Here is a 71,551-nt window from a genome sequence, read left to right as displayed (position 1 = left end):
TATTTATTGGTTTAGGGTTTTCTTTGGTTAAGGGGTCTGTATATTTTGATCGGATTTGACTTCGCCTATGAACTGTTAGTGATTGCCTATTTTAGATGGTACATTTTGTCAATGATGGAATTTCATGGGTGCATAAGTTATTAATATGTTAATGTATTTGGGAATGTTGACAGGTTGTTACATTTGAGAATTAAAATGTATAGTTCATCACAATGTATTCGATGTACCTACATGGTCATATATTGACTTTTGGACTCAAATACACGACAGAATCTTCTATAACATTGTTATATGATTTCTTTTGGTTGTGTTGTGCTGCTTCCACTGTATAAAATATTATAACGTTATATATTCTTAACTGGACAAATGGTTATTGTTAATGAATTTCAATATATAACGTTAAACCTAAACAACCAAAATCAATTTAGATTTGCATCCTTAATTTTTCAAAAAAATCAAATTACCGACAAACATGGTTATATATAAAAAACTGTACAATGTTACAAACATATATGGTCATATATTTGACTATGTCATATGTAACTTAAAAAAGGATACCATATAATATTATATAAAGTTATATAAGTACAATAACGTTATATACAGTGTACCTGAATAGGAGAATATAGAAAGTTATATAACTATAATATGTCACACCGTACACAACTGATGTCTATAAAACATCAGTGAACCTGAAAAAGAGAATACAGTAAGTTATATAACGTTATATAACTGTAATAGGTCACACCGTACACAACTGATGTCTATAAAACATCAATGAACCTGAAAAGGAAAATATAGTAAGTTATATAACGTTATATAATTGTAATATGTCACACCGTACACAACTGATGTCTATAAAACAGCAGTGAACCTGGAAGAGAGAATATAGAACGTCATATAAGGTTATATAATGTTAATATGTCAAAGTGTACACACCTAATGTCCACAAAACAGTAAAACTCTTTATTTATCCATAATCCAAAAGAAACAATTTTAATATTTTAAGCATAAATCAGGAAAAACAAAACAACCCCCAACTATATTCTATTCTTCATCATAATCTCTCCTTTATTCTCATATTTGACCTCTTTGTCTCATATATCGCTTGGCTCTTTGCATGTTCTTCTATTGTGCTTTGTAGCCTTGTGGCACCTCCCACATTTATTTGGCCTGGTGTTCGACTCTTCACCCCTTGAACGAATACGTTTAACCTTGGGCCTACCTGCTGGCCGCCTATTACGTGGAGGGTTTATAAACCGGTCACCTTCTTTTGTAAAATCGAAAATGTCACTCTCTACAACTGGATATATAGGTTCTTCATATGCACGTTGATACGCATCAACAAGGTATAACGGATCAATGTGGTCCACCAAATTTCCTTCCCCTCTACAAGCTTTTATAATAACCGTTGCAGCATGCCTACACATGAAACCGGTAGACTGCCAATTACCACAAAAGCACGTCCTTTCCTCAACATATGCTACCTTCGGGGGAAGACAGCGCACCTCGTACAAACCAACCTTTGACATAATGATCCTCCACGACCTTCCTTTCTTGATAAAGCGAACTAACTTCTTATCCATCTTCGGACAAATCACTGAATTCCATTTCATCAACTTTACTCTCCTAGCTGCCATTTGCTTCATAATTTTGCGATGAAGCTCATCGACTAAATAAAACACAGGCATTTCCCAAGCTTTAAGAATCCAATTATTAAACGACTCCATAGCACTAGAACTCATCTCACCATACCATTGACCTTCGAAATACGCGTTACTCAAATGCTCTTTGGGGACACTCGCAATAAAGGTCCTAGCTTTATCTCCACCAAATTGGTAAAATTCTTCCTCAGCAGCTTTGTAAATCGACACCGATGAAGCATATGCACATTTGTTGAACAATTCAACGAGCCTGTTCCGAAAGCCTTTCCTAAACTGACCAGGAAAGTGATCTTTCAAGTTAAACTGTAGGTGATAAAGACAGTATGCATGATGATAATCGGGGAACATAACAGGGATGTTGTTGACAAAACCTGCTTTACGATCAGCAATAAAGGTAATAGGGTGAGTGGACAATATACTCCTCAAAAGGCCAAGAAACCAAGTCTAATTAGTATCATTTTCAGCGTCACAAATTGCATAAGCTATAGGGAATAAACCTGTACATGAATGATAACGTATTACATTATATGCGAACTTCTGCCATATGTAGCTTCACATAATAGAACATACAGTGTTATACATTCAAAACTGTACGAATGAATTTAAATATATAAGGTCAAAACATAAACAACCAAAACAAATGTACATTGATTTGCATCTTTCCTTGTTGAGGCAAGGAATGTTCCTTTGAATCTACCTTTCAGATGGGTGGCATCAAGACACAGAAACGATCGACAGTAGTTGAACCCCTTGATACAAACGTCAAACGACACAAACAGTCGCGAAAACTCCTTGGTTACATGATCAGATTCGAGCCTCAATATGCTCCTCGGATTCGTAGCCCTTGCAGCTTGAACGTACCATCGAAGCCTATCGAATGAACCTTCATAATCTCCATATAATCCCCCCTTGCCTTTTCAACACCTAACCAAGCACTATGATAGCACAAATCAAGACCATACTTGTCTGTGAACCAATCTAGCATGTCGATTGGAGAAGTCTTAGGTTTTTTCTTGACAATTTTAGCTATCTCATTCGCAACCAGACGGGATGACACGCGCTTATACTTATTGGTTTGATACGTTGAACCACAATTATGCTCATTATGACACTTTTTAATATGAAATACTCCATTGGTTCTATTTAAAATAGCATGCACGTGCCATTCACACCCCATAATAACATAAACAGCCGTCACCCTAAGTAAGTCATTTTTCACGAAACGGTACATAAAGCCATTCTCAATCGCATATTTAGCCAGCACAGCCCTGAACTCCTTCACACCTAAGGGAAATTCTTGTCCAACACCATCTATCAAATCAGCCCAAGCTTCCGTCAAATACCTAGTCTCCGCATGTTTAGAATTCTTTTCCGCAGGGTCCATTCTATCCACATATTCTAACTCATCATCAACTTTTTCATCAACATCACCCATTTCATCGAAATTACTACCAGCAATTAACCTGCTACTATGTTTATTCTCATAAACCTTTGCATTTATGCGATCACAATTACTAAACAAAAAAAGCATGTTCTCAAAATCAAATTCATTCTGAAGAGCACAATAACCATCCTCATAAACATATGAAATAGAAAACCCACCAACAGACAGATTCTGCCACCTATTATGAATGTTGCTTAAAACATCTTTCAACCTACCACCACCCGATAACCTCACCGGAAGAATTTGCAACTCATACTTACAAAGAAACATCATTGTTGAATCCATGACTACTTCACAAATAACAACACACAAGAAAAGTAAAAAATCAAATAACTGAAAAATATTGTTATATATCAAAAACTGGACAGCGTTACAAACATATATGGTCATATATTTGTTATTGCATGTGTAACTCTAAAAAGAGAATATATAATTTTATATCACGTTATATCAGTACAATAACGTTATACACAACGTAACTCTGAACATATAACATATAATGTTATACAATGTTATATAAGTATATTAACGTTATATACAATATATACTGTTATATCACGATATAAGAGTACAATAACGTTATATACAATGTAACTCTGAACAGAGGACAAATAATATTATATAAATATAACAACGTTATATATCATGACATAAGAGTACATTAACGTTATATACAATGTAACTCTGAACATAGAACATATAATGTTATATAAATATAACAAACTTATATACAATGTTAGAGATGAACCTTATCAAGTTTTAACATGCAACTCTCATATGTACAATAACAAATCCAAAAACAAAAAAAAAGAACAAACAAATTCATGATCAGTAGATCACTAGAGAGAGATGACAGAGACATATAGATGAGATAGAGATAGATATACCCGAGAGGAAGCGAGGCGAAACTAAGGCCTGGAATACTTGGAGAAGGAACAAACGATCACCAACAACAGGATAATATTCGGGATCAACCGATGAGGAATAGGAGATCTTTGAGAGAACAGTCGTTATCTTTCTTGCTCTTTCTCGTTGTCGCTCTATTCCACCGTAAATAGCGTTATTTCATACATATAAGGGATAATGGGGGGATAATGGGCTAAACGATAACGGGATTTTAGGAAGGGTAAATATGTAAGGGACTATTTCCCCTTTTAAAAGGAGTGGATTCAATTCCTTACCAAATACTTATTAATGGACTTAGTGGGTTAGAAAATTGATAAATTGACTTAGTGGGTTACAAACATGGTATAGTGGACCCAAGGCCAATTTTTAATTTTTAATTTTGGGTTGTAAGTGGAATGCAATGCTTTGATATTGCTTGTTTGGATTTGTTGTGGTTCGATCCTTGAATTCCTAAGAATTCGAACTGATCCGAACAGTACGCAGGCCTAGTTTTGGGATTGGGAAATCCTGTAGTGCAAGGCTCTACAAGGCACCCTATAGAGCGCACACGGGCCATCGATCTTGACAATGAATTGTTGAGATATGATTTTTAATTATGACCAGTAAGAATCATTTATTACTGGTCATAATTGATTTTTAATGTAGACCGTTGCTTGATGAGATCGATGGCTATGTGACGCCCTACATGTGCACTACACGGAGTGCACTATAGCACCCTGGATCCCAATTTTGATGTTTGTTCCTTGTCAGACAGATTTGTTATCCTTTTTTTCATTTCTTAGTTGTTTTAACTTTGAGGTTATACTTCTATCTTCTAGACATTACTGCACTTTCTTTTAGGTTTTCGAAAGCTTTTTCCCTTTGTTTTATGCCATTAAAACATGTAAGAATTTGATTTCATTATAGTTTAGTCATTTCTTGAACACCCAGCTCAAGTTATTTGAACATCTAGCTCAAAAAATCAGCCCACAATTATTCCAATTATATCAACACAATTATCTCCCATAACAAAACCGAAGAGGAAAAAAATCTAGAAAATCTGTCGAGCTATGTATAGTGCTCTGCCTTCTCCCTCCATATTCGTTGCCTATTAGGCATGTATCATGCCTCCCAGGATATGCTAAAATCAGAATGATTTGGTCAAACCATTGATCGAGGGATACACTTGAATCACTCCATGATTATAGAGATCTGTTGTAATTATTCTTTCCTTACTTAGCTTATTCTGCACATTATCGTGATGTGTGTGTGTGTGTGTGTGTGTGTGTGTGTGTGTGTATATATATATATATATATATATATATATATATATATGTATGTAGCCAGAGAATGATAACATATATAGATTTTTACCTCTCCATTATCTAAAATCTTCATGGTATCAGAGCAGAGTTCTGCCCTAACATTTTTCTTTTGAACTGAGATCAATTCATACAACTATTTCTTTCTTTTCTATCGATCATTCTTCCACCTTCTACTATGGAAGAGACATCTAATAAAGTTGCTAAGTCCAACAACAATGATGTGTCTATGAATGTTTATTTCCTACACCCATCAGATAATCCTGGTACTCTTCTAGTGTCATCACCATTAACTGGTGACAACTACACATCATGGAGCCGAGCCATGATCAGAGCTTTGAGTGCCAAAAACAAATCTGGTTTCATAGATGGAACCTTACCTATACCTCCAAAAACTGATCCAACTCATGACCCATGGTGACGGTGTGATGACATGGTTTCATCTTGGATAATGAATGCCCTCTCAAAAAAACTTGCAGGCAATGCGATCTATGCTGAAACTGCTTGAGAACTCTGGGTGGATTTGCAAGATCGTTTTTCACAAATTAACGGGCCACGCATTTACCAAATTCAGTGTGATATCAGCTCTATTTCTCAAGGTACAGATTCAATCTCCAATTACTTTACAAGGCTGAAGACATTATGGGATGAATTAAATCTCTATAATCCTCTTCCAAAATGTTCATGTGGAACTGTGAGGGTTTTAGAAGATTACCAACAACGAACACACACCATCCAATTTTTGATGGGCCTTGATAACACTTATACCCCTGTCCGTGGCCAAATTCTTCTCATGGATCCCATTCCCACCGTCAAGAAGGCCTTCTCACTTATCTTGCAAAAGGAAAGGCAACGCTCCATTATTGTTTCACCACCATTATCAGATGCTGCAGCACTTTTGGTTAGAAGAGGAAACTTCATTCCTGATTCTCGATCTCCGAAGTCTCTAAACTCTAAGAAACCTACCTGTACTTATTATCGTTGGCCTGGGCATGTAAAAGAAAATTGCTATAAGTTGCATGGTTATCCACCGGGCCATCGACTTCATAAGGGCGCATCAAATCCTTCAACACCTGCCATGGCGAATAAAGTTTCTTCTGCTGCTCTGCCGAGTGTTTTTACCTCAAATCCTTCAACATCTGCTATGGCGAATCAAGTTTCTTCCGCTGCTCCGCCGGGTGTTTTTCCTTTCACTCCAGAGCAATGTCAACAACTACTGACATTGCTTCATAACTCTCAACACATGGCAAATTCTGTAGGTAACATTCCGCCAAATTGCAAACTCTCAAGTATTGCACTCAATGCAAAATCATATTTCCATTCTACACATTGGGTTATAGATACAGGGGCTACTGATCATATGGTCAGCTCATCTTCATTTCTTACTCATATCACTAGTTTGGGCTCTTCTAGTGTTAAGCTTCCCAATGGTCACAGTGTCCCAATTTGTAACGCCTCAAATTTTGGGTACGTTAAAAAGACATTTTATTAATAAAATCAAATGGAGTCTGGCTCGTTATTACAATAAAACTCTCATGAGAGTACTTTTATTACATAAGGGAAGGGAACTAAGGTTCCTAACTACAGCTCCGCCTGCTCCTCCATCTGAGCCAGCTCTTCAATTCCAAAGGCCTCCAAGGTGTACTGCTCACCTTGATCATTTACAAAGTCTGACACATTATACCAGCGTCGCCATCGATATAATATGTCAGGGTCACCAAAAAGGCAACACCGTGAGCTACAAAAGCTCAGCAGAACAATCTCATATCCGCTAACCCATAACTTACAAACAACAGGTTATACAATCATCGATTTCCACATGATACATGTATACACAGCTAACAATGACACATCCATATTTGTTAATTAACTATCGTTGGTGTCCAAGATTTTCTGTGTTTCTGTGTTTCTCAGGTACGCAATACTTTGCATTCTTGCTTTCCTATTGATAATTAGGGTTTAAACTGCTAGTACGTGATACTAACTTTGGCATCGAAGGGCCTTTGCCACGAGAGGCAGAGGTGCGCTCACCCCCTGTCTATTTTGCAGATTAGGGTTCCGACGACGAATTAGGGTTCCGGTGAAGAGGCACGAGAAAACCGTTGCAATCCAGTTGATCAGCAGGCATCAATTGTTTTCATCCCCCTACACTGATAATGGGAGTAGTTACTCTGAATAGAATTTTGGGGACCCAGCTAGGAATTTGGGACATCCAGTGGTGGTACAGTATTGTACTAAACCCTGAATATAACACTTTTTACTTCAAAGTTAGAAAAGCAGACAAGCGTCTCGTGCTCAACTTGCCAGATTCTGCTCGGGATCATGAGATTGATTTTCTTTACGTTACTGGAGCCTTTGAGCCACTAGGAGAGGATGGTCAGGTGGTGGGCCTCCACTGCCCCCACATATGGGGATACCCACGTATGCTCCTCAATATTTTTTATCTTTGCAATATTGGTTTACTGCTTTCTCGTAGCTTTTCTTTGTGTCTAATTTTGCTGTTTCAATTTCGATCTTGCGGCTGAAAATGCTAACAGGCGTCCCAGACGTGTACCAAGCAACGTTTGAACAAAGGACATCAATAAGATCTTAAAGTACGCAGGTGAACCGGGCACCTCTACAGCTGGTCGGGGTCGTAACGCGGAAGTGCTGCTGGGGTACGACCCTTCATATAGAGGGGTTATAGACAGAAGGCTTGCTCACCCTAGCACCAGCACTGCTTCAACCTCCATTGCTCCCCAACCACGCAACTCAAGACTTCAAGCTGGTGTTACTTTTGCCGGACAGCCAGGCGAAGTTGTAATTCCTGAAGGCGTACCTCAGACACGCGTGGTGCTAAGAAGACCTGCTGGTCGAAGGCAAGTGATCCCAGAAGAACAATCCATTCCCCTCTGCAATACTAGCCAGTCATCTTCCTCCGGATACTCTCGATCGCCTCCAATCCTAGGTACGATGGTGCACCAACCCATTAACCTTAGCTTTCTACTCACTGTCTCCACACGGGGACGTGGTGCTACCAACAGGGTAGCATCAACTGGCGCCCCCCCCCCCCCCCCCCCCCCCCCACGATCACGTCGCAATAGGGGGGGATCAGCAAGATCGTCATCTTCTCCTCGGGAAGAGGATGGTTCCCTTGATGCTGTTAACGCTCATCGGGACAAACGGCCTAGGTTTGAGGACCCTGCTGGTTCTATTTCACAAGCTGATACAGAAACCCATCTCCCCGTGTCACCAACTATTCAAGTACTTCCCCAGACATGGACTCCTCCATTCACTAGGGGAGACCGTCCTGTTCATGTTGGGGACAGTGCTAGTTCATCAGAAACAGCACTTGCCCTAGCTCAAGGGTTGCTGCTCCCTGTTGACATGCAGAAGGAATCTGGATCTGCACCTGACCGGCTAGTGTCCACTGGTCTCGTCAGTGGTATTAAGGTAATAACTAAAACCTTTCCTCAAATAAGTTGCAAACCTAGTATTATACTTGATTACTAACTCTCTTTGGTAACCCATAGCTTATTCAAAAGATGGTTGTACTGAGTCAAAAATATCAAGAGGTTGAACAAGAGCGCAACGGGCTGTTAAGAGATAACACAAGGCAACTTCAATCAATGACAAGGCTGGAGAGAGAGAGAGAGAGAGACAAGGCAAAGGCGAAAGCAGCAGCGACCAAGGAGAAACTCGAAACTGCCGAAGAGAGTCTTAGCCAAGCATTATCCGAAATTGATAGTTCAAAGAAGGCATCCTATGAAGATGGATACCAGAAGGGTTTTGACGCTACAACTGCCAGTTATGTCGAACAGATGCCAGCTATACAGGACCAGATCTGGATTGCCAGCTGGGAGGCCTGTTTGACCAAACTAGGGGTTGCCGAGGATTCTCCCTCCTAGGTAGACAATGATCTGCCTAGCACCCGAGCCCAAAACATTCAAGAGCCAGCAGGACATCCAGAGGAAGACATTGAACAACAGATTGAAGAATTTGCCAATGCTGAGGAAGATACTCCCACCGATGTGCACACTGCTCAATCTCCTGCTCGGGTTTCGACCCTTGAGCCCATTAACTTGGAGGAGAATGCTACTGATGGTGATACCACAGCGGACGAACCAGACAGAGTACTTTCAGATGTCCAAAACCTGGATTAAAGCTTGGTAAGTTTTGCTCAACAAATTTCCTTTAAAACAATTTAACTGGTCCTATGTGACCGTAAACATTAGCCCTGCGTGGCACTAGTATTCCCAATACTTTTTGTTTGATACAGGTATTCGGCCCTTCGTGGCATTTGCTCGGCTTCCCTTTTTGTTGCATCTGTTCGGATGCAAATCAGTTTTAATCTAAGTATTTCGTACTTTGATCATTTTAATCATATATGTTGCTTGTTTGCATAAGTATTTCGTACTTTAGCAAATCCTACAAACATGATTATTTGTACTGAATATAAGTTTCACGTAAAAATGTCTAAATTTCTCATATTCTAAATGAACTTGTGCAATCTTCGTATTTGTACGTTCTGCAAGTGTTCAAACATGCCTTTGTATGTGATCACCTCTAAGTTTCTCGTACTTTAAATAGTTATGGCTAACATATACTCGTTATGCTTTTAAGCCAAGCAAATTGTTCTATGCAAGTGTTTCATAAGTTTCTCGTACTTTAAAAACGTTCTAAGTTTCTCGTACTTAAGAACAGATATACAAATGTTTTAAGTATCACGTACTTAAGGACAAACATAATACTTCTTAAGTTTCACGTACTTAAGAACAAACATACAAGTGTTTTCATACTTGTTTAAGTGTCACGTACTTAAGAAAAAACATACAAGTGTTTTCATACTTGTTAAAACAAGCCAATTGTTTTCCAAGTGTCTCGTACTTTAAATTCTATACAAGTGTTTTCATACTTGTATTTGTTAAGTTTCACGTACTTAAACAAGGCACACAGTCATACCCTGCTCCCCAATACGAATGAGGGAAACTAATCTCGTAGTTCGTATTTTTCAAACAAATACCAAGAACACAACAGTCATACTAAAAAGTGACTTTTATTCTTTAATCTGTAAAACTCAAGAGGGCGTTATTCGTACCCCTTGCAACTAGAATAATCAAAACTAGAACAAGAGAATTATATTCGTAATTCCCACACAAGTACGTAGTGCAAATCTAAAACAGAACTTAATGCTTCTTTAAACAAAGAATTTTCGTAGATTATGGACATTCCAAGGCCTCGGAAGTGGATTACCATCCAAATCTGCCAATTTATAGGCCCCTATGCCTGCAATCTCGGTTACTCAATACGGCCTTCCCAGTTGGCCCCCCAGCTTGCCCTCATTGGCCACCTTGGTGTTGCCGAGCACTTTTCGTAGTACAAGGTCCCCAACACCAAATTCTCGTGGGTGAATGTGTTTGTTATAGCTTTTCATCAGCTGTTCCCGGTAAGAAGCCAGATGCACCAGGGCCCTTTCCCTTCTTTCTTCGGCAAGATCAAGCTCAATCTCGAGGGCTCTGTCATTGCCTCCAGTTTCAACCAAAACGGTCATGTTGGTCGGTAGACCTACTTCCAGAGGTATGACAGCCTCTGTTCCATATGCCAATGAGTAGGGGGTCTCTCCCGTAGACCTCCTAGGCGTTGTTCGGTGAGCTCATAAAACTAACGGTAACTCATCAGGCCATTTCCCCTTGGCTTTGTCCAGCCTTTTCTTGATCCCATCTAAGATAGTTTTGTTAGACGCCTCCGCTTACCCATTACTCTGAGGGTAGGCAGGGGTGGAATAAAAATTTCGTATTCCCTACTGAGCACAAAAAGCCTTGAATTTCTTCTGAAATTGGGATCCATTGTCTGTTACCAATGAATAGGGGACCCCAAAGTGAGTGATAATGCTTTTCCACACGAACCTTTCTATCATAGGTTCAGTGATTTTGGCCAGCGGTTCTGCCTCAGTCCACTTAGTAAAATAGTCAGTTGCCACAAGCAGGAATTTTCGATTCCCAGTTGCTTTGTGTAGTGGACCCATGATGTCCATTCCCCATTGAGCAAACGGCCAGGGACTCGTCAAAGGCACCAGATCCTCGGCGGGTGTTCGAATCATTGGTGAGAATTTTTGACACTTCTCACAAATCTTCGCATACACCTTTGCATCTTCCTGCATGTGTGGCCACCAGTAGCCTTGGGTAATTGCTCGGTGGGCAATGGATCTGCCTCCAGCATGGCTCCCACATGTTCCCTCGTGGATTTCATGAAGAAATTTCTGCACCATCTCAGGATGCACACATAGCAAATATGGGCCTGTAAAGGATTTCCTGTATAACTTATCCTCTGGGGACAGCCATAACCGCTCAGATTTGATTCTTATCTTGTGAGCCTCCTTTTTGTCAGAAGGGAGTATCTCGTCTCGTAAGAACTCCATGATTGGGTCCATCCAACTTGGTCCTTGGTTCACGTCCAAGACCAAGTCTACACTCCTCCCAATGCTCGGCTCATTCAGATATTCTACTGCCACCTTCCTTTTGAACTCAGTTGGTACAGCTGCAGCCAACCAAGCTAATGAATCTGCATGAGCATTCTGTCTAGAACTTATCTGTTCAATATACACCCTCTCGAAGGTATCTAGCAAGTCCTTGGCTGCCTGTGCGTAGGCCATCATTTTTTCATTTCGAGTTTCATATTTGCCGGACAGCTGGTTCACCACAAGCTGTGAATCACAAAACACCTTAACCCGTTCTGCTTTTAGGGTCTTTGCACTCCACAATCCAGCCAAGAGTGCCTCATACTCAGCTACATTATTTGATGCACTGAATCCAAGCCGAACAGATAGTTCAATCAGCACTCCTTCAGGAGGAAAAAGGACAATCCCAATTCCTGCAGCAGTATTACAAGCTGATCCGTCAACGAATAGCTTCCATTCCATAGGATCCTGTTCAGCTGAGGGTTGATCCTTTGTGGTTGATGTTTTAGTCACCTGTTCCTTTCTCGTAGGAGGTAGGGGAGCCACCGTGGGAGAAAACTCTGCCACAAAATCAGCCAACACTTGGCCTTTGATTGCTGTGCGTGGCTGATAATCGAGATCGTACTGACTTAACTCCACGGACCACGTCGAGATCCTTCCCGAGAAGTCTGCTTTTCATAGCAGTGATTTCAATGGAAACTCAGTGTAAACCACAACTTTATGGCTTTGGAAATAATGTGGCAGTTTCCTTGTGGCTGTCCTAAGTGCCAGGACAAGCTTTTCCAACGGCAGATATCTCGTTTCTGCATCTAGCAATGTCTTGCTAACATAATAAATAGGGATTTGTTCCATCCCTAAGTCCCTTAACAGGACTGCACTTACTGCATGCTCAGAAACAGCTAAGTACAAAATTAAAGACTCACCTGGCTGTGGAGTTGACAAAAGTGGGGGTTGGGCCAGGTACCTCTTTAGGTCCTGGAAGGCTTGCTCACATTCTGCTCCCCATTCAAATCCCTCCATCTTTTTCAATAACTGAAAAAAGGGTCTGCACTTGTCACTTGACCTGCTGATGAACCTATTAAGTGTTGCATCCATTCCAGTCAACCTTTGGACTTCTTTTGTGGTTTTGGGACTTTGTAGCCTCTGCAGGGCAGCAATCTGATCGGGATTAGCCTCTATCCCTCTCATGGTTACCAAATGACCCAGGAACTTTCCTGAACCAACTCCAAACGCAAATTTCGAAGCGTTAAGTTTCAGTTTGTACTTCCTCAAGATTTCAAAAACTTCTTTCAAATCAGCTATATGCCCCCGTTTCTCTTGACTCTTTACCACCATATCATCTATGTAGACTTCTATTGTCTTTCCAATGAGCTTCTTGAACATGATAGTTGCAAGTCTTTGGTATGTTGCCCCAGCATTTTTTAGCCCAAACGGCATAACACTATAGCAGTACAACCCTCGTGGTGTGATAAACGAAGTCTTCTCTTGATTAGGGCCGAACATAGCAATTTGATGATACCCTCGATACGCATCGAGAAAACTCATTCACTCATAACCAGCGGTTGCATCAACCAACTGGTCAATTCTTGGAAGAGGAAAACTATCCTTTGGACACGCTTTGTTTAGGTCTGTGAAGTCTACGCAGACACGCCACTTCCCATTCTTTTTCTTCACCACAACGGTGTTGGATAACCATTATGGGTAGTAGACCTCGTGTATCGCTTTAGCCTCCAATAAACGATCAACCTCTTCTATTACTGCATCCACATGCTACACGGCTGCCCTCCTCTTTTTCTGAATGATCGGCTTATGTTGAGGATCAATGTTTAAATGGTGATAGATCACATCTGCATCCACTCCGGGCATCTCCTCTGGTATCCATGCAAATACATCAACATATTCTTTCAAAAATCTTATTGATTCAGCCTTTTTCTCTGCTGGTAATGATTCCCCAATTAAAAAATATTTCTTAGGATCAATTTCGTTGATCTGAATCTTCTCCAAGCCTTCAACCACTTTTTCAGCCGAACTTCTTCCAACATCCTCGATATTTGGTTGGTCTGGTACTTCTAACGTATGAACATGGTGGACTTTTGGGGCTGTTTTGATGATGGATATCAAACACTGTTGTGCCACTTTCTGGTTGCCTCTAAGTACTTCAATCCCATTTGATCCTGGGAATTTCACCATCTGGTGATATGTCGAGGAGACTGCCATCATCTTGTGCAACCATGTCCTTCATATAATCGCGTTATAGGAAGAGGGAACATCGACAACTAAAAAATCTGTTCTTAACACCACGGTTCCAGCCCGAACAGGTAGAGTTACCTTTCCTAGGGGCCAGACTGCTACTACACCGAACCCGATCAGAGGTGTTGTAGATGGCTCTAAGTCTGTTTGGGCCAATCCCAGCTTCTTAAATGCATCGTAGTACATCACCTCTGTACAGCTTCCTGAGTCCACAAGAATCCTCTCAATGTCATATTCCCCAACTCGTAGGGTTACGACCAATGCATCGTTGTGGGGTATTTGGACCTCTCCTAGGTCTTCATCAGTGAATGATATGCTCTCCTCGCACACATCATTCTCTCGCCCTCTTTTGTTTCCCAGTCGCATCACATGTTGATCGTGCTTAACTTGCCTTTGCAATAGCCTAACCTCATTTCCCTTATAAGGTGTGGCCAATCCATGTATCATATGGATTACTCCTTTAGGGTTTTGCTCGTAACCCAGCTCCATAGTTTTCCCTTTCTCCTTAGGATCCTCCTGGATAAATTCCTTGAGATAGCCCCGAGAGACCAAATCATCAAGGTGCCTCTTGTACATTTCACAGTCCTCGGTCATATGGCCCCAATCTTTATGGTAACTGCAGTGCTGATTCGTAGCACGCTTTGCATCCTTGTCTCCGCCTAGACTTGGTGGCCATTTAAAATATGGCTGATTCTTTATTCGATAAAGAATCCTATAAATTGGCTCCTTCCAAACCGTAGTGATGGAAAAGAAAGATTTGGGGTCAGGAGCTTGCTTATCCTTGTACGGCTCTTTCTTAGCCTGCCTATACTCTTTTCTCTCTCTATAAGTCTTGGGCTCTGGCTTATCCACCTTTTTGACAGGTGCTTTCGGCTGTTCGGCAACCATCCTGCCATCCTCACGGAGTATGTCATCCTCCATTCTGGCATGTTGCTCTATTCGTTCCATCAATTTAGCCAGTGTGGCTACCGGATGTTTATTCAATGAACGATGCAACTCTCCCCGAACAGGCAAACCAGTCTTGAAGGTAGCAATTGCGTACTCCTCACTGCAACTTTCAATCTCATTGAAAGTCTCCCAGTACTTCTTTGCATAATCCCTGATCTGCTCGTTCTCCTCCTGTTTCATGGTGGAAATACTCTCAAAGGTCTTTGGGGCTTTTCTACTTGTCAAGAACCGAGCAGTGAATTCCTCGGCCAACTGCCTCCATCCTCGTATGGATCGTGGGGCCAGTTTATGAAACTAGGATAAAGCCACCTTGCCAAGACTGGAGGGGAACATCTTGCACAAGATGGAATCATCCCCTTCGTGCATAAACATAACCTGTTGATAATGCTGTATGTGAGCCATGAGATCCGTATTTGTCTCGTAAAGTACGAACGCACTGTGCTTCACTCTGCTCGGCAATCTAGCCTCTTGTAGCCTTTTTGTAAATGGGGAGGCCGCAATATTACTTAATGCCTTGCGTGCTGCTTCTCGTGCAGTCATTGTCCCATCCTCGAACTCTTTCGACTTGTGAGCCGTGGCTTTGGCCCAATCAGCATCAGGTCTCTCGTACCTGTCTCGATGGTGTTTCCTTGTTCCCTCCTCTTCGGGGGTGGAACTTCTGTCTCTGCTCTTCCCTTTTCGTGAAGAAGCCCTTCTCTCGGGTGTTCGGCTTTTACTTTTTTTTCCCATTTTTCGTGGAGAAGCCTCATAACGCCCTATGACAAGACTTCTGCTCCTCCTTCTTCGTGAATGGGTCTGCTTATGGACTACCATAGTCTGTCCATCCTTCTGGGAATTCCTTCAAGAAAGTCCAGAATCTTCTGGGTGATCTCGTATCCGCTGCAACTCCTGTATCTCATGCTCTTGTTTCTTAATTAAACGAGCATACTCCTCGATTTCCCCTCTCTTTTTATCTAGGAGATCGTTATCATCGTGTATACTTTTTGAACGGATGACTGACTCATCCCTTCGATGAGACCTACTCCTTCTCGTGGAGCCAGTAGCAGTTTTATCTCCTTTTTCTCTGGAGTTATCCCCGTTATGTCTACCAGTGGGCTTTCTCGGAGCACCTGGTGGGAATTTATCTCCTCCCCCACCCAACTGGTCCTTCGGACTAAACGGTGTAACTGGATCTTGTTCCATCATGATTACTTTTCAAAAAAGTTGGTTCGTTTTCCACAGACGGCGCCAATTATAGGGGGATGAAAACAATTGATCCTTCAGATCAACTGGATTGCAACGGCTTATTCGTGCCTCTTCACCGAAACCCTAATTCGTCGTCGGAACCCTAATCTGCAAAATAGACAGGGGGTGAGCGCACATTTGCCTCTCGTGGCAAAGGCCCTCCGATGCCAAAGTTAGTATCACGTACTAGCAATCAAAACCCTAATTATCAGTAGGAAAGCAATATGAAAGTAATGTATTGCGTACCCTTTACCTCTAGGTTTACCTCTTATTTATAGATTTTCGTATGCTTGTTGCCCAAGCATCCCTGTTTCCATAGGATTCCCAACTCGTATAGGAAACCCAGTACATCAAGGATTCTCGTTTCCTTTATCAGTTTGTTAGAAAAGAGTCCTTTCAGGATTCTTTTCCATTACTGACCGAACATCCCATTCTCATTGGGTTTCTTTCTCAGACCCTATATTCTCGGGATCTTATTCCGTTAACGGAATACCACTGTTCCTGGATACTTCCAGAATGTTCCCTATGCTCCAATACTTGACTGAAGTTCTTTCTTTTGTTCGGCCATCTCGTTGCCGAACAGACTTCCTGGACCAGATACTTCACATGTAACTTGGTCCTAGCGTAATCAGAATGTCTCTATCTGCCGAACAGTTAGTTTACACCACTAACTTCTCATGTCATTGGCCTTTAATTAGCCGAATAGGCTGCATGGATCAATGACTTCCCATATCATTGGTCCATATCGCTGTTCACCGAACTGCTCGGCGGTAAGTCCTATCGTACTTACCACGTGCTCCCAAATATCACATGTTCGGCAACTAAATGTATGTGCTCGGGAATACCTCCCTACATCGTGTCTCGTTACATGCAAAGACTCCGCAGTAGGACAAAAGTAAGCATGAATCATTCTAACAAGATCATCCAATTCTATATTACTCATCACGCTCAATCACCACTTATAGCATAACGCCACATGTATGGACGCCCTTGGAGTGAAATCACTTATGCTTTATCACACCACAAGTAATACAAGCAATTCATATATACATACTCATAATCATCTTAAAGATCAAAATACAAATACTTCTAAACAAACGATAAGTTCTATCTTTCGAAATCCGTTAAGGATAATCTACTTTCTAACATACGGTTCTATACGTAGAGTTAGGGGACAAGGGGTTCTACTTATACGTTGAGTTAGTGGACAAGGGACTCTACCTTACTTCTTGGCGGTAGTCGGCTACGGAAAGTACTCGAGCGGAGTAACTTCCTACGGGATGCTTATGGTAGCCTCGAAAGAGAAAGGTTTCTCTCGAAACTTCTTCTTGACTAACACTACTCTACTTTATGGATCGAAGGGTTGTCGGGTGGCGGTTTAGTGGCAGCTTTGGATGAGTTTCTTGAAGAACACAAGAAGAACTCAAGAACAAGAAGAACAAAAGAAAGAACAAATAAAGAACACAAATTTTTCTAGAGAGAGAAGTTGCTAGGCGAAGATGTGAGTTGAATGGCATGAGAATGGCTCTATTTCTAGCCAAAACTTGAGCTCCCTCTCTCTCTCTAAGGCCGACCCCCCCCCCCCCCCTTTCTCACCATATCTCAAATTTTGACACTTGTCAAGCACTCATGGAAGGTCAAAGTCTAACCCTAGGCTTGCATGGCTAAATGGTGTACCTTGGATGGATTATGGAAGATTTGTTTGGAAAGAAGGAGACAATGGTACAAGATTTTGGTCTAAACAAATATAGAAGTACAATGGGAGATAGATTTAGGCTAGGAAGAAAGATATCACCAAGGATTTGAAAAGATGAAAAAGATCATGGAAGATCAAGGAAAGTACAACCAATCTTCTTCTCTCTCTCTCTCTCTCTCTCTCTCTCTCTCTCTCTCTCTCTCTCTCTCTCTCTCTCTCTCTCTCTCTCTCTCTCTCTCTCTCTCCTAGTACATTATATATATATATAAACAAGAAAGAATAAGTAAAAAGTACCAAAGTACTAGATTTTCCAAATCCAAAATCCTATTAAAGTAATCCAATAAGGCACATGTTTGATTTAAATAAACTAGTGTACTAATGTACTCTAGGAAGATCAACTCCCTAATAAATTAATCCAATTGGGTTCAAAACCCCAATATAAAATAATATTACGGTACCTAGGAAATCTTAGGCTTTAAAGGCTACTAAGTACTTACATAATAAAATATAGGTACTTCATCACATGGCAATTTTAGGAAAATGACTAGTTTAATAAACCCATGTACTATTTGAAAGAATAACTCTATTACCCAATGGATAATAAATCTCCTAACTTTTATTGTCCAATGGACGAAAATAAAATAATAAAAAAAATAAGTAATTTCTTAGTCTAAGGTTAAAAAGGTTCACAAGGTTTAAGATGACTAGTCAAATCAACTTTATTGGAAGGTTTTCTAGTCACATCGGTACTTTATTGGTCAAAAGACTCTATTACCCAAGGGTCACTAACTTCCCTAATGGTTATTATCCAATGGATAATAATTCCCCTTGCGGTTAATAACCAATGGACAAAAGAGTACAAGTACCTTTTATCTTAAAATAAGATTTTGAAAGACTACATGTACTTTAGTCAAATATAATAATGAAAAGCTTATTGTCCAATGGACAAAGATTACCCTAACCACTATGGACCAATGGATAAAGGCAAAGGTCCAAAAGGTTCATCTAGTAACTAGGTGAGTTGGTTGCTCGGTTCTTCCAACTAGTCAGTTAGAAACTAACTAAATTGGTCAAGTAGGGTTTCTAGTCGAGAGTTTAACAAATGACTAAAATCTAACTACGATGAAAATTAACAAGAAATCATATAGCCACTCAAGAGAAAATAAGTAATTCAAATAAAATTCAAATATTTAACGAAATTTTTATTGACCAAAATTCAGGGGCGTTACACAATTTCTCATGTTGGGGATGTCATGCTTTCTCCTACTTTAACATTGCACAATGTATTGTGCGTCCCCATTTTTCGTTTTAATCTTATTTCTGCAAGTAAATTAACTTGCGTTTCCAATTGCTCAATCAGTTTTTTTTTCTGACTTCTGTGTTATTCAGGACCTATCCTTGAAGATGACGATTGGAGCGGGTAGAGTTTGTGATGGTCTTTATCTCTTCACCATACCTAAAACAACCACTAAACCTCTTGTTGCTGCTACAACCACCTATGAGTTATGGCACCGGAGGCTTGGACATCCTAGCTGTGATCGTCTTAGGTTGTTAACTAGTCATATTCCTGATATTTCTGTTCCTATTTCTAAATATTGTGGGATTTGTCCTCTAGCTAAGCAAACACGTATTCCTTTTCCTTTAAGTACTAAGCGTTCTCTTGAACCATTTAATTTAATTCACTGTGATATTTGGGGGCCATATCGTGTTGCTTCACTTACCAGAGCTCGTTATTTTTTATCCATTGTTAATGACTACACTAGATGTACTTGGGTCTTTCTCATGCAAACTAAGGCTGAAACTCGGAGTCTACTCTGCAATTTTTATGCTTTTGTTGAAGTTCAATTTCACCAAAAAATTAAAATTGTTCGATTTGACAATGGATTAGAATTCGATATGAAAAAAATTTATGGAGAAAAAGGGATCTTGCATCAGCAAAGTTGTGTTGAAACACCACAACAAAATGGCGTTGTCGAACGTAAAAATTCACATTTACTCAATGTTGCTTGTACTTTACGCTTTCAAGCCAATTTACCCATTTAGTTCTGGGGAAAATGTGTATTAACTGCTGCATACCTTATAAATCGTACTCCGACAGCTCTTCTTTCAGGGAAAACACCCTATGAAATGCTATTTCATTCTCCACCTTTATTTCCCATTTAAGAACTTTTGGATGTTTGTGTTATGCTACCAACACAAGTGCTTCTAAATCCAAGTTTGATGCAAGAGCCACTCGTAGTGTTTTTCTTGGCTATCCATATGCTCAAAAGGGTTATAAACTTTATGATTTGGAAACAAAACAACTCTTTGTTTCACGAGATGTGCACTTTCATGAAGATATTTTCCCTTTTGTTGGTTGTACAAGTCCTCTTGTTGAACATGCTGTCATTTTCAACCCCGTCGTTGACAACTCATTATCGGATCACATGGATGTCCCGCCATCAGATGCCCCTCCACCATCCCAACCATCACAATCCTTACCATTGCCATCACAAGCTCCTTCTCCTGCATCACCACCCATACGTCGCTCTTTCCGTACATCGCATCCCCCATCATATCTCACAGATTATCACTGCAAGATGGCCATCCATACTCTACCAGCTCCGGTATCATCTTCTTCCAATACATCAGTTGTAAGAACTCCATACCCTCTTTCTCATTATGTATCTTATGATGCATTTTCTGACTCACACCATGCCTTTCTAGTGTCGATTTCCCCTATTTTAGAGCCCAAAACTTTTAAACAAGCAGTTCTTGATTGCCATTGGAGGCATGCCATGGCAGAGGAGATTAAAGCACTAGAAGCCAATCATACATGGACACTTACAACCATTCCTGCCCATAAAGAACCGATTGGTTGTAAATGGGTTTATAAAGTCAAATACAAACCTGATGGGAGTCTTGAAAGATATAAAGCTCGATTCGTTGCTAAAGGTTACAATCAAAAGGAAGGACTTGACTATACCGAGACTTTTGCGCCAGTCACCAAACTTGTTACTGTTCGTTGCCTCATTGTCGTTGCAGCAGCTCAGAACTGGCATTTGCATCAACTTGATGTTCATAATGCTTTTCTCCATGTTGATTTAAATGAGGAAGTATATATGTAGCTACCACCAGGTTTCTCTCGTGAAGGTGAGAAGCATCTTGTTTGTAAGCTCCACAAGTCCTTATACGGCCTCAAACAATCTTCTCGTCAATGGTTTTCTAAAATTTCTTCTGCACTTTTAGCTATTGGTTTCTCCCAATCCAAGGCAGACTACTCATTGTTCACCAACTCCACGAGTGGCTCATCTACTACAATCTTAGTTTATGTCGATGACATTATTATAGCTGGGAATGATCTTGCAAAGATTAAGGATATCAAGTAGTTTCTTCATACCAAATTCCACATTAAAGATCTTGGTCTTCTCAAATATTTTCTTGGTATTGAAGTGGCCCGCTCCAAACAAGGTATAATGTTATGTCAACGCAAATACGCTCTCGAAATTCTTGAGGAATCTGGTCTTCTTGGATCTCGACCTTCTTCATTCCCGATGGACCAACATTTGAAGTTGAATAAATCAGATGGTGAGCCCCTTCTCGATCCCACCCGTTATCGGCAGTTAGTTGGACGCCTAATTTATCTTACCATCACACGTCCAGATTTGGTTTATGCTGTTAATATGCTTAGCTAGTTTCTTAATAAGCCTCGTCAGCCCCATCATGATGCTGCTATGCGAGTCCTTCGCTATCTCAAGCTAGCACCAGGTCAAGGAATTCTTCTCTCCTCTTCGAGTGAACTAGATTTGCATGCTTTTTGTGATTCTGATTGGGCTAGTTGTCCGGATTCACGCAAATCTGTTACTGGCTACTGCATTCTTTTGGGAGCATCCCCTATCTCTTGGAAATCTAAGAAACAATCCACGATTTCGCGTTCATCCGCCGAAGCAGAATACCGTGCCATGGCTAGTACATGTTGTGAGATCACTTGGTTATCCTATCTGCTCCAAGACCTTGGTATTCACTTGAATCAGCCAACAACTCTTTATTGCGACAATTTGGCCGCCCTTCATATTGCAACTAACCCAGTTTTTCATGAACGTACCAAACACATTGAGCTTGATTGTCACCTTGTTCGTGAGAAACTTCAGTCCGGCCTTATCCGCACTACCTTCTTCCCCTCAAAGCACCAACTGGCCGATGTTTTCACAAAGCCGCTTGGAGCATCTCAGTTTCATACTTTACTCTTCAAGTTGGGTGTTTGTAACATTCACACACCAACTTGAGGGGGGGAGTATTAGGCATGTATCATGCCTCCCAGGATATGCTAAAATCAAAATGATTTGGTCAAACCATTGATCGAGGGATGCACTTGAATCACTCCATGATTATAGAGATTTGTTGTAATTCTTCTTTCCTTACTTAGCTTATTCTGCACATTATCGTGATGTGTGTGTGTGTGTGTATATATATATATATATATATATATATATATATATATATATATGTATGTATATATATATATATATATGTATGTATGTAGCCAAAGAATGATAACATATATAGATTTTTACCTCTCCATTATCTAAAATCTTCAGATGGTCTAAATGAAATAATTTCGCATTCACGACATTCACTACATTATTATTATTTTTTGGTTTCGCTTATAAGAATTATAAATAAGCTTAAAAGAAATTGCGTTTTTGCAGAACCCTAATAATCTAAAAGATTTTTACCTTCGGATTCACGCTTACGACAGAAATTGATATCGTCCTACCATTCTAGAGCCGCCACTGCAGCTGTCCATTGTCAAAAGGAAAGGAATTGTTGGCCCCGAATGTATCCTCGCTAAAGCTTCCAATTTTACTATATGTGCCCAATATATAGTTCTATTTGGATAAAATCACTTGAGGTTTTTTTCAGTGCCGAGCGGGTACAGATGGCACGCTAGGCCCACTTCGGCCACCGGACGGCTGATCCGAGCCGTTCAAAAATTCTAAAAAAAAATAAAATGAGTAGGCTTACGCGAGAATCAACGGCATCCGATGTGTGTAGGTGCTCGATCCAAACACCCCATTTATATATACGGAAAAATGGGGTGCTTGGATCGAGTACCTATACACATCGGATGCCGTTGATTCTCGCGTAGACCCACTCGTTTTTTTTTTTTTATAGAATTTTTGGAAGGCTTGAATCAACCATCCGGTAGTCGAAGTGGGCCTGGCACGCCATCGGTAGGCGGTCGGTGTCCTTAGTTTTCTCGTAATTTAACCACCATATAACATACTTTCTTTCTGTTTTTACAAAAACTACCATAACATACTTGAATAATTAGTACAAACCTACTTTAACATACTTTCTTTAACCACCATATAACATACTCCTTTCTTTCTTTTTGTTTGAGGGTGTTTCTATTAATATAAAAGTTGTGAACTACAATTTTTTGTTTTGTACTTATTCAAAAAAAAATATTGCATTTGTTAGTTTTACACTAAACTTTTGATGAGAGGACTTGAAAAAAGTAAAAGGTATGACTTTTAGGAAATTGATTTTAGCACTCCAAAAATTGATGGAGTGGCTCCAAAACGACTTCGTTTTGTGTATCAACACGGTTCAGTTTTGAAGCCCCTTCATCAATTTTTGAAGTTCCAAAATCACAATCCTGACTTTATCCAAAAAATTTAGAAAATATCCAACAAAAAGCTCAAATTTTTTACTTTTTGAGCTTTTTTTGTGTGCATATTTTCAAAATATTTGTGTAAAAGTTATAATTTTTTATTTTTTTAATTTCTCTTGTCGAAACAAACCAATAATACATAAAAAATTAACGCAAAATTAATAAACGCAAAACTTTATAAATAAGAGGAAAATAAAAAAATCATAGTACCATTTTTAGGTCGGTGAAAACACCCTAAGTCTTTTCACACAAAAAGTGACAAAAACTCTTGTCACGTCCATATTTCATGGTACATGAGTCATGAAAGATACTTGAGACGGACAGTACACCAAGATTGTGCGTCCTTAATTAGAACACGAAAACCTTTTACCACCCATGCAACCCTGCCCCCATTCTATGCCCAGTGGGCCCTATGATCTGATGCTCCCTTTGCCCTACTTGAAAGGTTCATTGCTGTTCGGCTAAGATACAATTTGAGATGTCCATTGTTCGCCATGGAAAGTCGAGATCGGCCCAACACGTTGGGGACAGCAGGGACAGCATGCACCTGGCTTCTTGCAAAACACAAACAATTTCTAAACAGTAAACACTAACTCAAATTCTTGCAAAACACAAACAATTTCTAAACACTAACTCAAACTCTTAACATGACTTCCTTCCAAGGCCCCTTCACTAAATACACTTTCGAAGACACGTGTGTGCAGTTATCCACTGCGTGTGGATTTCAAGTACAAGACCCTGTGATCGAACGATTCTGAACACGTTTATCTCCAGCTATGTCCGTAGGACTGCTCATCATCCAATAGTTATATACTAGTAACAAACTTCACTTGAGAGGACTATTAAAAAAATACAAACTTCACTTAAGAGAGAGGGAGATGGGTGATTAGATGCAAGTACGAAATTAGAAGAATCTGGAAGAAGTGGAAGAACGAAGATCTATCTCTTGGGTCCAAGCGGTCCGGTCCTGATTGTGCAAGTGCCAATAGGTCAGGGCCACCGCGTCTGGGTCCATAGACCCGTCCCCTCCACCGCCACCGCCACCGCCGCCTTGTTGATGTCGATGTTGCTGGTGGTGGTTCTCCCCTGTCAACAACCGTTGCTGCGACGTTGAGGGTCCCCTGCAACCGGCTCAATTTATTAGCCATGTATGTCATCTCTCAAGTCATCCCTCATTGACTATGTTATTGTAAATTTTTTTGTATAAATTTTTTTTTGGTATTTTTTATTTTTCACAAATTTTTGTTTAGCTTTTCTTGTCATATTTGTAGAATTAATTATTTGTCTCGACGAGAGGAATCATAAAAAGTATCAAAAATTTAGACTGATGTTGGAAAAAATTTAATATAAGATGACACTTTAGACACACAAAAAATATATATTATATATAGTTGTTTGGTATTTTTTACTTTTTAGATTTCTTTCATCGAGAAGGAAGATTAATCCCAAAATAATTATGTGAATCTAACAAAAATTTAAAAAAGACAAGCAAAACATACAAAACAAAGTGAAGAAAAAAGTTTAAAGGACAAAGCCTGATAGCTTTATTGAGATCTAAGACTATGTTTGGAACATATAGAAAGGAAAATAAAAGAGAAAAAAAATGAGAGGAAAAATTTATTATTCACTAAATTTGAAATTTTTATTTTTTTCTTTCTTTTTCTTCCGACCAAACAATGTAAGGATATTTTTTTTTAATTTTCATTTCTTTTCCTTGAATTCCAAACATGGCCTAAATTTCGTCATCAAGGGAAAGTAACTATGTTTAAAAGAAAAAGAAAAAGAAAGTAAACCTAGTAACTACACCCTCCGTCCATTTTTTTAGAGTCCAATATTTCATTTTCGGCTGTCCCTTAATAAGTGTCCATTTTGTAAAGTTAATGGGTAAAAGTTGGTGAATTTTTCATTTTGCCCCTAAAAGTATATTCCATTTTGAAAAGTTGGTGAGTAAAAATGTAATGATAATGTTTTCATAGAGGGTAAGGAGAGAAAGTGGAGGTAAAAGTTGATGTGAAATGTGTAATGATTATGTTTTTTTTAATAAGTTGAAATTACGAAGCAGGACACTTAAAAAGGGATGGAACCTTGCTCATCGTTACCACGAGGGAAAAAACGGTCTCTTCAACGGAAATAGACCATGGTCCATGGGTACGAGAACTGACGGGCACGCGGGACCCACTCCGTGCCTTGCAGAATGATCCGAGCCGTTCTATAATTTTAAAATAGAAAACCGAGTGAGGCCGAGAAAAATCAGCTCAGTCTAATATTGTAAATTTTCGATCTAATCTTCCGTTTATTTATTCAGATTTAGGATCCATGAAAAAAATGAAAGATTAGATCGAGTACCTATACATATCGGATTGAACTGATTTTTTACGAACTCATTCAGTTTTTTATGATAAAATTATTGAATGACTCGGACCATTTATATAAGACCCGAAGTGGATCCTACGTACGTGCTGTCGGTTCCCATGGCCGGTTTCCCCGGCTTTTCAGTAGAAATTGTGTGATGATTTGACTTGTCCCTAGCCAGAGATTTTCTCCGGTATACGTCATCTATTTTAATCCACAAGTAGGACTGTAGGAGTAGTATTTAATCACCACATGAGCATCTTCCACGGAGAGAGAGTGAAAAAGAAACATTGACTGGCGGCTCTACATTAGAGCTAAGTGACCACCCGATATTTTTTTGGAGTAAGTGCTATTGGTACCAACCATTACCATACCACAAATGGAGCGACGGCTGTTCCGGGCCAACTCCGGCCACCGGGTGGCTGATTCGAGCCGTTTAAAAATTTTGGGCCAACTCCGGCCACCGGGTGGCTGATTCAAGCCGTTTAAAAATTCTGAAAAAGAAAACAATGGGGCTTGTGTATATAAGAAAAAATAAAGTGTTTGAATTAAACACCTACACATATTGGATGCTGTTGATTCTCGCGAAGGACTGATCGTTGTTTTTTTTTTTTTGAATTTTTGGACGGCTCGAATCGATCGTCCAGTGGCCGGAGTTGGGCCGGAGTGGCCATCGGTCTATTTGCGATATGGTACCCGTCGATACCAATAGCTTTATTGATTTTTTTTTGTTTAGAGTATATGTAACATTTCTTGTAATTGTATTTTAGCCATTTCTTGAACACTCAACTCAAAAATATTTGAACACCCTATCCAAAAAATCATCCCACAAATCAATCCAATGTAGTAAAGAGCAATTTGTGCGATCGAATGGGAAACCCAGCTCCACAAATCAATCCAATGTAGTAAAGAGCAATTTGTGCAATCAGATGAAAAATAAGAGGATGAATGATTGAATGATTACTTATATTAATACTGATGGAGTATTTGATATCGTTGTTATTGAGTATATTATACAACGGTTTAAAAATACAAAAAACTCGTCAATGGAAATTATAAATATCCTAATCCCTCCGTCTCTAAAAATTAGTCTACTACATAAAGACGTGCAATTTTGAATAAAAAATAAATTACTTTCATACAATTTTTCAAGTTCCTTCCGAAAAAATATAAAAAATGTAAATGCAAGTATTTTGTTTTTCGATTCATTGCACGTCTTTTCGCAAAGGACTAACTTTTTGGGACGGAAGGATTATAATTTGCTATTTTGGATTTTTTGGTAAAGTTGTGGTTTTTAAGGGCGTGTTTGATAACAGATTTCGTTTTGAGAGATTCATAATGAGGTGGGATTAGGATTGAGATTGATAATGAGGTGAGATTATTAATGAGAAGATGAATCTTTAATTCATGTTTGTTTTGGACAGAATTATATTATAGATTTGTAAATAACATGTTTGTTTTGAATATGATAGGATAAGATAGTGAATAAAATTTTCTTTCCAACCTTAATCCCATGGGAACCACCTTAATCCCATGGGATAGGATTGTTAATACCAACCCCCCATGGGATGAGTAATCCCGTGGATTTGTGAGATTCGTAATCCCCTAGTATTATCAATCCTGAGATTTGTGTTCTTTTTAGTTTTCAAAAAGAATTTCTCAAAAAATTCTCCCTAAATTCCTTCTACTTCTATTATTTCTCTTTCTATCTCTCTTCACTTATTACCCTTACTATTTTTCAAAAAACTTTTCAAAAACTAAACCAAACACAGCCAAAAAAGAATTTAAAAGCTCCCATTGGATTTACAATCCTATCCCAAGCTCCATTCTTGCTATCAAACAAGCCCTAGAAGTAATAGAGATTTTTAAACACTCTTCTTAAAATTTCTAGAGCTGCCATTGGAGACATGAAAAGAAAAGCGAGATTATGGGGATCTTGATATTCAGGAATCTGTTCGTTATTGGCCTTACAAAATAAACAAGACACAAACAATATTTGCAGAATTGGGCAAGAACCTGGGTGAGCCGACGATGCCGTCAATGATCACGTGCGCCACGTGCACGCCCAGCCCTTGGTACTCTCTTGCCAGGCATTGTGACAAACCTCTCAAAGCAAACTTCCCACAACCTGTTAAAAAATACTCACATGGAGGAATCACAGCACAAAAATTCAGAACCAAGCCCGTCGTTTTGCCAAAATAAGAACACTACGGTCTTGCAGGCCTCCGTCTAGTTAAGAGCTCGTTCCAGAAAACAAATAAGAACTTATTTTTTGTTCAATAATAAGGGTTGTTCCAAAAAAATAAGAAAGTGGTACTTATTTTTTCAGAATTTACATAGGTACCAATGGGTGCCGGGGAGGAAAATCATAGCGACGGCCTCGCTGGGCCGTCTCCGGTCACTGGACGGCCGATCCGAGCCGTCCAAAAATTCTTTAAAAAAAATCGAGAGGGCCAACGCGGAAATCAACGGCATCTGAGGTGTCTAGAGTGCTTGATCCGAGCACCCCTTTTCCGCGTAGGATGCTTGATCATATATACACGGAAAAAGGGTGCTCGGATCAAGCACCCTACATACCTCGGATGCCGTTGATTCCCACGTTGGCCCCCTCGTTTTTTTTTATAGAATTTTGGGACGGCTCGGATCGGCCGTCCGGTGGCCGGAGACGGCCTGGCGCCGGCGGAGGGATGGCGCGGCCGCCGGTACAATTTTCCTTCGCCGGCGCCCATTATCATAGCAACAGTCTTATTTTTTGTATAAAGCAACTTCAAGCTCAAAAATCATGTGTTTACGCAAATAATTTTCCTACCACTATGGATCTTGTTTGATAGATCTCATTGAAATCTTTAATACGGTGCAAAAAATATTGAATTTTTTTTTTCATTTACATTATTTTTTAGTTTAAAAATGTGAAATGAATTTTTTATTTAAGTTTTGTGGAATGACCCTTCTTATTTTTGAATGAGAAGTGACAAAATAAGTATTTATTTTTTAAGAAGGTTTCCAAAACGGAGCCTAAGTATATAATGACAAACAAGTTCGTATATCAATACACATCTTACGGATATCAATACAATTTCTACGTACCCATTATCCTACACCTAATGGTCGAAGGTTATAGCAATTTTCATGTTTTAATGAAAATCCCGGGTGACCACTTTTTTTTATAGCATTGCTCAAATAAGTATTGTGACCCATATTTTTTTCACATAAGTATTTATTTTTTGAATTAAATATAATATATTGTAAGAAAATGACCTATTTCATGAAGAGATAAATAAGTTCTTAAAAAATACTAAGGCCCCGTTCCATAACACTTTCTTAAAAAATAAGTACTTATTTCATATTTTCAAACTCAAAAATAATATAAATGAAAATTTTTTTTAAAATTTTTTTTGCACTGTATTAAAGATCTCAATGAAATCTATCAAATAAGATCCATATTGATAGGAAAATTATTTGCGTTAGCACGTGATTTTTGAGCTTAAAATTGCCTTCTTAAAAAATAAGTACTTATTTTCCTTTCCGGAACGGAGCCTAAAAGTCTTAGCAAAATGGGTCCTAATGGGTCCTAAGACTAGTTTGGACCCAATTTACTTTAGTGATATTTTTTTTTTATCTTTATATTCATACAAATTTCGAGAGGAACCATAAAGATGAAGAGAACTCAAATCTTTCTAACTTTTTCGTCTAAATTTTTTATCACAATTTGAAAATACTAATCGGGTCTCGATCAATGATTAATCTAAGACTTAGAATACGAATCTCACAAAAAATTAACAGAAACGATTAGGAAGTATAAAATACTCAATTTTGTCCAAACGCACCCTTAATTACGAAACGAGACGATTCCCCAATTATGAAAACTCGGGCTTGTTCGTTTGGGAAATTTAAAACCACTACGCACGGTCCCCAATACATTTTCTCAATCTATCTCTCTCCACTCAAATCTTCTTCAATACCTCTTTTAAAACCCAAAACGAACAGAACAAAACCTCGATTTGACTACGGAAGAGTATTGTGAATGTCAAACTTACATAATTCGGAGAAACCAGCAATGCCGTTGAGAGAAGCCGAACATCCGGTGAAGAGTATTGTCCCTCTTCCTCTCTCCACCATCCCCGGAAGCACCTTGAAATGCGAAAAAAATCGAACCAGAATTACATAGGTACAATGTTTCCAAATAAGTTCTCTCGCACAAACCCTTTGTTTTTTTTGATCCTCCACAAACCCTTTGTTCAAAGCTTTGTTTGGAACTAGGAGAAAGAGAAAAGAAGGAAAAGTTAAAAAAAAAATTCTTCCGCTTGTTTGATTTGAGAAAGAAGAGGAGAGAAAATGGATAAAAACAATATTATAGGAATAGCAAAATTTTCCCCTTACTTTTCTCTCATTTTTCTTCTTGATTATTTTCTCTCTCTCTTCTTTCACTTTCCATATGTTTGGTTCACTTTCCACATGTTCCAGACAGAGCATAAAAATCACTAGACACAAGGCAAGCGGAAAAAAAGCTATCTGAGTTCTCTCATTTTTTTTCTTGACTATTTTCTCTTCTCTCTTCTTTCACTTTCCACGTGTTCCAAACATAGCATAAAAATCGCTACGCGCAAGTCAAGCGAAAAAAGAAAAAAAAGATGTCTGAGTTCTCTCATTTTTCTTCTTGATTATTTTCTCTTTTCTCTACTTTCACTTTCCACATGTCCCAAACAGAGCATAAAAATCACTAGGCGCAAGCGGGAAAAAAGCTGTCGAGTTGTCTTAACGCACGCCTAATGCCTATTAAGGGGTGTTCGGACAAATAAGCCAAAATGGCTTATTTTTTGTCTTTATTCAAAAAAAATTCATATCACTTGGCTTATTGTCATTTTTTTTGGAGATTATTGCATCCTCACGACAAGAGGAATCTAAAAAGTAAAAAATTTTAACCGAAATCCAATTTTTTTTGAATAAAGACGAAAGTAAATCAATAAGCTAATTTTTTCGTCTTTATTCAAAAAAAATTAGATTTCGGTCAAAAATTTTTACTTTTTAGATTCCTCTTGTCATGAGAATGCAATAATCCCAAAAAAAATGACAATAAGCCAAGTGATACGAAAAAAATTTAAATAATGACAAAAAATAATCCATTGTGGCTTATTTGTCCGAACGGACCCTAAGTTGTTGGCTGCCTAATCCAGGCCGTGTTGAACAACGCCTAGGCGGGTGCCATTTGCACTAGGTGGCCGATTTCTAGAACACTAGCACAGACGGAGTGAAAATGCAAAGTCAAATTAGACAGAGGGAGTACTATACTACTACCTGTTGGGCGCAATGAAAGGCGCCGACCGAAGAGACGGCGAGGGATTTCTCGAAGGCGTCGATGCGGATGTCGGCGAAGTTGGTGGGTACTGGAGGGATGGGCTGGTAGGCGTTGTAGACGAGTACTTCCACAAAGCCTAGGGAGAGTACCCCTTCGAAGGCCTCTCGAACGCTTCGGGAGTCGGAGCAGTCGATTCGGATAGCGAACACTTGCGATTTCTCCTCCCGTGCTATCTCGTCCGCGAATCTCGACAATCTCCCTGTAAACGACGAGCTCATGAAGACCAACATATACAGTATATATGTACAAGAGATCGATATGTAGAGAGAGAGTGAGAGAGTTGCCTAGGTCACGGGCGAGGATGGCGACGGTGTAGCCTTCGTGAGCGAACTTGCGGGCGATGGAGCGGCCGAGGTTGGGGCCGACGCCGACGATGGCGGCGATACTTCTCGAGGAGGCGGAGCTCGCCATGCTGCGCATCTTTCCTTGCAACTTTGAGAGCGTGGATCGCTGTGTGTGTGTGTGTGAAAGGAGAGAGAGAGAGATGAAAAGCTTGGTTGTGGGAGGAAGGAGGAACCGTCTCTTCTCATGTCGCTGTCAGACAGCGGATGACAACATATACGTAAGCGTACTACTATTTTTGAAGGAAGGCATGAGGGTAATTTCACCTGTCAAACTCATCTAGGCAATTGCTAACTAGGGAGAGGTAAAGTGAACCCTTTAAATACAGACACACAAATCCAAACTCCCAATATGGGAGCCAGCCCATCTGACGCAGGCCCAAGACCCTCGCCGCGAAACACAGCACAACGACGGTGGGCCAAATGGGCCTACACAAGAGGTCGGGAAATATAGTACGTAAGCGTACTATATGATTGGGGATTTGGGGTACAAGAGGGAATTGCATTTTAGTGGTATTGAAGACAAAAATACTCCTCCCTTCTCTCCTGAATCGGAGGCAATTTAGGTTCATATATGGGACAACTTAAGGAGCAATTTAGGTTCATATACGGATTGCGTTCATACATAGGACAACTTAGAAGACAATTTAAATTCATACACGGAACAACTTAGATCCAATTTAGTCGTTAACAAAGTGCAATAGTTAGAACACAGACACAGGGCAATGAACTTCTAGAAGGGAGCAATTTAAATGAACAAAACAGGTGCGATAAATGTTCATTAAAGGAGCAATGGTTCGCTACAACAAGTATCTTAGAGTAATGACTTTAATTTGATTTGCAGAAAGAAACAACGTTGAAAATGGAACCGGGTATGCTCCATCTGAAATTTTAGAGAGAGAAATCTTAAAAAAGAGAGAGATTGGGAGATAGGAGTGTTGAATATGGAGGAGCTTGTGGAAAGGTTGGAATCGGCCGTGGCGCAGTTAAAGGTGATTTCAGGTGTGTCATTGGAGGGTGGTGGAGATGCGGCGGCGGCTTCTTGTTCTTGCCATCGAGACTCTTACCCTGAGCCAAGCTCTGGTATGGCTTGGAGCTTTGCGTCAATTGCTGAGTGCAACGGTTTGTACTCTTCGTGAGTTTGAAGGAGGAATATAACGGGGGTATATTCGGTAAACGAGGCGGTGGAGTGGTGGAGAGAGGTGAGATTGGAAGAAACCCAATCGGGTCGGTGGCGGGGAAAAGGGGGAAAATAGGAGGAAGTGATTTGGGTTAGGGTTTGGGATATGTGGGGGTATATTAGACATTTTGCTTGGCCCTTTCCATGTATCTCAATTACTTTTCTCCCTTTCATTTCTAGAGCAATTTTATGAAAACTTGTCCATAAGTTGTGAAATGTTTGCCCATGGACCACTATCTTGCAATTCCCCCTATATGATTCATCGACCGAGGGTTGGCTCTATTGGCTGGATCCGGGGATGCTGTAATGCACCCTTGTGTAGTGTGTGTATAGGGCGGCACATAACCATTGATCTTATCAATCAACGGTTCAAATTAAAAATAATCTTTTACCGGTAAAAGATATTTATTACCTGTCAAAGTTAAAAAAACACATCGCAACCGTTAATTGATGAGATTGACGATCTGTGTGCCACACTACACACACAATACACCGGGGTGCACTACCGGTTCCAGGCTTATGATTCCAAGATAAGTAAGATTTCAATTAAATATTTAGGGTGAGTTTACCTAAATTTTTTTTTTTTTTGGGCATAAAAAAGAACTTCATTGATATAAAAATAGATAATACAAGAGAAAGAGAGTTCTCCTAAACTTATACTAGTAAAAAAAATTAGGTTAGTTTTGTTCTTATTTTTTGAATTTTTTTCGCTTTTGTTAGTTTTGTGCTAACTTTTTGTGAATTATTAATTCGTCTCGACGAGAGGAATCAAAAAAGTAAAAAAATTTACTTTTACCCAAGTATTTTGAAAAAATAACTACTTTTTAGCAAAATAAGTGAAGTGCAATAAGTTGACTTATTTTGCTAAAAAGTGATTATTTTCCGAAATATTTGGGTAAAAGTAAAAAAAAAATTCACTTCTCCTATTCTTCTCATCGAGACGAATTAATAATCCATAAAAATTTGGCGCAAAACTAATAAATGCGAAAAAAATCAAATAAGGACAAAATCAACTTAATTTCTTGTAAATTTAGGAGAACTCACCTTGCTTAATTTAATCTTTTGTATAAATACCTATTGAGAGGTACAAATTGCATATAGCTCTTATTATTAATGGAAAATAATTTTGTCACTCCCTTTTTTATTAATGTCACTCCTCTGCAAGTGTATATCAAAAATACACTTGTAGGGGAGTGACATTAACAAAAAAAATGAGTGGCAAAATCAACAACCTTTATGCCCTGTTCCAGAAACCTTCTTAAAAAATAAATAGCTTATTTCATATTTTTAAACTCAAAAATAATGTAAATGAAAAATAATTTTTCAATTTTTTTTTGCATCGTATAAAAGATCTCATCTTCAAATAAGATCCATATTGCATATTTTTAGATTTCAATAAACTCATAATTTTTTAACTTGAAATTGCCTTTTTAAAAAATAAGAATTTTTTTTCCTTTCTGAAACGGGCAAAACTTATATTGACCGATGATGTGAGAAAATTTGGAATCCAACACGTGGAATGGACTGATCTCCATCAATTTACCCTAGTTTTCCAAAGTAATTGAACAGAATCGAGTGGGGAACTTTTGAAATTCTAAACATTTTTTTGACCTTTTCGGAAGATAAAATTTGAAGACTTTAGAGATATTTTCGGTAGTGAATAAGTTGTTTCCGATAGTAAATAAATTGTAGATAGGTATGTGAATGTATGTGAGCAAAAAAGTTATTGAGAAAGAAATTATTGATGACAAGTTGTTAATTAATGTGAATAAGCTGAAATGCCAAAACTTTTTGATTAATATGAACGAGATGAAAAAATGACCCAAGTTTTTCCCAAAAAAGCCTAGTGAAAACGGGGCCTTACTCGGTGTTGTGAAGGAGAATAAGGTCAGATTAAGAAGGTTAATCCATTCCACTAAACCTTTTTAAAAAATAAGTACTTATTTTTTATTTTCAAACTTAAAAATAATGTGCTTACGAAAATATTTTTTCATTTTTTTTGCATCATTTAAAAGATCTCATCGAGATTTTTCAAACAAGATCTATATTATATATTTTTAAATTTCAATAAGCCCCTATTATTTTTAAACTTAAAAATTGCAAAAAAAAATACTTATAAGTACAACTGAGGAGATGAACCTAGGACGTATGCAACCATTGGACCAATTGCTCCAGCATTAATAGAACTAGTGTATGCCCGTGCTTGAAGGCACGGTGCAACATGTTTCGGTCATACGCTTGGTGATATGGGAGAGAGCAAGGGAAAAAGATATGTTGGTCCTGTAATGATTTGATCACATTGTTACCTAGGGGAAAAGGATGTGCTGGTCTGTAGTGATCTAATCAAACAATACCATTCAAACGAAAAAGGAACAAAGTCCATAATAAATAAACTCTCAATTGGAATACTTTTTAAGATACATATGTTATATCCTGGTAAAGTTTTTTAAGAACTTTTAAATTCACTTTGTCGTGTCCCCAGCATGTCCCTTGGTAATGGATACCTCATGTGGTGTGTCTAGACATGTCTCCACGTGTTCCCGGGGTGTCGCGTGTCCTTGTAGTGTCGGACCACAAAGTCGAAAGTCAACCAAAACAAAAATTAAGAGAGCTACACAAAAGTTGGCATAAACAATTAATTCACTCCCAATTATTTTCACTCTGTCAAACATGCATTTTAACAAATACAAAGTGAGTATCTTTAAAAGACAAATAATAAAAGTTGTAGATAAAAAAAAAATTACCATCCTCAAATTTGTATTAGGGCCATTTAGAACCCAAAATATCCAAACACCCCAGCTTGTAGCTTATACTATAAAGAAAAACTACTTTCTGATGTGCTACCCTCAAGAGAATGACATTAATGGTTCAAACTTTAGAATCACGATAGCTGCAAAAAATCAAAATAGAAAACCCATAAATTAGAACGAAGAACAAACATACCATAAAAGTGAAGGAAAAGATGGATAGAAATCACCTAATTTCATTCATTAGTCTTTAAAAATGTCTCAGAAGTACCACAAAAAAAGAAGTCTCTGAAGTACCAAGGAAAAAAGAATAACTATCAGAGGTCATACTGCTGGACATGAATTTTCTTTTCCCTTCCCTGCTATGGTTTTTTTTTTTTCCTTATCCGCGACTGTTCCTTTTTGTTTTTCCATAGCCATTGCTTCAGTCTTTCGTTTATCCTTTCCGACAATAAATAGTAAAATCAATACCAAACTTTTAATGTATAAACCAAGAGCTTGTAATATTACTTAATGTAAGCGCATAATGTCCTGCTCATCGGGGATCACAACACCAGTATTTCTTTCTAGAAGAACTTGAACCTATATGTGCAAAGTCAATAGAAAGGAAAATTTTATTGTACTCCTAGATGGTAAAAAAAAGAATAACTGTAAGAGGTCATACCAATGGACATGAATTTTCTTTTAACTTCCCTGCGGTGGTTAGCTTTTTCTTTCCCTTATCCACGATTGTTCCCTCTTGTTTTTCCTTAGCCATTGCTTCAGCGTATCGCAACAAAAAATATGTATAAACAAAGAGGCCATGACATGAATAACCCATATTCTACAAATCCTAATAATCAAGATCCAAAAACTAAACTGTAGAATTTGGAAGCAACAGCCGCCATCAGTTTTCAAAGTTCAAAACCGAATGAAAGTCCAAGTTGGAAAACTTTGTAGGCCATGCTTAGACAATCAGAGTTTGAAAATCAAACTCCCAAACAAAGGCTGTGTATTAGCAGAAGTAAATCAAATTTCCAAACAAAGGCAATTAAAAGGTCTAGAACCAAACAAATTCTACCCAAACAAAATCAATGAACACTTCAACAAACCGAGCAACAAGCCACATTATTTTCCCGCAGGAAAACCCTAGGATGAGGGGAGTCTTATCGGAGAGGGTGAACGAAATCGATTTCTTTGCGGGGGCTTCCTCTTCTTCTTTTTTTTATCCGAGCACTGAGCTCTTCTGTGTGCGCTGAGGAGTGGGTTGCACAGAGAGAGAGAGAGAGAGAGAGAGAGAGAGAGAGAGAGAGATGGAGAAGAGGAAAACCGCTGGATAGACAGACTGGGAAATAGGTTGGAATCAATGATTCAATCCAACGGCTGTAACTTATTGAAAGTGTGATCCGATGGTTGGAGGGGTGCTCATATTTGTATGGGTATACAAAAGATCGCTTTGTTTTATAATATATAGATCTTGTCATGAAAGCAAAAAAATACGGTAGAATTCATCTTTGTGAGGATCTAACATAAAAGTAAGTTTTTCAGTTTTTCCTTGACAGAGAAATATCCAATGCTTCGCTGCAATTAATTTTTGTGCCTAAAGTCTTTGCAGATGTGGGTCTTAGAACGGGTATGTTTGGTTCGATAGAATCAATGTTAGAATTGAAAGGTCATTCTAATGACGAATTGGGGGATGGTGCTGTGCGCAGCACCGTGCTGCGCACTTCTGAGCTGTCGGATCGTGCATCCGACGGCTCGGATTGTGCATCCGAGAGCCGTTCATTGCCAAGATGAGATACGAGCCGTCGGATGCACAATCTGACAGCTCAGAGATGCATAGCCCGAAATCCCTTATTTTTATGTTTCGTTAAATGATGGAATACTCATTTTCCTCTAAAACAACAAAGAAATTGTCATTCTATTTCTTCGTCACCCCAAGATTCACTAGTGCCACACCAAAATTTAATATTGTTAGCCAAAAAATTACTATTGTCACTCAAAAATTTACTATTGTCACTTCATTCCATTGCGGATGAAAATGGTTATTCCTAAGTACAACCAAATTTGGGAATGAGAATAGATATTCCGATCTCATTTTATTATAACCTCAATTCCATTCCATTGTCAATTTTATTCTATCGAACTAAACGTACCCTAAATTGGAGTAATGTTTCAAGACTGAAGGAGTCAACCATTCCGTTCCTTTTGCGTTTTCTTTACCGGTGAGAGATGTGGGCAAGATAAGATGGAAAGAAATGGAGAACGGAGTGGAAGGAAGACAAATAAATGATATGCTGTACGTATAGTCATTTTCATTGCATTCCATCTTTATTCTCCTTCTTTAAGGTATCAAAGTAGTTTAGCATCATATCGCGACAGATTCACTAGGGGAATCAATGTTATGTGGTGGGGGTATTAGGGCACTCCGGCTTGGCAAGTAACACCTACCTATGTATTACAGATACACTAATCACGGCCGACGTTGATATTTCAGAGGCCTTAGAGGCGAATTTCAAAGATGGGACCTAATTTTTTCTTATGGGTTCATATGTTGGGTGATATTTTGTGTTTTGAGTTTATATGTTGGTACTAAAAATAATTGGGACTCTAAATTTTCCACTTTTTGGGAGCTAAAGCGACTGTCTCACCTTAGTCCAAGGCCAGTTCTGAAACTAAAAAGAGTAAAAGTTTTCAAGTTATCAATATCCCCTTAGAGGGGCCAACCCAATCTAAAATTTTAATATAAAGCCACAATTAAATGGGCTGTTTTCTTATGTTTTAGTCCACGAGGAGTGACGATCGCCACAACTTTGTGGTGGTCACTAGCATTGTATATTGCATGTGGCGACCGTTCAATGTTAAGTGGCGATTGCAAGTTTATTTTTGTTGATCGTTAGTGATTGTGGTGATTGCCAGAGTTTCTGTCGACCAGAGACTTGTTTCCCACTTTCTGCATGTTTTCCCTTCCCCTTTACCCCGTGTGTGGTTTATTCATGTTCTCACTAATATTTGTTAATGACTTAATTAAAAAAGTACAGGTGAAATGAATAAAAGTGTGCGAAATTGTTTTTTGTAAAACAAGTGGAAACCAACCATTGTGCTTGGGCAGAGAAGGGTACCCTAACACCTTTCCCTCGTTGTACCCACGGATCCCAAACTTAAAATTTCAACCCTTTTGGTTTCTCGGTTCAAAAACTCAAGTGGGGACTCTAAACATAATAAGTGTGCCGCAACGGTCATTTCCAAACTTAAGATCAAACAAGGCATATGCCGTAAAAAATGACTAATACAAAAGTAGTCACACTGATATGCCTTTATTGTGTGGCGACGCACCACCTCCCACGGGTGCATGTCCACAACCATATGAGGCACTATAGTAGAGGAGGAATCAGCGATGAAATGACGATGTTGCTAGATGTGGATTTGAGAGAGTTGGCTCGCCATAATATCTAAATAAAAGACATATTGAGACGAGACAGTTGTAGATGCTCTTAGTACTCCCTCCGTCGCATTGTATTTGCTTTATAGGAGTATATTCTATATTGAATTTCCCGTACGAGGGGGAAAATGGGACTCAAGGAGTCAACTATTTGGAAATGTCCAAGATTCTCGACGCTACAGCCTCAAAGGTTATTTCCCTTCTTCATTGGGCTCCCATTAGCGTCAAATCACGGGCAGTGGTTCGGCACCCCTTTGGGCCTCCAACGACCGTGTCCTCGGGTCAGCATATCTATCAAACTCCATCGTTCTTGTCTAAGTTCAATCTCCCTTTCCTCTTCTTCTTCTTCTTCTTCTCTCTCTCTCTCTCTCTCTCTCTCTCCCCGCAGTCTTCTCTCTTGTTTAGTAGTTCTACACCCGACTACCAGAATTTTCGGCCTCCATATCAATCTCGGCATTTCTCTCATCAGTCAACGACAATCCCATTGGATCTACTCTAAAATTCATTGGCCTTCGATTCCATCTTGATCCGTCATCGATCTATAGTAGTTTCTGCAAAATTCTCTTCATTTCTTTCCTTATCATTTTGAACATTGGTTTCTAATCGGGAGGGGACAAAATTTGTAGCTGAATTTTGGGGTGGATCGATTTAGAACATGGGTTTCTAATCGTGAGGGGACAAAATTTGTAGCTGAATTTTGAGGTGGATCGATGGAGTGGGCGACGTTGCAGCATCTGGATCTCCGGCACGCCGGCCGCAGCTCCAAACCCTTGCAGCCACATGCCGCCGCATTTCACCCGTCCCAGGCCCTCGTTGCCGCCGCCGTCGGCAACCACATCATTGGTAACTTAGTCGCTCCCAAATCGGGATTCGTATATTTTATGAATCGTATCACGATACGTGTAACATATCGTTTAACCAAATGCTAATATACAACTAATAGTCTAAAAGTTAGTAACGTAGTTGCTTGTGATTTTGACACATTTCTATTGGGGTAAAATGTAAAAATTGTAATATTTTTCTGAAAGTGAAATTGGGCGATTTGAATTGAGACACTTGGTTCTTTTAGTACTTTTTACTCCTTTCGTTTCGTTAGGGTTGATTGAAGTGCCATATGATGGTTATCAATTGTTGCTTGGGCAGAGCTTGATGCATATACTGGATGCAAGATCGCGTCGATTGACATCGGTTCTCCTGTTGTTCAAATGTCTTACAGTCCCATTGGCGGGCACTCCGTGATTGCTATACTCGAGGTAAGAAATATCCATAGTCCTCCTCTTGAGTAGTTTTGGGTTTCTGTTATGTATTTGGGGTTAATGCCAGAACTTTTTACGGTCTAATTTGGGACTGTAGCATTTGTATTTAGGGTTCTTGGATGTTATCATGTTGTGATGTCGTAATGCTATGGGGTTACAGTAGGAATGTTTTGGCGCATTGATCAATAACTTATTTTCCTGATTTCAATTCAATCAGATAGTTTTCAGTTTGTACCCAATGTTGAGGGATTTCATTGGCAACGATCCTCTCTTAGAATAATTAGATTGTGGTTTCCTGGTAGTTTTGAATATGTTGTTTGTTGCGGTACGTCTGGTTAGGTGAGAACCAAAGTTCTTAGATGTCTGCAAAACACACTGAGGGTAAATGTAAGAGGAACTATTGAAACTTCGCAATGCAGAATGCTTCTCGTTGCCCATTTTAAATGGACATTGTTGCCAACTCTAAGTCATGCAATCTATTTGCTTGTTCAGAACCGGTAAAGAGTACGAGAAATTGAATCAAAACATCTCGTTTTAATATTGGTTGAAGAAGGTTAATTAAGATTTATTTCTTTTTTGAAGTTACTAGTTTGGGTAAATTTAGCTTACACCTCCTCTGTTCTATTGAAATCATATTGCCACCCCTTTTACCATCGGAAATTACATTGCACAACCCGCTTTATCGTTCTAAGTAATACTTCATCTTATAGTGATCTGTCAGTTGACAGAACAGAACTTCAAGACGTCAGACAAATAAGTCTATTAATACCACATTTTCCCTTAACTATGTAACCATATTATCCCTTACATTAGAGCTAAATAACATTAGAACAATATAGAAAAACAACACCATCATTATGATTATTTGTCAAAAAAATACACTTGTTATCTGCTCCCTTTCCTTTGTGCTTAACTCAGTGTTCTAAAACAAGGAATTCATCTGCGATTAATCGCTGATTATTAATTAATTTTCACCAATTAATTGCCGATTAATCCGATTAATTACTCGAAAGTGGCCGACTGCTAGACTAGTGCCTAGCAACTTTTAGGACATTGGTTTAACTAAATAACCATATAATCTCTTATGTTGAAGTTAATTCCATATTTTCCTTTCCTTCACTCAGTGACCGTAATACCGTATTATCCCGTAATTTAAAGCAAAATAACATCAGAAAAATATATAAGATAGCAACTCCATTATTATTCTTTTGGTGCTAGAATCAACCCCATTATCTACTCCTTTTCCCTTTATGCTATAGTCAAATGACCACATACTCTCCTTAACTAAAGCTATGTAATCATGGAAACGAAAAAGTAAAACTTCTCAATATCTACACCCTTTCCTATACTCTGACAATTATAACCCACTGTACCGTCACCGCAACATATCCAACCATCCCCTGTGTCACCACAACATCCAACCCCTTGACCAGATCACCACAACATCCAACCCCTTGACCAGATCATTTTAACTAGGGAGGAAAAAAGGCCCAATGAAACCCCAACAGAATCTAGTGCTCTGCAATTAAGTTGCAATTGTACCACCGAAACTGCCTCCGGTGCCATAGCCCTTCTTTTGTGCTGTCAAAGCTCTAGAGCTTTGTGCTGTCAGCAGGCTAGACATAGACCTTCTTTTGTTTTTTACCGCTTGTTTCTTCCCAGGTGAAATCCTTGAGAGAAGTGTGAAAAAACAATGGTTTGCCATATGATATGACGTTAATATTGCTCTGTGAGAGTCATTTTGCTTAATCAGTGTGCTTCTGTTTAGTTTGTGTCCCTTTTCCTGTTGAATTTTATTTTTTTCCTTCTTACGCATGTATTTTTTGTTTGTTAGTTTGTTTTCAGTTTGGTGATGATTCGCGTTCATGATTGCGTATTTCTGATTCTCTTTTGTAGGATTGTACAATTAGATCCTGTGATTTTGACAGTGAGCAGACGTGTGTATTGCATTCACCTGAAAAGAGAACGGAACAAATTTCTACTGACACAGAAGTCCATCTTGCTTTGACCCCTCTCCAACCCATAGTATTTTTTGGTTTCCACCGCCGGATGAGTGTGACAGGTTTGTTGTTTCCATGTAACAGCTTATTAGTTCAACCGCTCCCTCTCTTCTCTATTTAGCTTATTAGTTCAACCGCTCCCTCTCTTCTCTATTTTTTTGGCTGCTTTTGAGCTCGTTTGCCGTTCTCGGAATCAGGGGAATACTGAAATCCATGCTTGTACAGTAGTTTTCAATTTGAAATCATGCTGCTCAGAAAACACTTTGGTGACTTCCCATCTGTGGTAAATATTGGAACCCATGTTGATTACAATATTTGCGATTTGAGAATCTTGATTCAGAGGAACAGTTTGGTTACTGCCCACCATGGCAAGTAGAAAGAGAAAGTAATATAAATGGACTGTTGTCATTATGCATTCACAACGTCATAGTTGTGTGATGCCAGTATGCCACCCTAAAGGAGCCAAATGTAGAAATGCCAAAAGCCTTGAAGGGTTGACGATCTTGGGCTTAGAGATGCATTTGTCAGTCTAATCTTTGTCTAGCTTCCTTGTTTTGGTTTTCTTTGGATGCAAGCAGCCCCTTCATTGGTATTGTTAAAAATTTAATCGTCTTCTAAAGGTATTCAAACTTGGAAAGGTCTGAGAAATGAAGCTGGTGGTAATGATGGAGTTCATGGTGGCATTGCTAGTATTGTGCTATGTGTGTTGTAAAAGACAGGTGGACATCGATTTTGGGGTGTTACTTTTTTTTTTCTTCTATCTTGGCATTTTAGGTGTTACTTTGGTAGTTGGAGGTTGGTTCTCGATTATGGTGTTGTTAAATGTAGTGGTCATGGACAATTATGATGGTGGTGTCGGACAGATTGCAATTATGGCTGCTAAGAGTATCCACAATGACATAACCAAAACTAAAAGATTTCTAAAGTTAGCAATGTTTGTTCCAAAAAATGCGCACAATGGTATATAACCAAACTTAGCAACCCCTTAACCAATAACCAAATTTTGGCCTTCAGATAATCAAAACTAGCAACATTTTCTCTTTGGATAATCAAATTTAATGGGGACTGCATACTCTCTCTTTCCTTTTTCTCTCTTTCTCTCTCCTCACATTTCTATCAATGGACCCACCCACTTATTTTTATTTCCAACTCTCTCTATCTCTCTACACTAAAAGTGAGTTTTTGATTATGCACCATTGTTGGACTTTACATTGTTACTATTAGCAATCCCTTAGAATAAGCAAAAGATGATGTGGCAAGCTTTGATTATCCAATTTTGGTTATGCCAACCCTAATTGTTGTATTGCTTGTAGGCAGCTTGGTTTTGGCTTATCGGGGAGCTCCTTAGAGTTCTCCCTCATTCATTACGAAACATAAACAAGGTAACTAGGTTTTTATGTTTGGGTTCGTCTGCTAACTTGGTCTGACCCAAGCTCAGTTTGGGCACGTTTGTGGGAGATGACCAAATAGATTTAAGAATGTATATAGTGGATTGGTTGAAATGCTTGGGCTTGTGTTTTTAACTGCAAGAATGAGCATGAGGATAGGAATGCTGTAGTGTTTAAATAGCGCCACCTGTTAGACTTGTCTCTGGTCCGCCTTTCCTGCTACGGCCTTTTCGGTTTCAAAGTTGCATGTAACTATGCAAGTAGTAGCATGCCTTATGTTTGCACCTTACTAGCAGGATCCTTCTAAAATGGGTGCACTCCCTAGACGGGAGCTCGAATCGGCGCTCCCAAGATGGGTGCTTGACGGGAGCTTGCTCCCCTCAAGACGGGAGCTCGTTCCTAACTAAGATGGGAGCTTATTGGGCCGTTAATGCAGTTATTCTCTTACTTTTAAGGGAGTCGTGCCATTGTGGAAATAAGAATACGTGAATCATATTAGTCAAGAAGTTTTGCAAATTGAGAATATATAACTTCCAATAATTACAGTATCACTTTTTCTTTAATGGTTAAGTATTTAAAGATATTTTATGTACATATTTTTGTATAATCTATATACGCTCCTTAGGCACTCCCAACCTTAGAAGCTTTTAGGTGCCTCTGCTCCCCTGCACCCGCTTCTGCTCTCGTACGTAACCCGCCCCCGCTTCATGCTACTAAGTTTTGCACCCATCCACAGTGGAACTGATTAAGGAGTGCTGCTCCATTTCTTTTAATTAATTTGTGACTTGTTTTTCTGATGTATTTAGTTGATTCCATCGAAGGAAAATCACGAGATGTCATCAAGATTTCAAGGAATTTTTCCCTTGTCACTATTTTCTCTTTTCTTTTTAACATAACAACATGGTGTGGTCAACGAAGATGCTTGTGAGGTCAATTGACAGTGTATTACTAATGCTTCTCTTAAATTGCTTCATGCCAGAAAAATGTCTAGAACACTGAAGTATCCCCCTAAGTTGTAAGCCTTTTGCATGATCACTGGCAACTGAGAGCTCAGTAATGCGTAACTCGTCAAATTAGGGCTAAAGAGGAGTATTTCTTGACTTTTGTGTCCCGTGTTGCTCTTTAGAAAAGTTGTCACCTGTTGGTGTTTTGGTTAGTTGCTCACAGGTTGTGGCAATGAAGTATCCTTGCTTTTGATTTTGAAGGCTGTTCATTTTTCTCCCTCGCCTAGTGCTAGGTAAAGAATAATCTGATTTTCTTGTTTTTGGAGGGTCAAGGGGGGAGAGTATGGGAAAGTTTCTTTAGTTGTGTCTTATTTTCGCAATAACTTTGCTTAGTAAGGCAGGTTTTTTGGGGGGTTAGTATGGAAAAGTTTCTTTAGTTGTGTCTTATTTTGGCAATAACTTTGCTTAGTAAGGCAGGACAGGATTTCTTTGAATGTGAAGCTCTACTTAAGAGTTTTTACTCCATTGTATTTTTGCTCAAAGTACTTTTATTTGTTTATTGTATCTGGCATCCGTTTCTGAACAAGATTTAGCTTGGTTTTGGTGGAGCGTGTCAACCTTGAACGTCATTTACTACTCCAGCTGTGGTGGAGCAGCAGCACGGGGATGGCAATGGCTAGGAAGTTATTGCTCTTGTGGTGGTGTTAGAAGGGGTTTGCTGGTGGTAGTGGTGGAGGTTGTGTGCAGGGGACTTGATTATGGCATCATGTGATTTTCTTTCCCGTTTCTTGAGAGCTTTCTTCTCCTTCTTCTCCCCCCTCTCCTCCTTTCTCTCCCTCTCGTCTTGTGCAAGGCATGAAAGAAAATGTGTTAATCAGCTCTAAATGCTGTAGCATGCTAGCTGTTAGTTTGTCATCCTGTATATGTGGCTGCTTTTATACCACCGACCGGTATTGTTCATTATAACTTAAAGTTGGATATATGAAGCAATTAAATACATGATTTTGTGAGTGCATGCAGTTGTTGGAACTGTTGAAGGGGGAAGGGCTCCAACAAAAATAAAGACAGACCTGAAGAAGCCTGTAGTAAATCTTGCTTGCCATCCTCGTCTTCCTCTGCTGGTAACAATTTTAATTTGATGTAAGATAATTTCACAGTTTCTTCTGGTCTTCATTGAATGCTGTAAAGGCTCAGTTTTTGCTAAAAACAGTCGAGTATCTTGTTTTATAGGCATCCCATTAACAACTTTATTTTCTTTTTTCTCCTTTTTGGTTTAGTATGTTGCTTATGCAGATGGGTTGATTCGAGCTTACAACATTCATACTTACGCTGTTCATTACACACTACAACGTAAGAGTATAGTATGCAAAATATATTTTGTTCTTCCTGTTTCTTGAATTTGATCATCTGAACTGTTTTGGAGCAAATGCATTGTACTGGACTTCTCTTTTTGTTGGTGTGTTACAGTTGATAACACCATTAAGCTCCTTGGTGCTGGTGCATTTGCATTTCATCCAACTTTGGAATGGATTTTTGTTGGAGATAGACGGGGTACACTTCTGGCATGGGATGTCTCCACTGAGCGACCTAATATGATTGGGATGTATGTTTTTAACACTATGCCATTACTCTTGTGAATGAAATGCTGTGTTTTTATACTTCTATATTGGTTTAGTTTCTGATAAGAATAAGTTTATAAAAAGAAGGTTTTCAGAGAATGACACCTGTCAGGGAAAATATGTCAATGTCAAAAGGGACCTGAATACTATCACACTTGGCAAACAAGATCAATCACGTCAAGATATTGATCGAGGACAGAATAGCAATGTTAGGAAGAGAAACCGCTCCATTGCCTCTGCCTGCATGTGCTAAAAAAGCCTGATCCCTGGGGGAAAAACTGCAGAGCCCACCTAAATAGCACATAGGCCTAATATAATAGAGCCCATACCCACTTTTTGAGCTTGAGCCTTATAAGTGGTAAGTCCATAGCCCATACAATAGGTATTAAGAGCCATCTCTTCTTTTTTCTTTTTCGATAGGTCACTATCCTTCATCGAGCCATACTTCACCTTCAAGTCTTATCACCTAACCTTAATTCTTATTGTACTCCAAGGTCATGTCCCTGGGCACCGTACCCACTCTACTGGGAGCCACGTTGCTGTGCGAATCAGGGATTTCTTACGTTCTTACGTGCTCCATCGAGAGTCACCTTGTAGTTTTTGCTGCTCGAACGAGCGTCTCTGTACTAGCCACTAACAGCAATGTTCCATGAGAGTACGTTCATAATTCTGTCGGCCCCCTGCTCTAATCACAGTTGTTAGGAAGAGAAACTGCTCCATTGGGTCTGCCTGCACGCGTGTAAGGCGCAATCTGTTGGTGAAAAGCCGCAGAGCCAGCATCGATAGCCCCTTGGCCCAATTTGCATTGTTTGGAGTCCATACTGACCTAAACGTTTAAGCCTTTTAAGTGTTGAGTTCATCAATCAGTTTTGTTCTTAATCTATCTGTGACTATCCTTCATGCATATCCCAACATACAGTCTTTCAACTCCCCTCCATATAATCTAGAGTGGATGGAGAGACCACAACCCTGATCTAAACAGACATTGGGTCACGGCCTTGCTGGTGGTTGCACTCACATAAACTTTTCAGGGACCACCCATTAAGGATTATCTGAGCCTCCCCCTTGATCGAAACATGAATAGAAAGTTAGAAACCATTCACTACTCAAAAACGTCACTCCCACTGCCATTGGAACCTTCCAAAGCGGATCGTCTACCCCTTCAGCCTTATGGCCTCTGCTGGCGCACCACCTACTGCTTCAAATGATTCAGATTTTGAAAAAAAATAAAAAATGGTCTTAGTAACTTGGTAAGCACGCTTGGAGACATTGATGATCTCAACTTCTTGCTAGTTTTACAATTTCAGTGGCTTATGTAATGTGGCATGTCACATGGGTTAATATTTCACTGCAACTTGAATGCATCTCCATGTATGGACTTATAATTGTTTGTGGAGTACTTTTGCTTCCCTTTGTATAAAGTGGTTCCCCCAACTGATAAAAACCAAACCAAGCCTTAAGCCTCAATTAATTGGGGTCGGCTAACCCACCCACCTACCTGCACAAAAAAGTAGCGCATAATTAATAGTCTTTTTAGTTCCACTCTGTGAGTTTGCTATTAAACTCTTAATGTTCCCATTTATTGGGGTCGGCTAACCCACACGCACAAAAACAAGTCGCGTATGGTTAATATATATATATATATATATATATATTTTTTTTTTTTCCAGTCCGTGCATTAGCTATTCAGCTCTTATGGTTCATTTTTTGTCTGTTCCAGTATACAAGTGGGCTCACAACCGATCACATCAGTTTCTTGGCTGTCCACGTTAAGGCTACTTGTCACTTTATCAAAGGATGGAGCTCTTCAAGTGTGGAAAACACGAGTGATGCTAAATCCTAACAGACCTCCTATGCAAGCAAATTTTTTTGAAGCTGCTGGTTAGCTAATAAACCAACTCTTTACGACTTCACTATTGTAATGACTGTAGTTCTGCTTCATATGTGCTAACGTAGGTGGACTGGTAACTGTCTTACTGTATTTTTGTCTTTATACCGGTCATTAAGCTGCTGTTAATTCTCTTAGTTCCTCTTTCCCCTCCCGCCAAAGACCTGCTCAAGAATATTGTTGATCTTATTTTGTTGGTTTTGGGAGGTGCTGTGGTTAGACTTTTATGGGATGGTAATCCGGGGTACGTCGTACAGTTATTGGTTTTGAGTATCTGGCTGAGAAGTGCTCTCTTTAAATTTTCTCTGGGAGAGTACATTTTTTGTCAGAAGTTGTTTGAAGGTCAACAAGTGAAATGTATATTACCTTTTTATTCTCGAGATAAGGAATAATGGTCCAGTTAATGGGAGGAGAGTCTAACATGAGGATAGACTAGATGACATAGAGCATATAATCGTGAGTTTTGTTCTCCAATTAATTTGGCAGTGCTATCTTTTTTCTTCTGACATGGTGGGGCTTCTTTTCCCTGTGTATACACCAGAAATCTAATAAACCCGTTAGGTGAAAAGTTCGATTTAATGTGAATCACGTGATCCTCATTTAACATCAGTGAACTCACAAGGATAAAGCACCTGAGGATATCTTTTACTTTCTTTTTCGCACCTATTGAGATGAATCGTTAGAGGTTCTTGTTGCATTTCATTATGTAGTGTATTAACAAGATGATTCACTTATGACTTTTTTGTGCTTCTTTCTGCAGCAATTGAATCCCTTGACATCCTTCGCATTCTTTCTCAGGCGGGCGGAGAGGCGGTTTATCCCCTTCCACGTATAAAATCGTTAGAAGTTCACTCAAAATTGAATTTAGCAGCATTGCTTTTTGCAGTTAAGTTTGGAAATTTACATATCGATGCCCATTTAGTTAGTTGCTTTCTTGAGGGTGACAAACCACCTTTGTAACAGAACATAACTGGTGGAGACAATCGGAAAAATAGAGCTGCATACACTAGGGAAGGAAGGAAACATCTGTTTGCAGTTCTACAAAGTGCAAGGGGATCTTCAGGTTATTATTTATTTAGGTCTTGATATGCACTTGGTAATTTGTTTTTCATAAGAGGTTGCAACACTCTTGGTAGTTTTGTGCAGTGAAGCCTTGTGTGTTATGTCTTGAATGTGTAGTTATTTATCTGCTTGTTTGTTCTATTATGAGAGGAGATTTTTGTTTGACTACATTGTTGGAAATACTACTTTGCTTACTGTTGTTTATGTATCCATGCCTTTATGTGTAGCTGTAGAAAACGAAGTGCTATCCCACTGTCCAATATTTTGGTACATTCTTCTATTATGGGATAGTGATGGGAAGATCTACATCCTCTGTGTAGACTGTGTGACTAACGTAATTGTGCAGCATATAAGCATGAGGGAACCCCACCTCGCTTGCAAGCTTTTGGGTTGAGTTCAACCCGAGATCACAAAATGAGGATGTCCCAAAGGGGACACCATTTAAAATACATGATGGAGTAATCTGCTGCTGTTAATTATATTGTCCTTTTAATGTGGGATTGAATGCATCTAAAGTTTGAACTCAAGATATGATTTGGATTAATATTTCATAGGGTGCCACGCAATAATGTGTGCGGATGTTAAAATCAAATCTTTTACAATTCTAGGTATGGTCAAGCACTTTTTATACCTATTCTTATCTCGAACCATTTGAAGTTGAGGATTAGTGGTTAGCGGTTTTCTTGTCGAGGACGGTAGTTTCGGTCATTTGGGTGAAACACATGGTTTAGAGGTGAAGATGATTTCACTTTCCAATGGGAGCCCCCATGACAGATATTGTTTCCAATTTCCTTTTGTGGATATATATCCACGTAACTCAATCATGTTCTTCGGGTATTTGGTGAAAGGCAAGCACTTGCGATATGAAACATGTTTTCTTGTGTTTCATGTCTTGGTTTTGGTATGGCCACAGATGTGTTAACTGGTAGGTGTGGTGCTGGAAGCACTCAAAAAGAGGTACCTGTGGGAAGATTCTCGGCATGAGGTGCACCGACTGGCAGCAGCGACGGGCTGTGGGGTGCAAAACTGCAGTTGGTTGCATTTGCGCTTAGTAACTTGTGCAGCATCCAACTGAGGTGACTCGTTGGAGCTCCGAGTTGACCAGCTGAGATGGTGTGGTAGTGCTAATGCCTGTCTACTTGGATAGTCTAATTTCCTTCGAAAATTTCAGACATTGATACGAAAAGAGACATGGATACGATATGACATGGCAATGAATTCTCAAGAAGTCTTTCAAAAAAGGTTCTTTGCGTATTTTAAGTGAATTTATATATGATTAGTTTTTTACTTTGCTTATCATAGTGATGTCAAATTCCGATTTTTTGTCAATCATGTAGCTAGTGCCTAAGAAGTGTTTGCAAAACGAGTGTTAGACATGTTGCATAAAGAGTGGTGTCCAAATTGAGATTTTTATTTTCTGCTTATGGACATGAAAAAAAGGGTATCAAACACATCTCTGATAGTGTCCGAGGAGTGCAAGTGTCCGATGTATCGAATACGGACACGTTACCTTCTTGTAAGTGTTCATGCTTCTTATATTGGACTATATGTTGGAAAAGGTACTAAAATAATAATTACATCCCATGCCAAGAACATCAAGTCCACCCTACTATCCCGAAACGTTACTGAGTTTGGTGACGAGTGTTTTGCAATTTGCATACTACCTTCTTGCCTTAAGTTTGACCATGAGACAACCTAGCCACGGTTCTCTGATCTTCCTCAGAAGCATGGGAGGTATTATCACCTTAGGAACGCCTTTGAACTCCTCTGGATCTTCTTTGGGTCCCATAGTTTTGTTAGATACCTTCTTTACATATGCCTGCTTAACTGTATGTAAATTCTTACCGGTGTGTCAACATCTCTGTGAATGTGCTTGGTGCATTTAGAATATGAGGCTTATGTTTGACGGTATTGAAGAACACTGCTTGTGCCCCGATCTTGGTTTTCATACTTTGATGGTTTCCAAACAATTGGAGTTGAATTCCTTGCATTATCAACAACTTTTTGTAATTCCACTTCTAAATGATTCTTAAGACATTTAACTAATTTTATTTAGTCTTCAGTTTAATGATGCGTCTGTTTCAGTTTTGCCTGATTTATGGTTTTCAGAGTACTGTCTATGCTTTGTTTTACTGAATCATAAATTCTTTGACAAGTACTTAGAGCCTAGAAGGATTCGGAGTCATTTGCTCTACCATATATGCTTTGACCAATATTTTGGAATAAACCACATATGCACTTATTTGCTCCTTAACTAGTGCTTATTTTGCGTGTCACATGTTATATGTGTTGTGCTTTGTCTCATGGATTAAGATGTGGCTATTCTGAATTACCCAAAAGGGAATAAGAAGATATGCTCACACAATTTCACAACTAAGATGCTGTTGGCACTATTTGCTGACTTTCTAGCTTGCACTGCTGTTCTGTGATCATATGAGCAATACCGAAGTTTGGATGTGAATTTATTATTTTAAAATAGGGAATAAAGATGTGAACATTCTTTTCTTCTAGGACTGGAGTAATTGGATTATTAGGAAACTTAGTCGTTATGAAGTGCATTGTAGATTGAAAAGAAGCACAATGAAGAGAAAATGAAGCCTAACTGAAAGCGCTATTGTTTTAATAGTATCAGAAATGAAAAAGGTTTGTTCACGAGGATTGTGGTAATCCATTTCTTGCGCTAAATGAAAGGTCTTTGCAGCTTCTGTTTTGAAGGAAAAGCTTTCATCACTTGGATCGTCTGGAATTTTAGCTGACCACCAGCTTCAAGCACAACTACAAGAACAGCATTTGAAAGGGTAGGTTCAATGTTTTTTCCGAGTATTTATGGTTTTTAGTAATTGGAATTGATGATTTTTACCAGGAGAAATGCATTTTCGAATAACAAATTAGTTTAATCACAGGATAAAGAATGCCGGTTATGTGGACATCTAAGTCTACTTTGTTCATTTGGATCCGTAATCTAAATAGTAGTCTTTGGGAGTTCTCAATTGTACCAGTAAATAAATGGCTTGAGAAATCATTACATGTTAATAAGCTAGAATTAATCTCTTCCTCTCTCTCACAAGTAATCTCTTCCTCTCTCTCACAAGTCACACCCCTACATGCGTGCATGCACATACAATTTTTGCACTAGGACCAAATTATTTACCAATTGGTGTATCCTGAAATTCAATAAAGACTACAAAAACTGCAGTTAAATACATAGAATACGAAGGATAGAGAGGCAAAGAAGAAACAGGAGAAAACCTAGAGTTTACTAGGGGTCCTTGAAACCACAAGGATATCATAAAGAGAGAAAGGAGGGGGAAAACCCTAGCACCTCTAGGTGGCCTTGAATCCCACAAGGAGAGTAAGAGGAGGGAGAAGGGGAACAGAACCATGGAGCTACAGCCCCCCAAAGAATGATTTGTTGGAGATAACTTCAAGAGTGGAAAGCACAGGGAAGGCAGCACTAGTGGCGGACCCAGGATTTTAGGGCACTAGGGTCAAGCCATCAAGCATCTACAACAAATAATTGATAATTTTGCACTTGTACACAATGAACCGAAAGATAGCAAAAACAATAGAACAATAATCAAAATGAGATACTATCTATTTCTTATATATAACCAAAAAAAGATATCCGTTCATTGCATATCATTTCACTCTAAAATGAGATATCTATTTTTATTTTTTATTTATCATCTCACCTACATATCCGTTCATTACGAATTTACGATTTGCTTCGAAGGCTCATTCTTACTTGCAAGAGTTGGTGATTCTACAAGTTCCTTTCGTTTATAATATCTCTTCAAATCTATAGAAAAAAAACAAAAATCAGTCTTATATCAAAAACAGTCAATAGTGTTCCCAAAAACAGTCACAATCTACAAAATAATTAACTCTGTTCCAAATTAATTTAAATTTCGAGCCACGGGTTAGCTTCTACCTTATGTAGTACAACAGAGTGAGAGATACGTATAGAGTGAGAGATACCCACAAAAGAGGGTTTTGAAAAACCCACAAAAACAGTCATTACAATGTACAACAGAGTGAGAGATACGTATGGAGTATAATCAATTAACAATCCTTGCAACAAAAAAATTTAGGGTTTTGAAAAACCACAAAAACCCCCCCACAAAAACAGTCATTACAATCTGAATCTAATCAATTTAGCCCAAATTAATCTAGATTTAGGGTTTTGAAACTACAGGAGGATTCACTTTTACCTTCTTCGTCCAGTTGCTTACTTGCTTTCCTTTCCTGAGACCGAGATCAGAGTGAGAAAAAGAGTCAAAAGACGCATGGAAACTTGCTTTCATCCAAAGGGTGGGTTCTCCATTCTTTAATTTTTTAGAGAGAGAGAGAGAGAGAAGGGAAAATGGAGCACGTGAATTGTGAAAGATGGCAAGATGTGTAATTTGGTTGAGGTCTTGGGGCAATTTGTTTGGGGAAAATATATTTTCTATGGGGCAAAAATTTACAGAAACACCCCCAAAACTATACTGTTCCCTGCAGAAATTTTGTACTGAGTGGGGTCAGTTGACCCCCCTTGCCTATGTGTCGGTCCGCCCCTGGGCCGCAGCACGCTTGGAGCTCTATGAAACAAAATTCTTCTCATAAGACTTTCTACTGGAAAATCCCGAGGATCGAAAGAGAAAACAGCCCTCTCTGCAACTCAAGAGAGTTGGGAGTGTAAAAAATGTCTATTCAAGACTTGCATGCTTGCTTGTAATCAGAGGAGAGATTTTCAATTCTAGAGAAAAGCAAGGTTTGGAACCCATGCGATGCACCTTTCCCCCTAAGCCTAGAAGCAAGTCAACCAGTAAGAAAACGCATATAAATCTCCTAGAACCAGCCATGGAGCATTGTTTTGATCATAGCTTCCCAGAACCCGATAGCCCCAAGATGCTTGTCCTAAGCTTTCGATATATAGTCGCTTGTGGGTTCATTTGTCAACAACTGTGCTGGACCGTTAGTACTTAGCCATCTATGATTGAGGCTTCTTTAGGTTAGAAGGTTGAAGTCATGATTCTTTAGGCCGTTCATGTTATGCAACTTTTACGGATAGAAGTTTTTGATTCAAATTATCTACACCCTCAAGGTATCTACACCCCTTGTGGAGTTCTAGTAACTGGAGTCAGCCTCTCGACAAATAGTGGAGTAAGGTTTCCAACTTGCTCTTGATCTTTTTTTGTTAACAGTACTTTTAAAGGTTGTAGATTGAAGTATATGTTTCTTTATTTAACTAATGATTTATAAGCCTCAAGCTGTGGAGATCTTTGTTTTATAGTCTTTTTTCCGGCGCCCTACATAGTCTTTCTTTTGTGTGCCTATCTTCTTGCATATTTAGACATTCATCAGTGGTAACAATTCGTTTGCCTTTATTCCAGGGAAAGTCAGTTGACTATAACAGACATTGCACGCAAAGCTTTCCTTTACAGTGTAAGTTTATAATTCAAGCATCTAGTCTTCTCTTTTGATTTTTGATTTTTATTTTTATGAAAGATGCTTTAAGTAGAATCTGTGTGTATTGTGAAGAGCTTGGTCAACGAATTGGACTAAAACAAGTTTTTTAATTCCTAGAACATGTTATTGAGGGGAGTTGTGCAACTTTTGGGGCATCCCAAAGCAAAATTTAGTTTACTACTCTTGATTTCCTTCTCCTTTATCACATTCTACTTATGGAACATTATGTATAACAACACTATGAAGAGGTTTAGATTGTTTGGTTTGGATAGCTTGCCCTACCATGTACATTTTATTTCAGCATGTTTGCATAAGTAGAAGCTTGGATGGACCTGTCTTATTGGCTGGAGAGGATTGTCCGTTAGTGGGTTTGGTATGCATTTGATTTTGGTTGAATTGTTATTGAGTGTTGGGATGTGGTCTACCCATAACGCATGATGTTTAGATGATCATGCTCCTGCTTTGACTTAAATTTTATGTGATACTTAAGTATGTCATTGTTTGTGCACATCTAATATGCAGTTGTATAATGTATATCGAGCTACACCATGACCATGTTACGTTACCAGTAGTCCCAAAAGATTAGGTTGTTTGGAAATCAACCAAACAGTGTATATCAAGCTATTCAATGCCATCCGTCACGTGCAACCATGTCTTGCATGTGTAGATGCAAGTGTCCATTAATGGAGCAAAACAAAATGTGATGATAAGAAGCAGAATACAAACAGGGAAAGGATGTAAATGGAAAGACATGAACCCAAGACCTCCCATAACCAAGGCTGTAACACCGTTTTCAATTACCAATGAATTGTCCTAAAAGCTTAAGCTGATAGGAAATGAGCTCAACAATGTATATCAAGCTATTCATGGCGATGATTTTTCAGGGATAGGCTTCTAGATGTGCATCAAATATATGTTCGAGGTTGGCAATGGCTTTCAAGTACATACAAAAAAAAGATATCGGGAGGGAAACGTGAAAGCATTTTGTTATATGTCAGTAGAATTTTGGACTTAAGGAACTGAATAATAACGTATAGTAAGCATTTCAATGACTTCAAGGGAGAGGGATGACTCTGTGGAATGAGAGTGTCAGAATGACCTTTGTGTATGAGAATCGTGCCTGTTTTTGTGTTCTAGTGGCTAATGTTGTGTCATTGAGGGATGTTTTTAACACAAATATTGTGAGTAGAAATGTCAAATCAATGTTCTAAGATAATGTCCTTGCAATGTATTGTTTATAGTATTCAGAATCTTGGCACTGCATGAACAGATTTGTTGATGTTTATGGACATGAGTTGAATGAATTCATACAGAGATTGGATGCAGTTAAAAACATAGCTGCACTTTGACAGATAAATCATAAAATGATAATCCAGAAAAAGGTTGTGCAGAATCTCTTCTGAAACTCTAGAAGTTTGACCGTTGGTATCCTGTGTAGGGATGACTAGGAAGCAAGGTTATAAATTTCTAGTAGTTCTCATTTTTTTCTTTCTTATATACTCCCTTTGTTTCAAAATGATAGTCCATTACGAAAAGTCGCACTATTTTTTCAGATTACAAAATAAAGCACTTTCATGCAAGTTTTTTAAATTTGTTAATACCAATTTAAAGTTCTCTGCTGCTACTTTAAATTGGTGCCAAAAGAAATTAAAAAATTATGCGCAGAAGCTTAGTCACATAATCCTTTAAATTGCCCTGCGCATGCGCTCTCAATCCTCACACTGCGCTTGCGCTCTCAATCCTCGTTCTCGCGAATTTAGTGAGTTAAGATGTGTTTCAAAGACGTTTTCACGCTCGCGCTCCCACACTCGATTATGTGACTTAGCGCAGAAGTACTTTTTTTTTTATCAGTATAAAATGGGATGGCATTTGTAATGGACTTTTACAATGGAACAGAGGGAGTACCGACTGTACCGTCAAGTGATTATATTTTCCTGGTTGAATTCGGACTCTTTGATAAGAGGGAAATTATTAAGGTTAGTTACATATACGCGTATATGATAATCATCTGTTATTATGAGTACATGAAAGGGTCTCTTTGATTAGAAAATTTATGGTATTTGGATTGTAATGGATAATCTACATTACTTCAAATTATCCATTCCTCGATGACTACTACATTTCAAAAGGTAATCCTCCATTTTTAAAGTAAGTTGATATGGTCAACTCAAAATGGAATAAATTTAGCTGCTGAACAAACCTAAGGGATTGTCTCTCTCCCATTTAACAATGTTGTTTTCATCTTTACCTTGTTGCAGCATTTTATGGAAGAACATGCCAAGAGTACTCCAATATCTCGGTTACCTCTCATTACTGTTTTAGATACTAAACATCATCTGAAAGACGTTCCTGTGTGCCAGGTAACTCTTTGGATAACTTTGTTTATTGAGATTTTTTTATTGCTTTCTCGATTAATTCTGGTTTTTCCCCCTTTGCAGCCATTTCATTTGGAGCTAAATTTCTTCAATAGAGAGAATCGAGTTCTTCAATATCCCGTGAGGGCTTTTTACTTGGAGGGTGCAAACCTTATGGCATATAATCTCTGCTCTGGAGTAGATAATATCTACAAGAAGCTGTACACCTCAGTAATATATCTAACCGTCTTTTCTTCTTAGTTATTTTCAGAACTGTTCTTTGCTAAGCAGTAGGTATGAATTTGCATCCATGACATCTGTTTTCTGTTTTCAGATTCCTGGAAATGTGGAATTCCAACCCAAACACTTGCTTTACAGCAATAAGCAGCACCTATTTCTTGTTGTTTATGAGTTCAGTGGTGCTACAAATGAAGTAGTTCTCTATTGGGAAAATACTGATGCCAAGTCAGCGAATAGAAAAGAAAGCACAATCAAGGGTTTGTTCTGTCAATTAAAACTTCACCATTTTGCTGGCCTACTTCTACATAATGCTTCTTAGGATGAAATAGCGAATCATCCATTTTGTTGACTCATCCAGGTCGAGATGCTGCATTTATTGGTCCTAATGAAAACCAATTCGTAATTCTTGACGAGGACAAGACTGGGCTTGCTTTATATGTTCTTCCTGGAGGGGCTTCACAAGAGGTTGGTAAGAAGAATGTCTTAGATGAACAAAGCCAGGCTGCAGATCTTAACATTGGTTCAGTGAAGGGACCACTGCAGTTTCTTTTCGAAACGGAAGTTGATTGTATCTTTTCAACCCCCATAGGTGCTTGGTGAAAGAGATTCTTTGACTTGATGATACTTAATGCTAAACATTTATTGAATATTAACAAAATTCTGATCATAGTCTTCTTTATATTAGAATCAACTATGCTGTTTGCTTCTCATGGGGACCAGATTGGCCTGGCTAAGCTTGTTCAGGGTTACCGCCTATCAAATTCTGATGGTCATTATATATCCACAAAGGGTGAGGGGAGAAAGGCAATCAAGTTGAAAGTAAATGAGATTGTCCTCCAGGTAATTAGTTCAACCCCTTTGGACAATGTTTACAACTCATTTTTGACCAATTGAATAACTGACAGTGACAAAGTTGTGGGGACTAGGACTTTGATTCAACATAGACATCCAATCCTTATGCTCTAATGGCTGCAAGCCTGCAAGTACTGTAGCAACCATTTCTTTTCTTTTCCTCAAGATGGATTCTATGCAAACCTCCAAATAATTCTTTCATTTAGCAGAAGTTGTGTCAGATATGGTCTAAGAATATCTCAATGGGTTTGTAATATGGATTCTAGCATCCTCCTTCCCTTTCAGTAAATAACTAGAGTATGTGCACACGGCACACGCATCAAATTTTCGTTGAGTCTCAATGATATTTGCCAATGGTCTTTCCCAAAAGAATCCTGTAGTAGTAGTATTTAAAAAAAGGGCATCTGCTTCCATACATTATGATGCTATAATTTTTGACATATAATACTTCATCTAAACCCCATTGCCTAAATCAGTTCTGAACTGTTTGACAAATAATCCTATAATTATAAAACTTGAAGTATAACAATGTTAGTAACACAAGATTGTTAAGAAACCACTTTACCAACTTGCATGCTTTCCATCTGTCCCAAAGATACAAACATTGCAAATTGAAAACAACAAATTCAACAACCACACATAAATTTTGTATATAGAATGGGGGAAAAAAAAACCATTGTCTATATAACAACCACACTGAAACGGAAATCCACTTAAAACTAAAAACAAACAACTACAGTGAAGACAAAACAAAACTAAAAGAATTACCATGCGAGCCTTTTCTGTGATTCCCAAGAAAACATCAAAGGTAGTGTCTTGCATGGGCTAATACTTTTTCCCTTCTTTGTTGTTGTTTGTGCGCTTTGTGTGGGTGGTTGTGGAAGAGATTATCCAGTACATGAAGGAGGAAGAGAACTGGAATAACTGTATTCCGTGGTTAATTGTGGGTACTCTATACGTAGAGGAGCAGTTATAAATTGTTTTACTTTCTTACCCTTCCAATTAAAAGACATTAAACTCAGTTGAATGGTAAAAACATGCATTTGTAAGGGATAATTTCGGTGAGAGCAAAAATCTACACAGCCTCAACAAAGGTTCTCTCTTTATATGTAAGGATTGATGTATTTGACGCTAAATTGCTGGAAGACCTGTGTTTATGATGTTTCTGGTGTGCTTTTTGAGTTGATGCATTGCTGTTAATTGTACTTGAGTAGTTGGGTCTTGTTAGGAGTTCTTTTTTTTTTTTTGCAAATTATGGTACAATATATTTCACGGAAAGTAAAAAGAAAAGATTGGGCTCCGATCTTTGTGGATTTACTCTTGCTTGTCATTTCTCTCTCCCTCTATTGTATGATGCATACACTTAGTCGCTTAGAATAGAATGCAGAGATGATTGGAAAAGGTTCATTGTTTTTCCCTTGATCTTTTCCAGGTTTGCTGGCAAGAAACTCTTCGAGGCTATGTCGCAGGGGTATTAACAACTCAAAGGGTTCTTATTCTTTCAGCAGATCTGGATATACTGGCTAGCAGTTCTACAAAATTCGATAAAGGGCTTCCTTCAATATCCTCAGATGGAAAAGTTATTGCATTACGGCTTCTTTTTAGCAGTACCTTTTTTTTTTTCTCTGACCTGATTAACGTCTCTTAAAATTGTTTAGATTCTTAACTTCTAGCCACTTTAGATCTCTTCTCTGGGTTGGACCTGCACTTTTGTTTTCAACTACCACTTCCATCAGCATGCTTGGGTGGGATGGAATAGTCAGGACAATTCTTTCCACTAGTATGCCTGCTGCAGGTATCTGACATTGTTTCAAAGCCTTAAATGTTTACATTCCCATTAGGTTCCTCGGTAACCTGTTGTCACTTTTCTTGTTCGACATATATCTCACAATTAGACTATTTACTATTAACTCTAAGTCTCTAAGGCATCAATATTGACTCCATGCAGTGCTGGTTGGTGCTTTGAATGATCGGTTATTGCTCGCAAACCCTACGGCAATAAATCCCAGACAAAAGAAGGGGATTGACATAAAGAGCTGTCTTGTTGGGCTCCTTGAACCTCTTCTTATTGGATTTGCCACAATGCAGCATAATTTTGAGCAGAAGCTAGACCTGTCTGAAATCTTGTACCAGATAACGTCAAGGTTTTTCTTGCCTGTTATTTTTTTCAGCGTATGCTTATTTAACTTGTTCTGTGTGTAATATTTTGAAATCTGGCATCTCACGTGTCAAATTTATTATCCAAATGAAGGTTTGACAGCTTGAGGATAACTCCAAGATCTCTTGATATCCTTGCTAGTGGTTCTCCAGTTTGTGGAGATCTTGCTGTATCATTATCCCAAGCAGGTCCACAGTTTACCCAGGTGATCTATGAACTGTTTATTACAATGTGTATTTCATCAAGCGTTTATGCTACTTTCCTTAATTACGTTTGGCCAAATCTAGGTGTTGCGAGGAATCTATGCGATCAAAGCTCTCCGGATTTCCACTGCTTTGTCTGTTTTAAAAGATGAGTTTTTGCGCTCTAGAGATTATCCACAATGCCCACCAACATCTCATTTGTTTCACCGGTTTCGCCAGTTGGGATATGCCTGTATCAAGTATGTTGCAAACTGCATGACATTCGGTTATCTTTGTTGCTTTTCATATTTTCTGTCTCTTTTTGTTCTTTTTTTTTTTTTTTTCCCTTTAAAATTCTCCTTGATTAACTGTCCTTAATAAGGTGGCCCGTGAAATTTTGACTCAATCATCAAGGTCTGGAATCAGAATGTAGTTGGCTATTTGCAGATAGGGCTGTATGTGTTTTTACTTTTTCTTGCTTCTCTACTTTGTTCTTCTTTTTTTTCCATGAGTAACTTGGCATTTCAAAAACAGGTTGAACCATATTAGTCCTACTATTTATCGTTTCCTGATCGGAATGCTTTGTGGTTCTGTGTTTACTGTTTTTAATATTACTGTAATGTTTGGTAACACCAATGATACTGTAGCTAATGGCTAACCAATTTGTACTCCCTCAATCCCATTTTGTTTGTCGCTTTTGGAGTTTCAACTTTTTAGGAGAACAAGCAACTGATGTACTTGAAATTTGAACATGAGAGAAATTGTTCCAACAATACCGTTTTATTCTCACCTGGGATTGTATTAATAACCAGGGGTTAGTTTTGGATTCCTAAACGTCTTTTTCTACTTTTCAGAGATATATATTGGGCCATGCCAAAGGGAGTAGATAGCTAACAATAAGGGGCAGAGGGAGAAATATTTCATATGGACTTATCGAGTATTTTTCACCACTGCTGCCAGTAATAGAGACGGAGATTAGCAGAATTCTAATCTATGGAAACAACTGTTTTCAAATCTTGCTTGCTCTCGTCTTATAACATATAAATTCGTATGTAATGACAGTTTGATGGTTCTCTTTTTTTAGATTTTTGTCACGTGACAAAGATGAAATTGCAGGTATGGCCAGTTCGATAGTGCGAAAGAAACGTTTGAAGTTATAGCAGACTACGAAAGTATGCTTGACCTATTCATTTGCCACCTTAACCCGAGTGCGATGAGGCGCCTTGCTCAGAAATTAGAGGAAGAAGGTGCTGATTCAGAGTTAAGGAGATATTGTGAAAGGATATTAAGAGTCCGTTCTACTGGATGGACACAAGGGATTTTCGCCAATTTTGCTGCTGAAAGCATGGTTCCTAAAGGAACTGAATGGGGAGGAGGCAATTGGGAAATCAAGACACCCACAAACTTAAAGTCCATACCACAATGGGAACTGGCAACAGAGGTTATGCCATACATGAGAACAGATGATGGTACTATCCCATCCATTGTGACGGACCATATTGGTGTTTACCTTGGGTTAATAAAAGGAAGAGGTAATGTTGTGGAAGTCAGGGAAGGTAGTTTGATCAAAGCACTTAAGCCTGCAGGTATGGATGTTACGGCGAACGGCATTCACACGCCTCTTGCTACATCTATACCTAGCAAATCCAAGGGCGCGGCGGATGGTGATTCCTTGATGGGCCTAGAAAGCCTTAAACAACTTACGGGTACCAGTGTGGCAGATGAACAGGCGAAAGCTGAAGAAGAATTTAAGAAAACCCTGTACGGCTCTGCTGATGGTAGCAGCAGTGATGAGGAGGGAACTTCAAAAGCTAAGAAATTACACATTAGAATTCGGGACAAACCAGTTGCATCTGCGACCGTGGATGTAAATAAGATCAAAGAAGCCACGAAGCAGTTTAAGCTTGGTGATGGGTTGGGCCTACCAATAAGTAGGACCAAGTCATCAACCAGTGGATCTCAAGATCTTGACCTGCTTGTCACTCCATCTGTTTCTGCAACCACTGGAAGTATGACAGGTCCCACATTTTCTACCCCTGTGGATCCTTTTGGAAGTGACTCACTGGCCCAACCTGCCTCTGTTTCACAACCTGGCTCCTCCGTGACAGGTGGTGGAGTTGTAGCTGGGCCAATCCCAGAAGACTTTTTCCAGAATACAATATCATCCGTCCATGTCGCAGCATCATTGCCTCCTCCTGGGACTTACCTGTCAAGGATGGATCAGAATTTTCAAGGGGCTCAAAGCAACCCAGTTGCACCTAAGCAGGTTGGTGCTCCTGTAGCTGATGTTGGTCTTCCTGGGGGTGGTGTTCCCCCTCAAGCCACTCAAGTACCTGTTTCTCTTGAGTCCATTGGACTTCCGGATGGTGGAGTTCCACCACGACCTGTGGCTCAGCCCACTGTCCTTACAGGATCTCAGGTTCAGGCAGCTCAGTTGACAGTCTCCTCCCAACCCCTTGATCTTAGCTCACTTGAACCCCCAGGATCTTTTAGTGCAGGAAAATCTCAACCACGTCCAGATTCTCCTCCAAAATCTGTGCGCCCTGGACAGGTGAATATTTGTTGTTTCTTCTTCCTTTTTTTCATTTGGCTTGTTGTGATTATGCGCGGGAGTAGGGGTGACACCGACTGAAGATAGGTAGTGAGAAAATAAGCTAAGGTGGTTTGGTCAAAGACAACAGAGGCCAGCAGATGCAATAGTAAAGAAAATTGATTGTATTATTGTTAGTACTAATGTTGGGGGGAGGGGAAGACCTAAGTTGACCTAGAAGGCTGTGGTATAAAAAGTATATGATTTTGTGGGCCTAGAAAGAGCAAATTGGAAAAAAAAAGACGACTCCTGCAGCCAACCATAGTTGGTTGAGTTGTGACACAAGGTTTAGTTTGGTTTGATTTGATTGAAAATAGATGATATGGAGTATTTTAAACTGTAGAAAGTTAAAACAGTGTTTTTAAATACTTTGTTCTAATTTAGAATAGTTTTCTGATCTATTATATTACTAAAAGTCTAAAACAAGTATTAAGTACACAAAATCAGAATTTTACGCTGTAACTTGGAATATAGAAATTAAGACATACAAATGTAACAAACCAAAACAAGTTAGTTGAAGAAACCTGCTTTTAGTTTAAGAAACAAAAACCTACCAAAACACTCCTCATCTAGCTATCGTCGTCGGTTCCTAGCTGAATTTCTGGTTACAGGAAATTAATAGCCTAAGTTGTGTGAATAGTATAGCACCTCGACAAGTTTATAAAAATTTGGTCTTAGTTTAAGCAAAATTGTTGATTAACTCCAACCTTTTATGGAGCCAATTTTTTGTATCAATAGGAGCCCATGAGCAATATTCTGGAAAATGGAAAAAGAAAAGAAAAATCTCAAGCGTCTGGTGAGTTTTAATAATCTCTATCCTAAATGCTCCAATCCCACATTAGGAACAAAAGCAGCAAGCTGCTTTGCTTATATGAAAGTCTCATATGTCCTATAGAGTCCCACATACTTTAGCGGAGTCGGTGCCACATGGCTCTTCCAGTTACTCTCTTGTTTGGATAAACAGAAAGGCCTTTTTCTGCTACACGGACCTTGCGTAAACCCTGTTGTAGGTTGCTTCAGAAAATAACCACAAGTTTGGTAATTTTGGAGGGGCGAGATTCAATTTTATGGAGAGTATAGCCGATGGACATATAGAACAGATCAACTGAATATCTAACAGAATTTTTTTGATTAGCCTATTGCTGCTTTAACTCCTCATATGCTTAAATCTAATGTCCTTTGTCTCTCCTTCTGTTGTGGGATATCCATGTTACAGGTTCCTCGAGGGGCTGCTGCTCCATTTTGTTTCAAGACTGGACTTGCACACCTGGAGCAGAATCAACTCCCAGATGCATTGTCTTGTTTTGATGAAGCTTTTCTGGCACTGGCCAAGGATCAATCTCGAGGAGCTGACATTAGAGCTCAAGCAACAATCTGTGCTCAGTATAAGATTGCAGTTACTCTCCTACAGGTATTCTTCTTCTCCACGCCCCATGTCAACTGATGTTAACTTGCTCCTAATTCTTGGGGCCAAGGATCTGAGCAAGTACAGCATTAGACTTGCTCCATGAAGTAACCTTCATGAGTTTTGTCACCATTCTGCTCATATTTGATGCTGTAGCCAAACAATATACATTGTGTGATGATATGAAATTGGGAAAGAACCAATAATACTAGGCCTTGTTTATTTGCCCGGATTAAAGAGTCGGATTGGACTGTAAATCCAAAGGGACCACATATCCCATGGTTGGTTGAAACTTTCACAGCTAGGACACGAAACACAGGATATAAAAGTAGGGCTGTCCACGGTCCGGATTGGATCGGATTCCTATGAATCCAATCTTAATCCGCGAGTCACAGTTTTTAGTCACAGTTTTTAGAAAATGCAATCCGTGTCCGGACCAAAAGTCCTACGGTTTGGTTCCAATCCAATCCGTGAGTCACGATTCGGTTCCGGTTTTATCCATGGATTGCCTTCCAAAAAAATAAAATAAAATGATGCAACTGTCATGCCATTACATATCATATTCAAACTAAAAATGCAAACACTAAATTCCATAACATTACAGCAAGTCATCAGCAATGTATATTACATAATCATAATCTAGATTTCTAGTCCAGATACCAGCAAGGCAGCAACATTAATGTGAAATTGTACATTGTCAGTCCAGATTTTCAATCCAAAGTTAAGAGTTAAGTGTTATATATTGCCACATTAATGTAAAATTGTTTAAAAAAATTCATAACAATAAGTAAAATTATAATTATTTATAAATATTACACACACACACACACACACACACATATTTATATTTTTTAAATATCTCATGGTCCGGTTTGGTTAATCCACGGTTTTGAAATGAAAATTCAATCCTAATCCGAATCTCACGGTTTTTTAATTTTCGAATCCATGTCCGGACCATTAATCCACGGACAAAATCCAAAAGGCACGGATCGGTTTGGTCTGGACCGGTTTCACGGTTTTTCTTGGACAGCCCTATATAAAAGTAGTATTGATATCAGTAATCTCGTCACTATTAATCCAATAGGTTTACTTATGCAATTTGGTAAGTTTATCTCCTCAATACAAGTCCAGTGAAGAAAAGGGGGCCATAGTGTATACCATGATGACAGAATCTCGTGCCTGTAAAATGACTTTCCCCAAACCAACCAATAAGAATATTATGGAGTTCATATCTCAAAAGTGCATTCCATGTTGATTTTACCCCAGGAAATCGGACGACTGCAGAAAGTCCAAGGGCCCAGTGCCATAAGTGCAAAAGATGAGATGGCAAGACTGTCGCGCCACCTGGGCTCATTGCCTCTTCTGGCAAAACACCGAATTAACTGCATCCGAACTGCCATTAAACGGAACATGGAGGTACAGAATTACGCTTATTCCAAACAGATGCTTGACCTTCTCCTATCTAAAGCTCCTGCAAACAAGCAAGATGAGTTGAGAAGCCTGATTGACATTTGTGTGCAAAGGGGTTCAACCAACAAATCAATCGATCCGTTGGAAGACCCATCCCAGTTCTGTGCTGCCACACTTAGTCGTTTGTCAACTATTGGGTATGATGTTTGCGATCTCTGTGGGGCCAAATTCTCGGCCCTTTCGGCTCCTGGATGCATTATCTGTGGTATGGGAAGCATTAAAAGATCAGATGCAATTTCAGGGCCTGTTCCTTCACCCTTTGGCTGAGAATTATTTGGTACCTTGCTCCAAATCAATTTGCTGCATGTTTTTCCCTCATGTAAAGCTCGACACTACAAGTTAGGATAAATTTCCTCATTACGGTTATTAGGGGGTGGTTGTGTATGGTGTATGATTTCCTTGTGTATTTAGATAAGTAATTGTGTTCCCGTTGTCCTCATGAGTGTGTATCATTCCGATGTTTTGTAATGCAATCCCCCCCATTTTCCCCCCTTGTTATACACCTCTTTGTTCTGAGATGATGTTTATTATCGCTGCTGGGTTTACAGCTGCTTTGTTTCCAGTATGTTATCTCTCTTCCCCCCCCCCCCCCCCCCCCCCCCATCTGTTGACTTGTATACATATACGCAAATACGAGTGAACATCAGGGATAAATGAGCAGAATCTTAATTTTCAGCTGATGATACAAGAGTTGTCAATGGAGTAATGACTAACATCTGCCTCAGTGAAAGCAATAGGAAGAAGAAACTTAGTTAATTACAAGAAGGTTCTATATCACTGGTTTGTTGAGTTCTAAGTGATGATCAGTAAACAGTCTGTCATTAGTGAAGGTTATCACTTGGGTTTGTTGAGTTCTAAGTGATGATCAGTCAACATTCTGTCTTTAGTGAAGAACAGATTCAAGCAAACATCAGGGGGTGATTCACCAGATTTCATGTATTGAGAGGTTTACAGATGGGCCAACTGGATTTGTTGCCTAATTATTTGTATTAGATCACGTCACAAACATCGATGTATAAACTTGAGCGACCTTTCCATTTCCTGCCTATTGATTTCGAGTTGAATTTCCTGCCTATTGATTTCGAGTTGAATTCTCTAGCATGGTATTGGAGTTAGCTTTCCAGTGCCTTTTGGGCATACTTTCTAAACCTCTTGTGAGGTTCACTCGTGTTATGCAATTAATAAATTTTAACGAATTCTATCATTTACAATGTACAATAATAAAGCAAAAACTACGGAAATTTACTGGACGTATTTGGATCTGTTCATCCGGAATTGGAATAAAGCAATAGTGTATTGAACCAGCTATTGATCTTGCAAAGAAGATGCCTTGGACGTCCTCAACTTCCAAGTGGTGGGAACTTCCAAACACATGAATCTTGAAGGTACGACCCTGCGACTACAACATTGTGTTAGTTTTGCTCGACGGCTCGTGATCGGTATGAAGCAATGCTATGAGATACGAATACTCTTGTTTTCCATCGAGTACTGACTGCATGGACTGGTGTGTGGGTCTCACTTTGGGGTCCCCTAGTTTAATAATTTTAAAATAACATTTCAAGTGGCCGGACAAAAAATTAGGTCATTGGATAATTGTTAATGTTTGATTCACTTATCTAAATTCGCTTCAAAATTCATTTAGATTTCAGAATCCTAAATTTTGATTAAAAATTTGACATGTTAAATCAAGCACTTGCAATTATCCGATTGATCTGATTTTTTGTATGAATTATTTTTAAGGAACCCCAAAGTCGACCTGATACACCGGTTTGTGCACAGCCGATCGGTATCCATAGTTGAGTTGCTTTTTTCCCGCCTGATATGCATTGGTTTTGCTGAAAGAGGCATATACGGCGGTTGTAGCCCTGCTGAAGCCACGTGCCCCTGTTCATATTAAGAGCAGTGCCCATAGCCTGCTACTAGTTCCCTTCCCTGTCCAACTTATTCATGAAAATGTCGTAAATCAGGCAAATCTTGTTTGTATCTTGCTCCCTTTCTGGGAATCCCACCCTTGTTAGCCCATATCTTTTGGGCTTCAAGAGGTGGGCTAAAGATTATGGAAGGGACTACTCTCTAGCCAAGCAAAAAATGAAACCAATTTTTAAATTTCGGGAGCTCATCCTTGGCCTACTTTTATGATTTAGAATTTATTGAGAAGTCAAACATGCAAAAAATCATGTACTCGGTAATAGATCAACAACAAATGACCGGCACATAATTATGTGGAAATGTAAGGGTTTCAATTTTGTGTAGTGATTTATCTTTTTCAAGATAAACGTGGTCCGAAATTGGGTTGATTCAATAGTAATTAAAATGATTTTGGCACAGTTAATTTTCTCGACAAGCTCCATAAGTTAAAATGATTTTGATTGTCAATAGTAATTAAAATGATATTGGCACGGTTAATTTTCTTGACAAGCCCCGTGAGTTAAATGATTTTGATTGTCGAAGCGGGTCTCAATGGGTCCAAAAAGTTCAAATTTATGAATCAATTGTCACAAGGGTATGTCTAGTGGAATCTTTTACGGTAGCATTATTTGTTTTCTTCTTCACTTCCATCTTGCCATCGTTACTCTTTAGGGCATTGATTAAATTCTCTTTGGTTTCCTATGATGAATGTTTACTGCAAGAACCTTAACCTGCAATTTGAGGTTCATTTTTTGTGGCCATGTACACCAAGAGGACCCTTTTGAAGCAGTTATCAGGCCACAAGGCTGGCATTCCAGTTTTCTACTCATGATCTTCAAAACAAAATCTTACACATACAGGCCTACACCCAAAGAAGTTCAAATTCATGTATCACACAGTCTTATAGCTTTGGTAGCGGGAATGGAGTACCATAAGGTACACTTGGATGGAACAGGACCATTGTCAGACACACCTTTTTTTTGGTTTGATCTCGTAGAAATTCTCACTCACCCGCCCACACTTATGACCAAGGAAGTTAAAACATACACTTCGAAAGTTAAAATTCTGCATGTTCCAGCAAAACAAGACTAAAAATCAATCTGCAGCGAATTCAAAAGAACTAAATGAAGAAATCCCATCATATGTATGCTTCTGTAAAAACCAATTTGAATAAATCAATAACCAAGACTCAAAACTCACTTGGAGGGAAAATACCCCCATAGTTTTCTTGAAAGACCAGATATACAAATGTACCTAATGCCGTAGACGTAGACTCAAGTTTCGCAGAGGAAATATGAGTTTATTGATGTATTAGGTACCTGAAACTGAAATTGTATGGCGTTACATGAACCAACTGTGAAAGAGGCTCTCTTCCCTTTACCTCGAGCCATTTAACCATTTCATTCCTGAGGTCATCAGGGAGCTGCAAGCAAACCCAATCCAGCAGTGCTTCCAAGTCCTTTGCAAAGTCGAGAAGATACCAATCTAACAGCTTGGGGATTATTAACTTGTTTGTTGTCGAAATGCCTACTGCCGCCTGTAAATAGTCTCTCTTTGCTGCTTCCAACTCATCCTCAACTCGAGATGCAGTATACACCCTCACCTTAATTTGGATAAAATTAACACAATTTCACAAACAAGATTGTATCCCTCAGATTAATGTTACGAAAATTCATAAAATTTGAGCATACTGAAGAAGGTACAACCAAAGTGACTTCGCTATGTTATGAACAGGAACTAGTATTAGGAAATCAAGAGCTCCTTATCCATGTATTTTGTGTATATGCATATAGTTGGATGGGAGAGTCCTAGTGCATTGTCTATTCTTATTCAAGACTTGTATCATTTGATGATGGCATGTGAATTGCTAGAAACATGTGAAGTGTATGGCTAACCAATAATGAAAGTTTCGTAAGGGGACTGTTATTGAGTGTTGAGTGTATGCCCAACAACAGCGACCTCATAAGAGTTTTTTAAACTGTTCGCAATATTCACTTATGTTAACCAACAAACTTATCCTCACACTGTATTTGGCTCTTGGGGAAACAAAGAGAAAAGAAGGGAAATTAATTAACAGAGAAACTGTTTATTTTCCTTACTTTGGGTCTGCAAAGAAGTGAGAAAGAATAGATCAAAGAAAATAGTTATTTCTTGCTTGTTTCAAAAGAAATTGGAAAGAACATAGCTAGGAAACTGATAAGTAAAGAAGTGGGGGAAAGTGAGAAAGAATTAGAAAGGAAAATAAGTAGGAAAACCTTCTCATTTACTTATGCCGCAATAATTCCTTTCTTTACCTTTCAGTTTTGGAACCAAACAAGCTAGGGAGGAAAATTATTGTCCTCTTTTGTTTTTTCTTTCTTTCCTCAAGTACCAAACTAAGCGAAATGTTTAGGAACTTACAGCTGGGGAGGACCAACTTCCACACGATAGTGCAAATGTAACCAAGGGTTCAGACCACTCCAACCCGAATATGCTGCGTGCTTTCACTTCATTATTTCTTGCCAGTTTTGGACAAGTCTATTGACATAGAGATAACAATGAAAAATTTATCAGCAAATTAGAACTTTGCTCGAAATATATAATGACAAAAATCTTCATTTACAGTCCGCTTCTGCATAAGATGAAACAAATAACTACAAGAAAAGCTGAGATAAATAGCACTTAGGTATTCCAAGTGATAAGGTAGCCTCAAGATAAAATGCTCAATTGTGATTGCATTCAACAAGTGTCCTCCCACAGAAATTGTAGCCTTGAGGGCAGGATAGTTGAAGTACAGTCAGTTGTTGGAATCAAAATGGTACGGCCAAAGGTATTAATAGAAAGACAAGTCGTACTTCAAATCTTTTACGGAGGATACACTAAACATTCAGGAAGTTTTACAATTGTCATTCTCCCACAATAGTGATCTATCTTAAAATTTTCAGTAAGAAATTATAGGAAGAATGCACGGCAGTAAGTCACATCCACAATATATTTATGCCACGCAATGCATTGTGCCTCGTATGCAAAACTGAGACCAGGTCTGAATGAGTCATTGGCATAAAACTGAAGTTTTAGCTGATACATATTGCTTGATTAGCGTTATATGATAGTTTTAGGATGATAAACAAAAGGTGAAAGTTCATGTGATAAGAAAACATAGGAAAAACGAGAGATCAACATAGCACAAGTAATATATTGTAAAATGACAAGGAGATCTTACCTTTTGCATCAGTCTGACGACCATTTCAGGAGTTTCAGGTATCCCCTGCTCTAGAAATGTCTGCAACGTTGGTTAAATATGCGTGTTTATCATACAACAGTTTTGGGATTACGTTAAAGGCAAATAATCCTTTTCCTAAGACAAAAAAATGGCAGAATTCGCTTGAAGAAAATCCATCAATATCTGAAGTCAACTTTCAGTCAATCTTTTGCAGTAGGTGAACTCTTACATTCATCATGCAGGAATTGTAAGTGTTTATCCAAAACGCAAGCTTCTGCTGATGAGTAAGACCCTCCAACTTGACAGAGGCTAGTTTGCTGAGGAGAAGCCTGAAATTTTGCCATTAAGTTACACACAGTAAATAGACCAACTTCATGAATCAGGGAGAAAGAAAATACAATCACAAACTACAATCATAAACTTACTTTAGCCTATGGACCAAAAATGAAGCATTCGCTTTCCTCTTCAGATCAATTGTGCCGGATTCAATAGAAAAGAGATGCTTATAAGGACCAATTTCTCTCTTTCGGAATTCTGAACAGAAGGAATATGGATCCTGAAAGTCTGTGTCTTGATGGCTCTCATGAGAGAGATACACTAGAGAAGGAATGGACTTTGAACCAAAACTCTTGTTCTTTGAAGTGCTGAGCCTCAGAAATA

General features: G+C 38.9%; 4 protein-coding genes across 7 annotated transcripts in view; 1 reads left to right on the top strand and 3 right to left on the bottom strand.

Moving 5' to 3' along the window:
- Window positions 1-673: 673 nt before the first annotated feature.
- On the bottom strand, window positions 674-3,393 carry LOC131298540 (uncharacterized). The gene is made up of 5 exons (XM_058324024.1): window positions 2,627-3,393; window positions 2,362-2,534; window positions 2,187-2,214; window positions 1,156-2,085; window positions 674-692 (listed from the first exon to the last, which is right to left on the bottom strand). The coding sequence occupies exons 1-5, from the start codon at window positions 3,391-3,393 to the stop codon at window positions 674-676; spliced, it is 1,917 nt and encodes a 638-aa protein (XP_058180007.1).
- Window positions 3,394-24,097: 20,704 nt separating this feature from the next.
- Window positions 24,098-31,788, bottom strand: LOC131336575 (uncharacterized). 2 transcript variants are annotated; one of them, XM_058372463.1, is made up of 5 exons: window positions 31,518-31,788; window positions 31,170-31,432; window positions 29,915-30,008; window positions 27,894-28,005; window positions 24,098-24,646 (listed from the first exon to the last, which is right to left on the bottom strand). In XM_058372463.1, the coding sequence occupies exons 1-5, from the start codon at window positions 31,651-31,653 to the stop codon at window positions 24,430-24,432; spliced, it is 822 nt and encodes a 273-aa protein (XP_058228446.1). In that variant the 5' UTR covers window positions 31,654-31,788; the 3' UTR covers window positions 24,098-24,429. The 2 variants fall into 2 exon arrangements, with proteins under 2 accessions (XP_058228446.1, XP_058228447.1); XM_058372464.1 differs by having other exon boundaries at window positions 31,173-31,432; window positions 31,518-31,785.
- A 7,348-nt stretch (window positions 31,789-39,136) lies between these two features.
- Window positions 39,137-66,346, top strand: LOC131336574 (uncharacterized). Of its 3 annotated transcripts, XM_058372461.1 has the most exons (25): window positions 39,250-39,560; window positions 39,625-39,765; window positions 40,066-40,175; window positions 42,075-42,240; window positions 45,531-45,631; window positions 45,788-45,860; window positions 45,978-46,113; window positions 47,850-48,010; window positions 48,778-48,902; window positions 48,981-49,080; window positions 51,781-51,877; window positions 54,455-54,506; window positions 56,789-56,890; window positions 56,969-57,115; window positions 57,219-57,381; window positions 57,483-57,713; window positions 57,810-57,964; window positions 59,409-59,537; window positions 59,654-59,771; window positions 59,925-60,120; window positions 60,228-60,339; window positions 60,422-60,576; window positions 61,433-62,867; window positions 64,123-64,317; window positions 65,578-66,346. In XM_058372461.1, the coding sequence occupies exons 2-25, from the start codon at window positions 39,633-39,635 to the stop codon at window positions 66,046-66,048; spliced, it is 4,863 nt and encodes a 1,620-aa protein (XP_058228444.1). In that variant the 5' UTR covers window positions 39,250-39,560; window positions 39,625-39,632; the 3' UTR covers window positions 66,049-66,346. The 3 variants fall into 3 exon arrangements, with proteins under 3 accessions (XP_058228443.1, XP_058228444.1, XP_058228445.1); XM_058372460.1 differs by having other exon boundaries at window positions 39,137-39,765; XM_058372462.1 differs by lacking the exons at window positions 39,250-39,560; window positions 39,625-39,765; window positions 40,066-40,175; window positions 42,075-42,240 and adding an exon at window positions 45,254-45,278.
- Window positions 66,347-68,846: 2,500 nt separating this feature from the next.
- The window catches only part of LOC131336573 (uncharacterized), a 5,305-nt gene continuing 2,600 nt past the window's right edge, over window positions 68,847-71,551 (bottom strand). Inside the window, exons 5-10 of the mRNA XM_058372459.1 lie at window positions 71,317-71,551; window positions 71,121-71,220; window positions 70,892-70,951; window positions 70,355-70,438; window positions 70,090-70,206; window positions 68,847-69,292 (exon numbers count right to left, since the gene is read on the bottom strand). The exon at window positions 71,317-71,551 is cut by the window's right edge and continues 130 nt beyond it. Coding sequence (XP_058228442.1) covers window positions 68,990-69,292; window positions 70,090-70,206; window positions 70,355-70,438; window positions 70,892-70,951; window positions 71,121-71,220; window positions 71,317-71,551 — 899 coding nt within the window. The 3' untranslated portion in view covers window positions 68,847-68,989. The remainder of the gene's footprint in view (window positions 69,293-70,089; window positions 70,207-70,354; window positions 70,439-70,891; window positions 70,952-71,120; window positions 71,221-71,316) is intronic.

Source organism: Rhododendron vialii, chromosome 8a (assembly GCF_030253575.1).
Source record: "Rhododendron vialii isolate Sample 1 chromosome 8a, ASM3025357v1".
Lineage (NCBI taxonomy): Eukaryota > Viridiplantae > Streptophyta > Magnoliopsida > Ericales > Ericaceae > Rhododendron > Rhododendron vialii.
The sequence above is the reverse complement of the archived record's forward strand: the minus strand, read 5'-3'. Positions and strand labels throughout refer to the sequence as shown.

Coding starts and splice junctions, on each gene's coding strand:
- LOC131298540 (XM_058324024.1), bottom strand. CDS start 3,393: ATGGATTCAACAATGATGTTTCTTTGTAAGTATGAGTTGCAAATTCTT. Junction 2,535..2,626: donor CTAGATTGGTTCACAGACAA/GTATGGTCTTGA, acceptor TTCATTCGATAG/GCTTCGATGGTACGTTCAAG. Junction 2,086..2,186: donor GGCAGAAGTTCGCATATAAT/GTAATACGTTAT, acceptor TGGCCTTTTGAG/GAGTATATTGTCCACTCACC.
- LOC131336575 (XM_058372463.1), bottom strand. CDS start 31,653: ATGCGCAGCATGGCGAGCTCCGCCTCCTCGAGAAGTATCGCCGCCATC. Junction 28,006..29,914: donor TGCTGGTTTCTCCGAATTAT/GTAAGTTTGACA, acceptor ATTTTTTAACAG/GTTGTGGGAAGTTTGCTTTG. Junction 24,647..27,893: donor GGCATCGTCGGCTCACCCAG/GTTCTTGCCCAA, acceptor AGCCGGTTGCAG/GGGACCCTCAACGTCGCAGC.
- LOC131336574 (XM_058372460.1), top strand. CDS start 39,633: ATGGAGTGGGCGACGTTGCAGCATCTGGATCTCCGGCACGCCGGCCGC. Junction 54,507..56,788: donor GCAAAGCTTTCCTTTACAGT/GTAAGTTTATAA, acceptor ACCTTGTTGCAG/CATTTTATGGAAGAACATGC. Junction 57,382..57,482: donor AAAAGAAAGCACAATCAAGG/GTTTGTTCTGTC, acceptor TGACTCATCCAG/GTCGAGATGCTGCATTTATT.